The sequence below is a fragment of the Daphnia carinata genome, chromosome 5, assembly GCF_022539665.2.
Source record: "Daphnia carinata strain CSIRO-1 chromosome 5, CSIRO_AGI_Dcar_HiC_V3, whole genome shotgun sequence".
Classification (NCBI taxonomy): Eukaryota; Metazoa; Arthropoda; class Branchiopoda; order Diplostraca; family Daphniidae; genus Daphnia; species Daphnia carinata.
The window spans coordinates 5,656,639-5,728,727 of NC_081335.1; the positions used below are offsets into that span (position 1 = coordinate 5,656,639).

At 40.4% G+C, this 72,089-nt stretch overlaps 1 protein-coding gene across 5 annotated transcripts; it reads right to left on the reverse strand.

Moving 5' to 3' along the window:
* Positions 1-24,466: 24,466 nt before the first annotated feature.
* LOC130696909 (voltage-dependent calcium channel type A subunit alpha-1-like) lies at positions 24,467-50,180 on the reverse strand. Of its 5 annotated transcripts, XM_059495439.1 has the most exons (41): positions 50,048-50,180; positions 49,667-49,806; positions 48,158-48,258; positions 47,200-47,355; positions 46,809-47,029; positions 46,596-46,699; positions 45,777-45,892; positions 45,465-45,524; positions 45,263-45,364; positions 44,746-44,769; positions 43,893-43,977; positions 43,647-43,774; positions 43,327-43,549; positions 42,985-43,189; positions 42,621-42,839; positions 42,330-42,430; positions 42,089-42,217; positions 41,782-41,971; positions 41,417-41,529; positions 39,783-40,043; positions 39,522-39,665; positions 39,234-39,435; positions 38,957-39,121; positions 37,127-37,237; positions 34,084-34,167; positions 33,849-33,965; positions 33,706-33,771; positions 32,816-32,910; positions 32,145-32,316; positions 31,915-32,042; positions 31,641-31,843; positions 31,400-31,504; positions 31,158-31,264; positions 28,261-28,508; positions 28,116-28,125; positions 26,823-27,013; positions 26,605-26,720; positions 26,444-26,538; positions 26,124-26,342; positions 25,855-26,035; positions 24,467-25,761 (listed from the first exon to the last, which is right to left on the reverse strand). In XM_059495439.1, the coding sequence occupies exons 1-41, from the start codon at positions 50,159-50,161 to the stop codon at positions 25,283-25,285; spliced, it is 6,030 nt and encodes a 2,009-aa protein (XP_059351422.1). In that variant the 5' UTR covers positions 50,162-50,180; the 3' UTR covers positions 24,467-25,282. The 5 variants fall into 5 exon arrangements, with proteins under 5 accessions (XP_059351422.1, XP_059351425.1, XP_059351423.1 ...); XM_059495442.1 differs by lacking the exons at positions 28,116-28,125; positions 28,261-28,508; positions 32,816-32,910; positions 41,417-41,529 and adding exons at positions 33,376-33,467; positions 40,457-40,563; XM_059495440.1 differs by lacking the exons at positions 28,116-28,125; positions 28,261-28,508; positions 32,816-32,910; positions 37,127-37,237 and adding exons at positions 33,376-33,467; positions 34,813-34,923.
* Positions 50,181-72,089: the final 21,909 nt, after the last annotated feature.

Consider the following 72,089-nt stretch of genomic DNA (forward strand, 5'->3'; position numbering starts at 1 on the left):
TGCCCGCGAGGGCAGCACCGTAGGTGACATACACAAAAAACAAGAAAACTATAAAAACTAACACTCTTAAACACAAAATTAATAACCAAAAGTACCAAAAGCAAAGAATAACTCATAATTTTGTGATTTTTGTTGGGACCGACATTTGCCAACAAACGGTAGCGACTTTCAATAAATGGACAAGTATGAAATGCTACCTCTTGAAGTCCGACAATATCTAGGTTTCCGTCCCTGCAGAAGTTAAAAAGAATTTTACGCCGCTCGACTGACTTAGCTCCTTCAATGTTGATAGAAGCGATTTTTAATTTAGCAGTCATTTGGTAGTTTTCTTGGGTCGGGAAACGGACAAGGTCGGTTTAGAATTGTGGTTGGTCAAGGTTTGTTTAAATCGTTTGTTTTGTGACATGGTTGGGATTTTAAGATTGTCTCTAGTTTTGTCGGTTTTCATGGTTTCAACTTCAAGAAAGGCTTTGAAACCCTGGGGTCTACTTCTAAGGGTGTAGTACCGGGGGTTTGTAGTACCGGGGGTTTCTGGTATTGTCTCATTTTTTAGTCGTTTCCTGTGCTGGTTTTTGTGCAGAGCTAGGTTCATTCTTTCGTCTTAAAGTTAGGGTAGTTGGAAATAAAGTGGCTTTCGTCGTCGCTCAGTCGGCAAGTAGGTTTCTGTCCATCATATTTAACCATGGCACGATAACTGCCAATAGTTATGTGGTGGAATATTTTCTAGTCAAAGACATCCGTACAATCATCCATTTGACGATCCCACTGTGTCGCGAAAAATCATTTTAGGTGTATGCCTCTGACGTAAATGTAATTCTATCGACCTGATTTTCGCATCTAGAACAGCAATTAGGCCTAAGAGATCCTGTGCCTCAACTTTCATACTACGCACAAACCAATGTACCGCATGCATACTCAATCTCGAGGATTGAAACCCAAAATCGACATCTACGCTATTGAGCCACTTGGGAGCCATTTTCCCTCAGACAATGTCATCCAAGTAGCCGGGGGGGGAGATCTCCACACACTTAGGGAAAATGGGCCAAAAAGGGAACAAATACACGAAAAACAACATTTGATTGAAAACTAAGACTAGAAACGAAGGGCTTGTGGACATAGAATGAGACAAGTACTATCGCAGTGCTGGACTACTGCAAAGCGACTGAATTTGTCGACGACCGAAATACTGACTTACTGGTACAAGTACAACTGCAATACCAGACTACTACAAGACTAACTTAAAAATGGCTACTTAAAACTAAAAACGACCGCTCGCTGCCTCACAAGGCCCTGAGCCACTCGATAATTAACAAGTAAAAAAGCTGTCATAAGCACAGGCAAGTCCGTGCCTTCCTACAGCCCTGCCCGCGAGAGCAGCACCGTAGGTGACAGCGGGATCCACCTGTTTGCAGGTGTACCGAAACTCTTTGGAATGAGAGACAGTAAAAATAAACAAACCCAAGGACTTCCCAAATAACGTAGGTAAGGGATCCTGGCTAGTGGTTCACCTCTTTGTATGCCTTTCTAGACCCACAAAGGATTCAATGGTGGCCACAGGAATCATACAGCGCGGAGCGTCGAAGGCGAGTGTGACCTGCGACCGTCGCAAAACATCCGAAGCATCTGTGTTGCTTGAAAAGGAGCTAACCGATCCTGTTTGGTCATCAGCATGAACTCCCCACAGTCTGCAATTTTCTTCTTGCACAGGCCGCTCCGCCGAGGTGGGACTTTAAGACGTGATGGCTGGGGTGGTTGGGGAGTAACATACTTAGACTTATATGGGTTGGTGGCCGATGTGGTTGTCTGGGATTGGGCCGCGTTTCCCGAGCTTTCCGGATCTTCCCGTTTCACACTAGTTCTGCCGGTTGCTCAATACTGCTAGAGCCGGGGCAACTCCGGCTCCTTCCTCGTTCTTCTCTGGAACTTGGTTGATATCTGATAAGGCCAGAGTACTTCGGCGTTAGGGCTTCTTTGAAGGCCGCCAGGGGGTAAGGTGTTTCGACACTATTGGAAGCGTATGTTGAGGTGGGAAGATATATCCTGAGGCTCAGTTGCAGCTGTTGCGAAGCGGTTTAATTGTTTGATTTGCCGCCTTCGTCCTGTGGTATTGCTAATCTCCCTTCGCTGCTGTGAGACATATTTATTGAGGGATAAGGCAAAAACAAAAAAAAAGAGTGGGGAGAGTATACTCAATGGCAATCCGACCACGTGACAAAAAGAAAATCAAAAACTTAGAATTGATCTGATTCAAAAACCAACCTTTACGTGGAAATAAAAAATGCAAAGAAGATAGGAGAAAAGGATAAAAGGCAAAATTTTCTCACCCACGTCGACTTCGCCACCCACGTGGTTACTCACAAATAAAAGAGATGAGAAAAAACAACTCTTCCCACAGTACTGCAACAAGGTACAATAGCTTTCATTAAGATGAATGCAACTTAATATTTAAAAATATTTACAATTCGAAGGATCATGAAGGGAATAGTCAGCCCGTGATCTGGCTTTACCTTAAATAGTTGAAGTAGCTGTTGAATTAGCTTGGAAATTGCTAGTTTTTTCTATTTTTTGTAACTGTATAGAATTAAATGGTGTCTATAGCTGTTGCTTTGAACTTACTTTAAACTTACCTTTTAACTTACTTTAATTTCGGTATGTTTTTTCTTTACTGGCGAAGCTATTTATATCCCAGATAACAAAATTACACCTTGAAACATGGAACATTTGAGTTTTTAAAATTTTTTTCAATGTGGCTTTATTGTTTGATCTGGCGTGGTTCTCTTTCTCGGGTAAGTTTGTTAGGTTCGGTTTATTGGAGCAAAGCGGAAAAAACGGGACACACAGCTTTTAGAATGACGGTTTTCACCTTCACAGAAGCCCTTGGACGTTTTAGCTTAAGCTTTATACTGGTAGTACTTTAGATCTTAGTGAATTGTGTATATATAAAATGAAGGTATTTTATATTTACTCAGAGTCTGCTGCATTTCATTCAGAATCAATTGGATTTTTTTAACTTCATTTGACCCCTGTTGAATCATCTGGCTCATCATTTTTCCTGTGCGAGAAATATTAAAGTAAGAATGGAATTTAATGTAGAACTACTAAACAGAATTTGAAACATTAACCACTTCAGCTTATTTGTCGAAGAAGTGTTGAGAAGTGTGTCCTCCAAATCAGGGGTGGCTTTTTATTCAAGGAGAAACATACATCCACTACTTCTTAATTACTGTAACTTATTTGAATGAGTCAAGTGAACTTAGCCGTAGAATATTGCGTTGGAAAAAAATATTCACCTGAATTTTTTTTTACCTAACAATTTCTCCCATCCTCCCACCCCATATCCTAAGGCTAAATCGCGGGTAGGGACAATCTATGCGGACTGCTTTAAGGGCGATCCAATATTTTGCGTCTATGACTTGTTTCATAGAATCCTGACGGGTTTTATATTTTAAAGATTAAAGATAAAAAGCGTTACTTTATCTTTCTAAGGCAAAAAACCCGATAAATTTGAGTACAACATTTATTACAAGAAAGGAATTCCGGCGTGAGATACCGTAAGACCTATCCTACGCGTGGTAAAAGAGCAAAATTAGAATGGGGTGATCAAGTTCTTCTGGTCGGGACTGCATAACTTTCAAAAATCGGAGGGTAGGAAAAAATTAAAAACAAAATAAATGATAATAAATGTTTCTTTAAAAATTTTTGTTTAACAGTGGATGTGTAACCTCAGTGTGCTTAGGCTTTAAACTTGTTGAATGTACTGATAGAGAAAAGAGGGGAAAAAGAACTACCTTTTGTTTGTAGTTTTGATTGAATTGAGCCTTCATTTTATCGTGATAGTGCTTCGCAAAAGAGGTCTGTGTAAGGATGTTGGAAACTTGATATGGATGGCGTACCTGATTTTGGTTCGAGAAAACTACCCAACTACTACTAGCAAATTGGTTTTCTTCGTTTTCTTTGCGAGCATCGGGTAGCATCTTGGTGTTTTGGTTGTGCTGATAAACCATCATGTGATTCCATCTGTTGAGTTTCAGACTCAGAAATGTTGCGTGTGAAATCGAATTCAGGAATTGGCGCTTGATGACACTAATTCTCAAATTGTTGCATATGTCAGTAAGAACCAATTGATATTCAATCGACGGATGAAATTGATCATTTCTGTTTCCCTGGATTAAAGGTTGCTGATCGCTTGCATTGGTGATTAACGTGCATATTGATACAGATTGTCGGCTATATCTACTGTATTATACGAGTATACTTTTAAAATTCTATCAGGGCCTTTATATTTCGAAGTGAATTTCTTACTATCTCCTTCTTTAACTCCTCAAGTATCTAACAACACTGTCCTACATACGTATAATTTTTCTTTGGTCCGTTTATTGTATTGCTCTCATTGGCGATTCCTTGCTTCATCTCTTCACGGACTCGTTAAAAACTGTAGATTAAACGTTCAGTTATGTTACTGCCATAATGAGATGAAGACTTGTTTGTGGGACTGTTTGGGGAAGTATCAAGAAATTCGTTAATGGGAATATAGGATCTCAACCATGAGTGAATAACATGAAATGTGAAGTGTCGAAGAGTGAACTGAGCTACGATAAGCAAATAAACACACGTTACTAGGGAAGTGCTCAATTTATTACAAGCAATTTGTTCTTTGGCTCCCGAAGAAAAGGTTTTTTGCTAAGATCTTTATGAGTTAGTCTAGGTAATGGCGTAGCAATCGATTCAAAATCTAAAATAATTTTTTTAATATCCGGCTAATCTGAAAATAATCTTACAGAATTTGGTGTTTTAAAATTTGCAATTTTGTCGCTTTTTCCCGGATCAGGCTTAATATCATCCGACGAGATGACATGATCTAGATAATTTACTGAGCGTTTAATAAAACCCTCATTTCTTAAATTTTAATTGCGTTTTTCAGCAAATAAAAAATTTCACGGATATCGCAATAACTCGTTTTCAAATGTGTCCGAAAAGATTATTACGTCTTTACTTCCTAAAACGTCTTTCAGTACGTAATTTATTATTCGTTGAAATGTAGCAAGTGCATTGCACAAGCCAAACTGTTTTCTACTAAACGCCGCTATTTGATAGCTGGATCATCTAACTAAATTTGCCATTGCCAGAGGCTAAATCGAGAGTTATGAAAAATTTTATTCCGTATAATTTTTCTAACGTTTCGTCTGACCTAGGCATAAGAGCGAATCCATTTTCGTAACATTATTTATTTTGCGGTAATCGACGCAAAATATTACTTCTCTATTTTTTTCTTTACTAAAACCACGGGTGAAGCTCACGGAGAACGCGAATATTGAATTAAAATCTGCGTATACCATTTCTTGCACTTCATCCTCTCATAATTCATTTCATTATTTATTACTTATACAGTACCCACCAAACGATTGGGTACACATCTGGTTTGCGTTGACGAATTTTCGTCTTTCTAAGAAAGGGGTTTTTACACGCCACACGGCTATTCATGTCGAAACTTTTTCAAACCCGACGAACAGAAGATAAAGATACGGATTTTTTTGTAGCGAGTCTAATGTCCTGAGTAAGACTAGGTAGAGTTTTCCTGCGGTCTCTTTTTGACAATAAGTGTAGATATCTAGCTGTTCGGTTTAAATTTTCCGTTTCTCACTTTTTTAACTTCACGTTTGCAAATGAGACTAGTTTCACTAAAATTATCGACAACATGTTTCACGGCGCTTACACTTCCACCTAGTACAAGAGAAATTTTGGGAAGAGAAGCGTGTGCTTGGGAATACAATGATTTTTTCGAGACGTTTTCAATAGCTCAATTAAAATCCTGAATTAATATTATTAAACATAATAGTCTTTGCTTAAAACTACAGAAGAAGAGAAACTCTTTCTTTGTACAAGTTTTCTTGTTCAAGTACGAGAGTGCCTTAAATTTTATACCCAGCGCCGCTAGTGGCGTCGGCACAAAGCAGGATTCTAGTCTCGTAGAATTCTGAGTGCATCAGCTTTGGTGTATACGGAAATATTTTTTAGTTGGTACAACTTAAAAAAAAAACATTCTCTTCAGATATGATAATAAACAGGGCGTCGTTTGAAAAAAAATCAATTGAGCTTGTTTTAAAGAATTTTATTCGTATTTTTTAAGACGCTGGTTTAAACATGGCGTTTATGGGGGTAAATCGAGTGAACATACTTTACGCCTTTGATGAAACTGTAACTATTTTTTCTATGTTTGTAAAACATAGACGCAGACCATTTTCTCTTCTGATGGAGGGAAAGAGAAAAAAAAATGTAACACTAACCATTAAAAAAATATGAAAGTTTTCCTGGGACCTATACCACCATAAGAATGCACTAAAAAAGCACGATGTACGTATCTAATCGTTTGCTGGGTACTGTATGGGCGTTGTCTAATGGAACATGGTCTTTGTGTGTCAATGGTATGTTTAATAAAGTACGTGGTTCCTAAATATGAATCTTTTGACGCGAACAACTCGTGGAAGTCAATTAATGATTTCGAGAGCGGCTTGAAATTCAAGGGTTGATTTCGGAAATTAAAACTGGCTCATATATTACGTTACGCTTGTCTTCTAATTTACTTAAAGCTATTTTCCCGATGTCTTCACGAATTTTTTCAATTACGCCAAACGTAGTGTGACATGGAATTTAGACTTAATGTAATGAATGATTTTCGACCACAACCTCATACGTTCCATCTCCCGACTCAGTGAATTCTTGAATATAAATGTCCGATTGTAATATATAAATACTGTATTTTGAAGGGACATACGGGAATGAAACTTTCATATATGTTGCAATTACTAAGGCAATAACGTCGTCTTTTTGATCATCGTAACTGCAATGTGAAGTACCGTAGAGATGGGCCTTGCTCATCACTTGTTAAGTAAATGCTCGATTCGGCTTCTCCATCTACCCGAAATCCGTGCTTCTGTATTGCATCCCATCCAAGGCTACAGTCCTCAAAAACCCCACTGAACAATAAGCACCTGTCTCAAAACCGACTCTCTGTACCGTACGAGTAACGTAACTCTTCCCAGCGTATGTAATTTCTTCTCATCTACATAATATAAATCAAAATCAAGCTGACTGCAGATCACTTGACATCGAGGGGGTAACTGTTTAAATAATCTCTTGTGAATAATGTTCTTAGTAGAACCTGCATCACATAATGCTTGTTGCTTGATCAAAAAATCATTAAAGGGCTCGTTAGGAATGATTTATTCGTTATTGTTGTGAATTTTGCAGCTTCTTTGGATTTAAACTGAGGTTCGCTATTAACTTACCGGAAGTCACCGTTGATATCTTTTGGTTTCCCTGACATTGTGGGAACCTGGAATATTAGGTCTAGCAGAAGTGCTTAGCTTAGCACAATTATTATGGCCAATTTGATGACAAGAACAACAGATTGGAAGCTTATCTTATTACAAATTTTAACGTTGGAATTGACGGCAATGAGATTAATGTGGCCACGATATTAAAAAAAATTGCGAATTATTACAGGCTGGGTAGGTCTATATTTAGAATCATTAGCTGCTCTCGAAAAGAAAGGTAGAAATATTGTAGGCCTATTCGAAAATTAGCAAGTTGTTCAGTATTGGTATTGCTACTTATGCGCGGGGCAGGTGGTTTCCAATTTCTGTCCTGACTAACTTTATTTGTTGGAAAGAAAAACATGTTTTCTATATGGGGCGCCTGTTAATAAAGAAACGGTATCTTTTTTTATCAAGTTGGAGTTGTTCTACCGCCTGTGTAAACTCATATAGAACATTCGTAACGTCATCCTTCTCTGATTTTGGATTCTCAACGTGCTTATTTCCATGGCGAGTATTGACAACGGCTTTGTTTACGATCTCTTTTTGATCAATTGACATTTGTTTAATCTCTTTTAATTCCGCATTTTTGGTGCCGTATGATTCGTCTATCGTCCTAACGAATTCATGTTTTTCACAGTTTTTCTCAAAGCTTCTACGCAAAAGGCATCAACGCGTGTCGATGGAGCAAATTCGTTGAAATCTTTAAATTCTTATATCGCACTTCAGCTTGCAATTTCGACTGAATTGCTTCAATCAATTTTTGCGCAAATTAACCGAAAAAGGCTTTTCTGCATAGCCTACATGATATGCCCTTTTAAAAATTTTCTGTAAACGATCAGCACAGCCTAATATTTGTTATCCTGGTTTACGTTTAGCTTCATTAAATTTCTTTAAATATATAAGTCAACATTTTAATCTCAATGAAAGTGATCAAGTAAGCATTCTGCAAGGAAATGACTATGCTACCAAGCATAGTCATGTGGATGTTTTTATACATCATTTGGATAACGGGAAAAGCTTTAGCTGTTAATTTTTCACGCAGCGCCTGAAAAGTATTCTCTTTTGGCCATCCTGACTCATCTACTATACCTTTAAAAAATTCGAGCTCAGAATCAAAACGAGAAATTGAGCTTCCAGAAGAAGAAGGGAGTAAATGTACACCAGAAAAAGTATGTTGGTTGTTTTGGGAGTCATTAACGTTGGCTGCTTACACGAGAGAAAGGAAGTAAGCCACGGTACTGGTTGGATAGGCTAAATGAGATTTTAGAGCTCCTCTTTTTGGATTCTGAGCGATTTGTAAACTGCTGCTCGGCATTGGTAGAATAGATTTTCGAAGGCGGCGGTTCTTATTGCGATGGCGCAGTTTGCTGTTTTCTTTGGCTCGTTTGAATGAACAATAGCAACCGTTTGAAGTGTCCCACCGTTTGGATGAGGGTTTGCTTGATGTTCATTGCTAGGTGTTCGTGACACGGCACGGCCTTTCCACTTCCCGGAAGTTGTACAATTTGATCGTAATTGGTTACCGACTGCAGTCCCCCTAGGTATGGGGACAACCCGAGGGTATCCGTAAGAAATGTTTACTGGTATCCCTACAATGTCCCCCTACAGATGGGTTGATGACTCTGAATGATGCCTAGGCTCGGAACAAAACTGAACAGTTCTTTGCCCTTTGGTTGGTGTAAGTTTCTGCACTTTGGATCCTTCCATTAGCAAGAGGTGGCGCTAGCGTATTTTTAACCCTTTGTCTAGCATTCTCTTGATATCATAGAAGCCGCATTAATTTTTACTCTACCTGATTTAATTATGTAAGAAAGAAAATCTTTATTCACGCTTCAGCATTATTCTGCTAGTCAGGCGTTCCATTGCTTCTGCTAGTTTTGGCTTTTTCGCTAGCCGCACGTAGCTTCATCTAACCTGCTTACACGTTAAACATTCTACTGTGGTATCCCAATTCCGATTGCATTGGGTTACCCGAAACAATTAATTATCGTGATAACCTATTGCGGGCAGTGCCGAATAGAAGCGAGGTACGTAAGTGAAACGAGCGTTGAATTGTGGGTGACACTTGCATTTAACCATAGCTGACTACACTCCCGTGCGAGGCGGTATGTTCTACAATACTATCGTTTATATTGGTCGCTGGGTGGCTTCGGCGTGTTACTGCTAAACAGGGTCACCACAATTATGGCACCAGATTGCTTCAAGAGGAGTCAAGAATCAACTGGTGACGGCTCTTCCACCAGAATAGCTAACCATAAAGAAAAGAGACGACGCATTAAATGTGGCCATTCAAAAAGTGCAGGAGTTATGAATCGACACCAAATGTTTCGAAACGTATCAACTATTGAAAAGAACGTTATGTTAATCAAAATCAACCCTGTTTTTGGACAAGGATCAAATTGTAAGAGTAGGCGGTCGAATTGATAACGCCTCAGAGTCATAAAACGGAAAACCATGCGGTGGTACTGAACCCATAACATCGCCTATTTGGTTGATCGCCGAGGTTCATGATAACACGACCCACACTGTGGTAGAAAGAAGCGAGGAACTGAAATGGATGCAATTCGCTTACGGGCGAAAAACTTATGCAGTTTAATTAGCTGACTCTTAAAACAAAATAAAGATGTCTTTTTTTCAGTTTCGAACGCCGGACAACCGCAAAGCCAATTAATACTAAGCTTTAAAAAAGTGTGATAGCAGTTGAAGGAGAATATGAAACTTTCCCTACTTAAATTGTTTATGCTATAATTAATAATTATTATAATATTTTTATTCACAAAATAAAAAAAATTCCCGTCTGGGCTCATTTGTTTTCTGTGGCATGTTTTCCTACGCCTGGTGTGATGGGCGTACGCTCGCAAACTTCAACAATGGTGTGTTATTACGGGGTAACTGGTAAGGGGTGGTGTACAGTAATTCACTTAAAATTGATTTTTTTTTGTCCTTTTTTTAGATATTATGTATACCTCGGGTCTACACTCTGTGGGCCTATTTAGAAAGTCGTTTTTCCGGGTTTTTCATTAATTGACAGGGAATTTAAAAAGAAATCGTTGGATTGGAAATTTTTCTATATCTTATTGTCCATCTTTTTGACAGATATAACTCAAAAATAAGTTAGGGATTTAGAATTTAGTCTGGCTTCGTCTACGGAACTATTTCTTTATTACTTTAGACCCTTTCTCATTTTTTCAGAACTTTAAAGTTTCTAAACTTTTTATAATTTTAAAGACAATTTAATTTTGTCTTCACCTAGGAGCTAATAAACGACAAATTTTTGTTGTACTTATCATGACGCATGATTTCTGTAGATTTTTCTGATATTCCAGGGTTTTTATCGTTTTTCATTTCCTGTTTACTCGCCATAATAGGAGCTTAATGATAAGTCATTATGTTTGAGCAAAAAAGAAAAAACAACTGCTTTGTTGCTTGCGCCATTGAACCATCTGATTACGAGTTAAGCGTATTGCGGATTCTCAACTGGAAACAAGCAAGGGCGTCACTAGACATGCCCGTAAGAAGACCTGCAATTTTTTACACATAACTATTTAAAATTGTGTAGGCCGCTAGGGGCGCTGTAAAAAAGAGTTTTTTGGTGGCCAATATCGGCAAAGGTCAGTTGTTTGATGTCTCCCCTGAGAGAATGAGAGCGCTAAGAGATCAATCCGCCTGAGTTTTTACTCCCACACACAGTATAAAACAGGTGTAGGTTAATAAGTTTAAAATCAAACTAACAACTGTATAGAAAGAATTTGTGTCAATGGTCTTTCGAAACTTTTGAAATTGACGAAGTCGTCCACATAGACAAGTTTAATCTGCGTAAGTCTATTGTCATATCAGGCCCATATGCGGGTACATGGTGGCTCGGTACCCATTGGTTATTAGCAAATGACCATGGCTTCTACTACGTCAGGGGTGACATGGCAAACTCGCCCATGTCAGGCCTATGTCAGGCCTACATGGGCTTACATGCCAGCACCCCCACCCCAGGAGCCGGAACTATGATAGCTGACATGACAAATTTGTCCACTACGGCTATTGCCATGTTTAATGAAATTACTGACGTGCCAAGGGTATGTATATTTATACATGTATATTTTCAAATAATAACAAGTGATACAATGATGCTGATGATGCTGATGATTGATATTTAAAACATTTTAGACTTGCAGAAATTCATCCATTACTGATGAATTTTTTCTCTGCCTCTGGGATCAAGCACAAGTTCAAACCTTTTACCGCCGAATATTCAAAAGACCCTGAAGCTTGTTAACAGTTTACGTTTATTGGTTTACGGAAAAAAACGACGGTGACACATATTTAATGGATCCATTTCTGCAAATGCGTTTGAAATAACTAAAGAAGGTTATCGCTGCGGCTTGAGGTAAATTGATGTTACCGATGAATTTCCTTCATGCTTCAGGGATCAATTTAGTTTAAAATATTACAGCGACAAAAGAACCAAAATCCTATGGACGGAGAAACTCCATATATAAATACACTTCATTTGGGCGCCCGTAATTCATTCTGACATTTTTTTTATCTTCACATCTTTACATTCTAGTTATACCGCTGAAATTCTGTCATCTATCCCTGTTGGTCGGTTTTTTAAAACACGGATGAAGTTCATTCGGTATTGCAAGATTTTAAGGTAGTTTCATTTTCACCCGTACGTTTCAGTGGACGGCGAACTGTGGATTCTCATAATAAGAAGAATGAATCAAATGAAATTGACCCAAAATGTGTTCATAAAAATGCTAACATTGTGTGTTGTCATTCCGGTAAACATCGTGAACGGTCAGTGGGTATCCGTGCAAACCAGAATGTGTACTCCAGTGAATGTCCCTCTGATTTTCGTGCCGTTTTCGACATACTTTCTTCACATTTTCGTGTTCAAAGGGCACGCATGCAGCACAGCGGACATCCCGTTTCCGAAGAACTCATTGTGAATTATCAAGTGCGAAGGTAAATAAAAAACAACTAATGCATTGGTACAAAAAAATTAATTCCATTGTCAAATCACAAACATTGCCCCAGAAGCCCTAGTATATGGTGAAAAAGCTATTGAAGCAGGTGGCGTCCCTGGACGGATCCGACGACAGCTACAAAATCAATTTGGAACTTAGCTGTGTTAAGAAATATCAGCCATATCATTAAAGATCGTCCACCAGATGGCGCTGAGTCGAGAAGAGAAATTACCGTTCTTTATACAACTTTTTGGATGCTGTTTAACCATCACTTCTCCCTTTCTTGATTATCGCCTGCAACCTCGTCGTCACGTTTTGCCTGACAGCTGCTTCAGATAATTACTCTTGTGTGCTAAAGCTGATATTCAGCCCTTTTTCTCATCACTTGTATGTATGGTAACTATCAACTATTTCCTTATTGTACGTAAAATGCTGTGAATGCGAACTTGTTAAATGTTCGTAAACCTGTATAGAAATACAGAAGCCTCCCACACATATAAACAGAAGTCTTGTATATTTAATAACTGTCCAAAAAATAATCTACGAAACATAAAGCAGAATTGCATAGTAAATTTTTTATTATTTACCAAAGTTAACTAACTCACTTTAATTTTTTAAGGACTTCCCCGAGACGAGTAGATTAACGCTGCTACTCTTCTGAGCATGTATGCAGCAAGCGCTCCTGGCAACGTGATAAAAGTTGTGCATGGCGACGATTACGTCATCGTCATGATCTATATCCAGTTGAAGGCACAAAATGACCTGTATAAAAAGTACGGAGAAGTTCTGCAATTGAATGGGAAATATAAGCTTAAGAAAACGAAGATGCCCCTTTACACTCTTCTCGTAGTGGACAACTATGTCAGAAACCAGAGTTGAAACGAGCTTCGCGTGAGCTTGAGCTTTTCGTGAGCGCGCTCACTCATTTGGTGAGCTTTGAGCTTGAGCGCGCTCTTTTTAAAAAACGCAAGCTTGAGCGTGAGCTTTTGGGTCCATGAGCGAGAAGCTCACAGAACGCCATCTATGAACCAAAATAAAAAGTTTTTGCAAAAAATTATGCAGACGACAAACAAGTTTCAGTTTTGAAAGCTTAAACTGAAACGCACGCTGGCTGGAGCTTGACTGTTGAAATCAAAGTTCTAACTTCTTTAACAATTAGTGCAGTGTAACTGGATCGTAGACTTGTAAGTATATTTCATTATTGTATTTTCCTTACTGAATTAAAACTTAATAAGTTCTTATTAACAATGTTAAGACTAGAAAATCTGAAATGTCATCGAAAAAAAGGACAACTGCTTCAGTTTCAGGAACCCCAACTCTTCAAACAAAAAGGAATCGAGTTGCGAGGGATGAACTAAATCAAGTTGATTGTGAAGCTGTGGATTTAGATAGTAATCCTGATTCTGCAAGTGAAAGGTAAAGAAAATTAACTGATGGGCCATTATGCCTACGTTGACTATTGTCAGTAGTTAGTTTCTATTCTTACTCGTTACTTATTACTAAGTCTGATTAGAGTGATTTGGTAATTCTGCACATTCTCTTTCATTCAGCAGCGAGTGCAGTGACAATAATGATGCAGTACTGGCTAATACTTCTACGGAAAATTCATGGATGGCTAAAGGGGTTATTGAGCTTCCAACTAAATTCTTCCAGTTCATCGGGGTAAGACCAAATGGGAAAGGGTTTATGGTTAAATGTTTGAAGTGCCACCAGTTCAAAACGATCTACAACAGCAAAGGGAAAATTGAATTACTTAGCATTACGACTAATTCTGTGTACAATGCTAGAAGACACATGAAGGTACATTAGCTTTCCTATTACTCTATTTCATTTAATCGTTTGCTTTTGAATGATTTTTCATTTGAACATTAAATGGTATTATTCGTTTATTTTTGTTACAGCTAAAACACCCTAATTTTCTTCAAGAATTCAATTCTCTTTGGGCCGAAAAAGAAAATGACCGCAAAAATAGTGACAAAGGGAAGTCAAACTTAAAGCAACCTAGTATAGTTGCACATTTAACGGATGGCACATCAAATTTCCCACAGATAAGAACTCAGGATGAATTAGATAAGGCAATTTTGGTACGTATTCAGTCTTGCAATTATAGTTAACAGATACAAATAATTTTTGGATAAATTTAAACATTGTTTTAGAACCACATCGTCGCCGATTTGCTTCCTTTTAGTGAAGTTGACAAGGAGGGATTTAAACAGCTTCTTGGAGGCTTGATTGGCCCGCTGGTAATCAGAAGTCGCCCCTTTATGGTTCAACTACTGAATAAGCAGTATGAACAAACCAAGAAGAATTTGTGTGCTGAACTATCGAAAGCCAGTTATCTATCAACAACAGCTGACTGTTGGACGTCCCATCGCCGAAGTTTTCTTGGAATGACGGTTCACTGGCTTGAAGAGGAGGGCATTACTCGACAAAGCGCTTGCCTCGGAGTCCGTCGAATAATCGGATCGCATACCTACGATGTTCTAGCGAAAGCGATTTCCGACATGCACGCCGAGTTCAACATTTCTAAAAAAGTAAATTTAACCATTACGGACAACGGTTCTAATTTTTTGAAAGCGTTTAGGATGTTTCAAGATGCAAAAAAAGAATCTGAAAGGGAAGATTGCGATGAAGACCTATTCGATGAGGAAGATGAGGAGGATGTTGTGTACATCGAAATCGGAGAAATCTTAGACCGTCGTGTGGGGGAGAAATTTTTTGAAACATCTTACTCTGAAAGAGGAAACTCAACAGTTTCCAATGAAGCAGAAGAAGGCAGAGATCACACTAATGTATTGGATATTGGATCAGACCAAGATATCTGCGACGACGAGGAGCACATTCATCTTCCACCACATATGCGATGCACCTGCCACACACTGAACCTCATCGCCACCACAGATGTAGGGAAAATTTCGAACCGTCATTTCGTAAAACTTAAAAAATCTCTGGATTTTAAGTTGCAAAGCATTTGGAACAAGCAGCAGCGTAGCTCTTTGGCATCAGATGTTATCAAGTCTAAACTGGGCGAGCTTTTTGTTATCAACAATGCTACCAGATGGAATAGCTACTATGATGGGTTGGTCAAAGTAGAACATTTTATCAACGAAAAAGATGATGCACTGAAAGATACGTTCGACCATTTAAAAATCCCTAAATTGACTGCTGTTGAAAAAGAGTTCTTAAAAGAATTTGTTCGGGTGATGAAACCATTTGCACAAGCCCTGGATATTTTTCAAAACGAGGCAGGTATGTCAATTGGATGCGTGCTGCCAGTTATTACCTTATTGAAGGAAAAACTGACTGACATGGAAGAAGACAGAAGCATCTGCCATTGCATTCCTCTTGTTGCCTGCTTATTGAAAAACATTAGTGCAAGATTTGATTATCTTTTCAGCAACAACCATTTGAGATTAGCATCTCTATCTGACCCTAATTTCAAGCTTTCTTGGGTCCGAGACGAAGAGACCAAGCAAATTCATCAAGCTCTTCTCAAGAACGAAGTTAACAGACGAGCTGCTGCCATAGTAGAACAGTAAGTTTTAAAATATTTTTCATTTCTTCTCTAGCATCTTTGAATAACTGTTTTTTCTTACAGGAATGACAGTGGAGCTGATAGTTCGCCGAATAGAAAACGATCAAGTAGTAAAACTTTTCTGAGTGCCCTAAAGAAAAGAGCATCTACGGAAGTTAACGAGGCAGATCGTTTTTTAAACGATGGATGTGGGTCCGTTAAATCCTCTCTTAAGGACTTAGATCGTTTCCCAACCATTAAGAAAATTTTTATGTAAGTATTTACTGAATAACTTCTAACTTCGAAGTGTACTATTTACTATTAGCCCCTTGCCTTTTTGGTAACATTAATCATTTTTTTGCATAAAATAGTGAATTCAACAGCGCATTACCATCCTCCGCTGCTTGTGAGCGCCTTTTTAGTACTGCAGGGCTCGTCTTTGTACCAAAGCGTACTAATTTGTCGGATTCTAATTTCGACAAACTGGTATTCATGAAGCAAAACGGCGTGTCTTCTAGAAATTGGAAAAGTTTGCCATCGAAGACTCACCAAAAATGACTTGTGAGTGATTTAGTGGGAAAATACACTGTTATTACTTACTAGTTAAATTTTTTTAATAATTGTGTAAAAATGAGCTTGAGCGAACGTGAGCTTGAGCGAAGCTCAATTTTTTTTTTACGAGCTTGAGCTTGAGCTCCGCTCACTTTGAAGCCATGAGCGAAGAGCTTGAGCTAAGCTCACGTTTTGGTGAGCTAGTTTCAACTCTGTCAGAAACTCTGACGTCCGACCCCCAGACAGAAAGGAAGACGCCGCGGTGACCGAGAATGAGTCTCCGGCTAACGGGATGAACCCAGCTTCACCCGGCGAAGAAGAATAGACCGACCGTTTGACGGCATAACTATTAGACCTGGCGGAAGGAAGACGCATCGGCGCCGCTTGCCGGACAATAAGAGGCCGGAGCTCCGGCATATAATATTGTAATATGCTGACTATCCATACGTATACATGGAGAGCGGTCTCTAGTGATGGTCGACCGCACTGGACATCAAGAACTAACGGGGAAAGGAGGAATGATAGCCGCGAGAAGATCCCTCCAAGCATCGGGGTAGGGAAGTTGCAGTATCGTAGGAAGGGGTTATCCCGTGGCCGGGGAAAAAGAAGATCAGCGGCCACCTCTGGGCCAGCGTTTTAATTTATGTTCTATTAATTAATTAATCTGTCAACGGTGGGTTTTTGAATGGGTATATAAGGGCTGGTCAAGCCCAAGTAATACACACACATTTCTACACCGACGCCGTCAAAAAGTCTAAGGTTAATTTATTCCTTAATCTCTCTTTCATTGTTGCCCCGTCGTGTTATCTGTGCACGCCGCCTGCCGCTGTACGCCGCCTTACTTGCGCTTGCTGCCCGCCATTCCGCTTCATAGCCGCTGCACCGCCGAACCTTCATTCCCAACTCTAAAAAGTAAGTACCTTCAGCCTTTCTTCCCCTTAATAATCAATTTCTTTCTAGGTGTGGATCTTCTTGATGCTGACGTGTGTCCGGACCATAAGCCCGCCAAGTCTACGGTCACGTCCCCCATAAGGGACCGTCCCAAATATTCACCCGGCAACTCTCAATTGAGACCCCGCCCAACCATACGCTGGCCCCCTACAAGGGCTAGGCCTTTACACATCTCCCGCTTATAATCATAACTACTGAGTCGGCAGTCTCCGACGGTGGAATAAACTCCACAAACTATGGTGTTGGGCAACCGATTGCATATTTTTTCTTAAAGAAGAAACGAAGGAAGCAATCAGGCCTGAAGATTTTCACTGGAATATTTTGTTGATTAACTGTTTAATCGAAAACGTATCTAATACAAAAATCAATTTTTCCGTTTTTAGCACAATGACATTTCCAAAACGAAAGTTATAGTTACCGACAAGGATTACCGCGCATTGGCCTCTGTTCACGAGCTCTTCCCATCCGCAACTAGTCTTTTGTGCCATTTCCACGTTTTGTGTGCAGTTGATAGGCGTCTGGGGAAAGCACATCTGTTGTTGGACCAAAAGGGGGAGATCTATTAATCATTCCGAGCCACTATGTATTCACACTCTGAATGAACCTGGTACACAAATCCTATAAGCTCTACAATATTGGTAAGGAAACTTTTAAATGCTACTTAAATATCATATACTAATTCTTGAAATTACCTAAATAGAACATCACGAATCACGATCTCGGTGATTATTTTGCAACCTGCTGGTTCAAAGCACCAGAGTTGTGGGCGATGTGCTATCGACTTTATATCTTCCGTATGGGCAATAACACCACGAATCACCTTGAAAGGTATTACAACACCTTTTCTACGCAAATCAAATTTGGAGAGAGACCGCCACCTCTGCAGCCAACACCCGGAAGAGCCTACCTACCTCTTCCCGTGGAGTCACTATAGATGATAAGCTAGCCTTCTACGAGACATGCTACTATAGTGGAGCCATCCGTTATTTGCAGTCTTGAAGCTATTGCTGTTCTAACATCCAGTCCAATACAGAACGAGCCATTGGTTCATGCAAGACCACCATTCAGCCCAAAATTACATGTCAGCCAGGTAAGAGCTGCCATCCATCACAATATCGTGCAACAGCACCAACGGCCAACGGCCAACACTTCTATAAAGCGAAACAATTGACGACATTCGAGAACAATCCATCAACGGAAAGAGGGGCTTCCAAAGTTTATTGAGCGACATAACTTGTCACTGAGAACTGCGGAAATCGTGGATCTCGGTAAGAGCCAAATCACTCCTCATGACCTCCAGCAACGGGCTAAGTATGTTGAGAAATATTATGTTGCGGATTCTGAAAAGAAGAGCAACCAGGGCGTTTCTAGGTTCGGAAGGCCAGTAAGAAGACCCGCCGTTCTCGATGTTTAGTTACTATTATTATTACTATTATTTGTGTAAGCCGCTAGCGGCCCTGTGTAACAGAGCCTTCTTGGTGGGCGATGTCGGCAAAGGCCGACCCCTTCTAAATTATCCCTGGTTACAAGCAGACGTCTTTTACTGTAAGTCCGTCAGATTCAAATAAAATTATCCGTGGATTTCAAACGTGTATTTCTCCCTACCACGGGTTGTTAAGGTATAAAGTAATAAGCTAAGTTAATTTAAAACTCTACCTAGGTTAGAATCCGTTCCATATTTCAAGTTGATGATCATTTGCGTAATTTTCTTGCCGTAACATGATTCCTATTGCGTTTTCTCTAATTTAAGCTACACCAATTTACATTCGTTAAGCGTTTTTCGATTAATACATATAATGAACATTTGCTATTTATTTACAATATTGTTTCACAGTGACAACCGTTAATAGGATATTTTCACGGACCATACGAGATTTTTCAAATGCGATGAAAGCTTCTTTCTAGCTTCACCAGTAAAGGGGGAGGTCTTTTCAGAATTTGGGATTAGAGACGTAACTTCTCACTGCTAAGACGCGGTATTTCTATTTTAGCTACTTTTTCCACGTCTGGGTGGACTTCTTACCCTCCATTCTGATCTAACTTAATGAACGGACACAGCCTTAGGTCTTAAAGAAGCCAATGCCACCTAACTTTGAAGTATTTTTTACCATAAAAATGGATGACAGTTGATTAATTTTGCCATTGGGTGTTGCATCAATTTGTTTCAGATCTGAAGAACAAGGATCTTCCGTTCACCGTAGTTCTGTATCGGGATGATTACCACAGCCATTTAATATCCGCATTTGAGCACGGAGAACGACATCATCTTGATCTGTTTTCCACTAAATGTCACGCATATATTGTAGCCTTGTGATGTGGGTCTCTTTAAGCCCTTGAAGGGCTTGTAGAAGGCTAAAGTACACGAGTGGACAGGACAGAATCAAACCAAGTCACCATACACTACATGATCCATTTGCTCAATGAAGTATTGTGGATGAGACCACAAAAAGGTGTAAAAGAAAAAAGAAAATAAGAAAAATAGAATAAGTGAGAGAAGAGTCAAATTTGATGCAATATATATTTCTCACACTAAATGCAAGGAGTAGCCAGATTACCGCAGCTCCTTCTTAACAGCCCTCTCGGCCTGGCATACAGAAAAGAAGTGAGAGACCACAACTAGCTTGGGGGCTTCGGCCTAAACCCTCTAGCGGCCAACATGTATATAGCAATAGACAATGACATCTGGGAGTAATGAATGAAAACACGATGAGAGGTTTACTAAATTTAGAGTTTACAAATATTTGTCAGAAGATGATGAAGGAGAGGCAGAGAGCGGTGAAATGGTCACCCAATATCGCCGGCGTCACACTTTCTGCGATGGACTACTTGGAAGGTCCTCTTGTCCAAAAAAAATTCTTTGTCGCTACTGGATCTTTATTCCGGGTGGCTTCCTGATTTTACAAAACGTTGTAGCACTTATTCTTATTCTCTTCAGTCTTATTTACACCCTTTTCTGACCGATCTAATCAGTCTAGAAATGCATCCAAATGCGAGCAAAGCTTGCCTCGGTGCCAGTAACTCGAGTTAATACATTAAGATTGCCATCGAATTTCCGGGATTTATCTCTGAACCCCGTATACGTAAGACTTTTATTATCTATATTTGTGTATATTTTTGATTTTTTAATTAAAAATTCAAGATTGGACACATAATGCTGGCAGATTTTGAAAAGAAGATTTCGCCAGCTTTTATAGACAGGCTTATCCATATTCTGGGATTTGAAGAACAAGACGAAGTTTCCAAAATGGTTGAACTGTTGAGTGATATGGATAGGGTCAAGGATAATTTATGGAAACATCATATTCAAAGATATTTCGGAGATATGAGAGGTAAGCGAAAAAATGGTCCTATTTCTTTTCATCCTAGTTGTGTCCACACGCAGATATTCCGCAAACCTGAATGGAATGGATTGGTGGACCGAGGGTTAGCGAAGTTGATAGTTGCATCGTATATTAACGCTGAAAACAACAGTTCTATCCCTGTACGACATACAAACCCTTTTCAGATAAATCGCTTTTTTTATTGTTGTGAAATATCAAGTGACTTGATGTTGTTTTAACACACTTTATTTAGAATTATGTTCTTGAAAATCCATTAATTGCAATGTTTTAATGTGACTACCACGAACTTGGTAAACAGTTGAAAATATGAATGTAATTTTGAACGATGAGCAAAGGGGGGACGAGGCTAGGCCTGGAAATATCAGCAACAAAATGTCAAGTGCTAAAAATGAAATATTGTGTTACAAAAACTACTTTTATGCTAAATGGGCTATATCAAGCACTGGATAGACCATGTAATCGAGTAAAACAAATGCAAATACAAATTCCAACAAAAAAGTTATGATGGAGTGAAGAAACGTGCACGCTAACGCTATTTGGAGAGTGGAAATCTACCTAAGCCGTTCGATTCCCATTATAACTATCAGCATTATGATGGAGAAATAAGACCCATTAGAAATGTTAGGATTTATGGTCATAATTTTCCGGGTCCTATTTCTCCAGGTTCTGTTTCTCGGTAATCTGAGTTGGCACCCCAACATATTACGATTGGGCCACCGTTGACGAAAGTTATCAGCAAAGTATAACAGGTCATTGAGTATGCAGTCGGTTGTCCCATATTAGCGCCATTGGAGCTAATGGAAAAAACATGAAAATTGCAATCACAGGCTCAATAATATTGTAATGTGTGTATGATGACGACTTCTTCCGAATTATAAAGGGAATTTAGCGAACCAGCGATGGCAATTTTAGTTGGAACAATGTTAGCTTTAGTTGATTGACGTGAATTGTTTTAAAATTCTTCCACTGTACAATAGTGTTGACCTTTTGTTTATGAGCTATTTCAACGCATTTCGAAAAATGTAGAAGGGAAAGGAAGGGGTGATACAGACACACCAGGCGGCATCCCCGCTTTCGCTATAGCTTACCAGATTATTTTTAGTTATTGTCAAGGGCAGTAACATCTAATGACAGTGGTTCAGATAGCGAGTGTGATTCTTCTTCCGTTAAGCTCGATCAACACTGAAAATGGCTCATGTGATATCTTTCTTGGTACAGACGATTTTAATGATGGCGGCGAAACTAATTTGGTTGACCTCACCATCCCCAGCATTAGTGGGGATGTCAAGTGGACTTGTTTGTGGCATCGTAGAACGCCCAGCTCGCATTGTTCGTGAATTGGACCCCTCAACCAGACTCACTATCCACGAACGCGCTAGTGATGAGCTGGTCAGGATTCATAGGCTACGGATTTTCTTCTTCTGCCTTATCAAGTACTGCACGTTCAAGGCGAAATTCAAGAAGGCTACGCTGATATTGGTCTGTCCATATTTGCCAAATCAGCCTTAGTTCCCACTTCACTTGGAGTTGGTGTCCAATGTAGTCAGAGTGACCCGCCTGGCTCTGAATCTATTGACATCGTGTCGTCAGGTCTCCCGCTCACTGTGCGGCCATAATGCGTTCCTCTTAACCTTGTGGAAGTTGTCCAGTCAAAACTCCTTGACCAAGGCCTTCCAGAAACGGTGACCAAATTCCTCCTGGACAGCAACCATACGACCACATGCGCTGCCTTTCAGTGCGCGTATAATGCTTGGCGTGATTGGAACGATAAACGGGATTCCGATCCCTTGTAAATCACTTTAATCACAGTGCTTTCGTTCCACAGTGACCACGTCCTGTCTATCCGACAGGATAGACGTACAGTGCTCTAGATATTTTTCGTTTAATGTTGTCGGGAACCTTCGAACAGCTGGATGGATTTTGTATTGGTGCCCACCCTATTGGTTAAGCGACTAATGGTTGGTATCTAATAAGTAAAACCGGCCAAACCTAAATATGGCTCTACGTGTGATGTTAATTTGGTTTTAACCATTCTGAAAGAAAATGACGAGTGCTCCTCATCTTTAATTGATTTATCTTGGAAATTGTTTACCCTGCTGGTACTGGCCACTATGATGCGGGTATCGGAGGTTGATCGATCGCACTTCAGTCAATTTTTCGAATAGTTCCGACTGCTTTTCTATGTCCAAACACATGAAGACACAGAACTCAGGCTTTCTTCAAGTTTTTACGCTCAAACAGTTGGACGAGCGTGCTATTCACCCGGTAGAATGCTTGAATGACTACATCGTAATTACGAGCCCAGTGGTGTGTGATTTTAATCATTCTTTTCCGTTTAATTTCCATCAAAAACCTCACAAGTCGGGAGTGGATCAAAAGTTGGGCGCTGAGTAAAGAGAATTCTCAATGATGCTGGTATTAATACTGCCACCTTTTCGGCTCATTTGACGCGAGGTGCAGCGGCATCTAAGATGGCGTCGGTTCGTGTTCCGGTTGTATTTTTTCTCCGAACAGCCAGCTGGGCGTCACAACAACACCTTTACCGAGTTTTATGGGCGGGAGATAAAAAGACCTTCGGTAGCCGAAAGAGTCATGGGCCGTTTGGATGAACGACCTTATGGTATGATGTATGATTTAAAATCATAGTTGCATAGTCGAATAATTTGAATCGTTAATTGCTCGCGGAATGGCGAAGCGCGTCCGTTGGGGAACTGGCATTGTGTAAAAATAAATGAAGATTTTACAACTGCTTGTATAACCCTTTTATTCCCTCCCATCCGGAGTCTTCACCAATCTTGATTTGAATTTCTTCTGGCATAAACTTCAGCCTTCATTTCCTGGTGGTAGAGGATCCAAGTTTCGTGGTGATGACTCTCGGGAAGGACGGGCGCGTGTTGGGACCGAAAGCAAGAAGAGAATTAAGCGATTTCCAATCTCTAAAAATCCGAATCTGAGGGCAATAGGACAAATGGTGGCGCCGCCTTCTGTGTGTGTATCACTTTTCCCTCTTCTCCTCAACATTTTTCGAAATGCGTTGAAATAGCCGATAAATAAACGGTCAACACAGTTGTATAGTCTTCATTTATTCCTGTACAATCCCAATTGTCCATCGAAAGCGCTTCCTCGCAATTACATCTTTGGCAATTAACATCTAACAATCAACACCAGCGGAAAAAGTGAGACATCCTTGTGTTTAAAAAAATTAGTCTGAGAATCATAAATACTGATATTTGTAGGGTATTGCCCCTAAATAGTGTCGAACTTCCATCTTAACTAATGGCAGAACAATGCTTTATGACTGTGCTACGACGATACAACAATACTTTGTACGCAACTTTTATATTTTCTATCTTCTATATCTTGCCCAGAGTTAGAGGCATGGGAGCTTTAAAGAAATAGAGTCAAATCAGTCACCACTGTGTATATATAAGAAAGACTGTTAGCCCAAACGCTGTCCCAGTTCGCTTCTACCCTGATACGTTTGATGGCTATTCAGCCTACCGAGAAGTTTGTCAACAAAATTATCAGCATTGCTGCTATTTCTGCAATTTGCCTTACCTTTTCTGTTTTCTTTTCCATCAATACGGGTTTTGCCATGTTATCTGTTTCAGAAGTGGCACCATGGCCTTATTTTTAATGCCTAAACAAACGCCGTAACGAACAGGTAGCACACATGTTCGTTGTCTTGTTGTATAGCTTTATGTCTCTGTATGCACCCAAATTATGTTTTGTTTACAATGAACTATCAATCGTAAAATAGATTGATTATAAAATTTGATTCCTCAACAAGCTTCGGAAATTCACAAAACGAATACATCGCAAACGACAAAACTCTAAAAATTCAATGTATGGTACATATCCAACCACCGAAAGAGCAGATCGTGGCAACTTGCATGAAGTTATGACTGTGTTTTAAAGATATGAGTTCTAATGCGGAAACGGAGAGGAAACATCGACAAATTGGATGGGAGAATATCCTTGGAAAAAAGGAAAAAAAAATTAAAAAGCTAATCCAGTGGTGGGATGAGTGGCAGGGAATGTAATTATTTAAAAAATGGCTCAAAAGAGAAATTACTATGTGTGTACATAATAGTCGGAGTTACATGCAAGATGTTGGTCCGTAGAATTTGGGGGTTAATTCTTACATTGCCATTTACCAAAGGTAAATATCAAACAGGGAGAGATAGAGAGAGAAAAAGAGAGATACAAATAGATAAAAAGAGAGAGATGGAAAGGTAATTATAGAAGAAAATGCTGAAGACTGAACAAAAGGGAGAAGGTCACAAGATAAAGTGTCAATAATTTTTGGCGTAATACTCTCGTTTAAAGCACATGAACACTTTATAAACGGTTGACCGATACAAACGCACCAGCTCTGACGACAACCAACGAAACAAACATATTGGCCTCAAGTTTATCAGGCGATGGGGGTTTGGTTAGGCACAGGCTCTTGACAGGGTCACGCAATCATTTAGCTGTAACCGAGTCGGATAGGGGGTCGCTGTGGACCAATTGTATAAGAATGGAGAATTGGATTGAGGTGAGGGGTTGAAGCGCAGAGGAAACAATCAGTGTGTGACTTGAGGACCAGAACCCGATCGGTAATCGACACCTTACTTGATTTCAGATAATGGCCTATTCTTTTTAACACCAATCATCCTCGTCTGAATCACTGCGTCCCTCTGCGGCATGATGTTGGAGGGTGCGATTGGATAGAGACCTCTGTGCCACTGGAGGCCGATCAGCTAGCCTGCGATCACTCGGCACTAGCGGGGGATCAACGGTGCTGCACTGGCCTGGTTTATAGCCATTCGGCATAGGTGATGGCAGTTGTCGAGCAACCCCACCTACGCCACGTCCCATGGCAAGGGCCTGTTCGAAACTGAGTGGTTCTAAACGAGGCGGTGGCATGTAGTCCTCTTCGTCGTCATTGTTAAGCGGTACCCCACAATTACTAGATCTCTGATGTGACGAGGCTCCTGGTAACTGAGGTAAGCGATCACGCAATCGGCCCATTTGTCCGCTGGGAATGGCAGGCAAATGATGAGTCCGAGAAGGGTGCGTTGGAGACGGACTTAGTTTGGGAAAGTTAATTGTTCCTCCGGGTCCCATAACTCCGCCTCCTTTGTCACCGAAAGGAAAGAAACAAAGCAATAGCCACCACGAGTTACACATCGAACCTACAGAAAACACAATACATTTTTTTTTAGACTTACCTAAATTACCAGATGTAGGTGACCGTTCGCGAGTTGAACGTTGAGTAGCCATGACAACGGCTCCGGCGACACCAAAATTCAGTGTTGAAGGATTTCTCGGTGTAGGTGGCAGTCGTCTTCCACCGCTGCGACGTTGAGGTAGGGTTGGATAACTATGCTGACTTAAACTACCCTCTTTCACCTAGATGGAAAAAAACAAAAACGTTCTGTTAGGTGATTTACACAGCCTTTCAAACCTGCAATCCAAAACTGTACGAACGACTTCATACCAAACCATGGTTGTTACTGCAAGGTGGAAAATGCTCGGGTGTTGGACTTCTTGAAGGATTCTCTTCTAAACTATTGGTAGCTGAACGATAGCCTCTTTTGACAGGTATCGGTGGCAAACGAGCCGGCATAGGGCTAGGGACAGGAGAAACTCTTTCGTCAATAAAGTGGTCTGGACTGTTGGAAACGGATCGGTAATGATGACTCTCATAGTCCGGACCCTGGAAAGAATAACGGAAAATTAGATTTCATGTACGCCCAATCGACAGCATTCAGACAAGCAAACCAATATAGAACTAAGAAACGAATATTTGAACCGTACCATAGACGGATGGATCATTCGAGATCGCAAATGTCTCTCCTGGCGCGTTGGTGTTCTGCATCGAGAAAGGCTGTATTCGTCGCCACGCAGCTTGGCTTCAAGTGTGAAGCGAAAATTATATTTTACCAACATCAATATGACTTCAGTTATTCTGAAAATACCTCTTGCTCTCCCTCTGCGACTCGTTTCGTGCTTTACAATATCAACAACGTCCGAAACTGCATCACTGAAGCCGATATCATGGGCTCGACGTGGAGGCAAAGGAGACAAGTCTCTCCTACGTGCACAAATAAAACAAGTGTGCTCCCGCGTATTATCATCTCTAGCGAGCAGACAGTTGTCCCTGTTATACTCTATTCCACAGCTTATCTTCTTTTACCTGTAACGAGGTTGAGGAGAATGCGAGCGACGCAAAGCGCAAGGCGAAGGCGACCATGCCCGGCTATTCGATCGATGCACGCCGGCTTCGGTTTCCGGCTTGAGCCGATGCATCACCTTGCTTGCGGATTCAACCGACGGTGGCCGTGAATCCTGTTGATGGTCAAGTTGATCCGTCAAGATTTCAAGGGCCTATGCGTTAAGAAAGAAAGAAGGATTGTGTCACACGGTGCGCTCTGCGATTACATTGCACGAGAGATCAACGGCTCAAAAAGCTGTTGATAGTGCGAATGAATTAGCTCAGCTAATACAAAGTGGGAATTCATTTTTGAATGGAAGAACCTACACTATATGTACAAAATAATTATGCGAGCAATACACTGAGATGCGCCCAACCAACTACGAGGGACGTAGGTTTGATGTAAGGAAAGCGTAAATGTAGTAAGAGAAAAAAATAACATGACAGTATGAGGTAAACGGAAGGGCCCAATACATTGTACAAGCTACCCACCTACCTGGCGTACATCTGAAGTGTCAAGAGACCGATTTTATGACGTATATATGTATAGTGATAAGATGAAAAGAAAATGCCAATGGAGCCAAAAACAATTCAATCGCAACTTACCGTAACCTTTATGCAACAAACGGGATTGCCTGAAAAATGGAGGGAGTCATTCAGTGGAACTTGCTTTGGTTTTCGCTTCCCGTTATAAATGGTTTAAATTTCCCAGAATTTCTGGCTTGGGTAATGCTACGTTAGAGTTGCAGACTTTACAAAAACAATTGGCTACCCAACCCGATTTTTTTTTGTTGATTGTTATTTTCTAAGTTTTGAATTTCTTCGTTTTTTTAGGAATGCAATCAATATGGATGCTAATGCACCACATCTAAGAAATGAAAGTAGTAATCTACAACAACTCCACGGTGATGATTCAATTCATTATGGTGAAATCCAATTAAGGGGGAGCCTATCTTTGCTAATACAATTCTTGGTCGTTAGGCTTCCATTCTGAGAACGTATTGCCAGGTTGAACAGGGACCCAGATAGATGCACACCTTCACGTATGAAGGTTCGAAAAAAACTGATACTTTACGTGTTTCGTTTTAAGAGAAGGATAATCTACTCGAGAGATACGTTAAAATGTTGTTGTAGTCAGTAGCTAATGCTAGTCATTGCATATCCAGTCGGCAGCTTACTAGATCTAGGACTACATCTGACTAACACCACATTATCACCACCATGACAAGTCATTCTATGGGCCTTAGTCCATTCAGCATCACTGCCATTGGTCACCTTGTTTGAGCTGCAATAAAGAAAAGAGAAACGGTGAAATTAGTTTACTGCGGCAGCTATGGAAACAACTATGATAGATGCACTGCATGATCTAAGACCACCTTGCGCAGTGGTGACGTTTCACTGTTGAAGGGTTGAAAATTACCTGGAGGAATTAGGCTGGCTGCTGAGTGCGGCGAAGCGATCAGGAGCAGGAACTCCAGGTACAAGATCGATTGCCGTGTTAGCCTCTTTATTCTCTTCCTGATGAAGTCCGCTGCCGCTGTGGTTTGCCAAGGTAGTGGAACCGGAGTTGGAATTAGGGTGAGAATGGGAATGGGGGTGAGCTAGCGAGCCTTTGTTGCTGCCCGTGCGGGCCATACTTCCCATTAAGCGTTCGAAGAGCGACTGTTTCTGTAGTTATATTGAATTTCGGCCCAATCGAGCCAGTCGCAAGGGTTGATGGCGATGATTAAAAAAACAAACAAGAGAAAATCAAGTTTAAGGTAGAAGAAAAAAAAAAGAAAAAAAAATACCAAGACTCAAGCAAATCAGAAAAGACAATGCTTATGAGGAAAAAAGGTGAGACAACATATCGCACTTCGTATGAAATCTTGCTCGTATTTAAATTTGAAAAAAAAATGTCATTCCTAGAATTTGGTTCTGTGTTGACATGCATCAACGCTGTGTAACGCAAAACCAAAAACTGTTAATTAGGTGTGGTCATACCACATTCGTTGCTTAATTGCCGAGTGGCAAAAATGCATAAAAACATCCGCTTTATTTTACATAGCAAAAGGAGTGTGTATGTACGTTTGTCTTCAGTAGCCTCAGTTCGTCGTAGCCCACATTTCAAATCGAGGTCATGACTCTTCCAAGCTTGGGATTTTCGTCCCATGAGAGCTACAATCCCAAGTTGAAGAAATGTTTGAAAAACAAAAACCCGCCCTATGAGTTTTTAATTTGGTAGACTTGCATTAATTGACAGTGACTTCTTGCTGATAGCATCCGCCTGCTACCAGCTTCTTTAATTATTCACGCACAGCACGGCGGTAATCGATTGTTTTGGTGAAAAGTATAAACATTGTTTTACACATGAAAAATTCAGGGTAATCGTAGGCGCATGCGGAGTTTTACGCTTAAAACGTAATTTAGGGTATCAAAAGTTCTCCTCCATGTCCCCAATAAGAAAAAAAAAAAATACGTCTACGAATCGTAACGTATTGAAGAGGTACATTGGAGTCCAATGAAAAAATTCTTTGCAAGGCGCGAACATTGCAAATCGGAGCGACTTTTCCAGTGAGAAAAAAGCCATAACGTAAATGAGTTAGGTGAAAAGTGGTTGAATTATTCTGCGTTGATTTGCCGTCGGTGAGTGGATAGACAGGGTGGGAGTAAAACCGGGATGAAACGTGCAATCCATCAAGTCGTGCATAACAGATTCCTTGTAGGAGGAGGTCAAAGGATTAATACATAGGACGGATGAATGCATTAAACACACCTCCCACGACGGTTCAGTTTACCTGTTATTTGATTTTTGTTTTCTTGTTGTTGTTGTCCTAAACTGAGTCAGCTTTTGACTGCAACTGACTATCTAAGTCTACAAATTCTATGAAACACCCAAAAACGTTGTTACGGCATTCAGCAAGCACATGCCTCATCTATCTACTGCGGAACAAGCAAAGGCTACTTAATAAGCGCAAAGTAAAAACACATCGACATTTAGATGGGGAATATAGTAAAACAATGTCTAGTTATGCCTGAAGCGGATTTGGGAAAGAAAGCTGTTGGTGCTTGACACTATAATCAAGCCTTGGTATAATGGCAGAAAAAAAAAAAAAAAGAAAAAGAGAAAAAAACGAGGAAAATGAGGAAAACGACGATTGAGATTTTACTACCGCTTCAGGAAGAGAACACCGAGCGGTGGTCGTCTTCTCCTGGAAATATTCACAGACAACGAACCAAGATATCCATTTGAGCGACGAAACCACCATAATGCAGAGAGAGAAAGAGAAGGAGAAGAAGGCATGTGTATGTGAATGAGATAAAGAAAAATGAAAGACCAGTTAGAGTCAGAGTAATTAGACTAAACACTGACTTGAGTCACACTGAAAACGTAGAACAAAAACGTAACGGAACAATAACGAAACAATTGCTATTTCCGCAATCAACGCAAGACATAGTCGAACATGATCAACGTCAATCACGCAATCACCCACGGTTCAAGTCTACTAGGAAAACTTTTTGTCGTCAATCCGTATTATTCCAAATAAGGGATCATTCGGGTCATACAGGTAGCTATAGCATTTTGGTTCTAGCGTAAGCTTCCGATTCTGAACAACAACAAATGCCAACTCACACTATGTGGCTATAACAGTTGTGTGGAATTTGCTTGTTTCGTTCAAAAAAGTGTAAGCGGCAATGGCTTCTAAGTCCGTTCTCTGGTAATACTAGGAGGCTATGTCTCACTCTATGAGTTGACATTTTTCGCTAAGATAACAAGTTGAACTACTGAGAATCCTCTTAGGATTACGGCATGTCAAAGAGACTATGGAAAACTATTGTAATTCTCATTAATTGTCGCTAATTAGATTTTTTTCGTTGTTTTTTTAATAGTTTTTTTTTTTAAACTAAACTGGCCGGGATCGTATGCTTTACCACAAGGAACTATAGGGAAGTAATGTTCCCGAAGGCAGTGTACTGTAGGACACATAGAATGATGACTAAAGCGCCGGAAAGACTACAGGTTTCTAGCATGAGGGTTAAGTGTGGAAGAAAATTGGAGCAGGTCGAAAGGAAAGGTTTGGATTGAGTGTAAGATGACGGATCCTGCCTGACTAAATCTCCCGCTCTGTAGTTTTCCAGGTATGTCATGATTATTTTTAACCGTATGTGTTACGTAGCCCTACGACCCGCAAAAGAAATACGCGAGTTTCTCAAATTTGGCAAAACATTAAGTAAAAATAGAACTGGTCGCAGACTTGCCCGAAGTATAAAGAAAAAGAAAAAAAAGGAAGAGAGAGAGAGAGAAAAATGGCAAAAAATAGACCACCACCAACGTACCGTTGATGCAGATGCTTCAATTTGACCAAATCGAGTCGTCTTCCAGTTTTCCAAGATGAGCAATCCGCCATAAATCTTACCAACTGTCAATTTCCCCGTATTTAGTTCTTCAATTATCCAAATATGAAAGAAAAAACGTAATAATCCGTTAGTGTGGTACGGGCGTCAGTAAGCGATAACATCGGACGGAAAGGAAGAACAGAGAAAACGAACGTCAATAGTCAAAGAAGATGTCTAAATACCGTTATCTGGCGGAATGATTAGGTCAAGAACTTTTTTAGCTTGTAACGGCCAAATTTTCTTGATTGTCACGCGCAGCTCTTGATTCGCTTCGTCCATCTCGTCAGCTGCACACAGACGGTTGAAAAACACACACAAAAAAAAATCATTAATAGATCAGAACAAGAGAATCGTGAGCTTCCAATAAACGCAAACAAAAAAAAAAAACCAAGAAACAAAAGATTAAAGATTTTCTGAGCGCACCAGGTCTCATTTTGATGCTGAGATTCTCGCGGATGAGGGCAAATAGCGTGGAAGTAAACTGAACCTTTCCGTCGACATCTACTGGCATGTTCATACGAATAAGTTTTTTGTAAGCAAGGCGATAGGGACACTTATTGCCAAAGCCAAGTGGTGGATCCATATTTTTTAACATGTCGAACATTTCTGTGTAAAGAATTTTCCCACTGCCAACAAAACATCAACGGGTTATCACAAATTCCGTTCTTTTTTTTCGCTGTAAAATTCTTTGATTTACGTTGCGTTTGGATCGTACTCGGCCCATATCCTGATGAACTCGTCCAAATGGTGAGCACCAAGGATGGACGAGTCACGCGTAAGGTAATCAAAGTTGTCCATAATGACGGCGACGAATAAGTTCAACATCTAGAACGAGAAAAACTGCTGTTAAAATCACTGCATGAAGACATACGGAGAGGCTTATATTCGAGATAGCCACGGGAATTCTCCAGTCACGCCATTTCATACCAGAAATGAACAAAGGAAGATAAAGGAGACGAAGTAAGCGTAGGCCAAGTTGGAGCCACACTCTTTGTCCTCGATGACTTGACCGTTCTCGAACTTGAGGGCTCGTGGATCACACTGGCGGCCGCGGATGCATGACAACATGATGTTAGGCCAAGCTTCACCTGTCGCACACCTTTTGTTCCATAAATTCAAAGGTTATACAGATTTATAAACATTTTTTTTTTCGTCAATGATAAAAGGCAGAAGGATTTGGTATATTGAAGAAAAAGAACTATGCAGATGCAATGTGAATGCAAGTTCAGCGAAATACTACTTGCATGTCAATTTTAGAAGTTAAAGAAAAACTCGAGCGTTCTACGTATTCGGAGTAAAATACAAAAAAAAAAAACATGCTTTCACTAAGCCAATAGTTACGATGCAATGATGGACACTTTTCTTGCCTTGTTTATGATAGGGCTTCCATGTCCATTTAAAAATGGCTTGGCTATCATTAGTCATTACCGTTATACAGCGCTTCGTACTGGCCATAAACAGATATTTCAAGATCGTGAAAAATGAAATACCGGCCATTGGCCTTAAAACGATGCATTTGTTTTTCTCACATGGCTAATGAAAGGAAACACGAAAAGAAAAATGATAGCCAAAGGAAACCCTCACAGCCGACTACTTGCCTGAAAAGCAACATCAAGCCTTGAATAAAGCTGCGAAAATTGTTATGCCGATGGATGTGCGTCGTTCCAGGTTCCAGCAATATGTTACCAAACACCTATTCAAGCAAAATGAGTGTCTCACCGTTCATTACTAGGTCACGTCTTTAGAGAAAAAAAAACAAAATGAGTAAAAAAATACAGCCACAGTCCACGATGGTGCAAATGTAAACGACGCTCTATACAGTAGATGTCTAGCATTGTGAACTATATAATACAATGATCAACTTTTCGAGCCATCACACGGAATATAGGTATACGTACGAACTAATCAATACAGGCTGCCTACCGTACACTATTTTTGTTCGAAAAATAAAACAAGGTGTTCAAATGCATATCAAAATTGCCAAACCGAGCATGTCCAAAGTTCAACAGGCAAATTCGGGCCAGGGTAACACATTTTTGTTTGTATGCACTTCTGGCCATCGCATCGCATCTACCATCACCAGTTGACTACCGAAATGACTACTAAAGAAGCGAATGGTTCGATCATTTTTTTTTGTTCCCCTCGCGTTAGCAGTTACCGAAAGAGAAGTAAGAGACCGCCTATGAAAGACTGAAAGTTGTTGTGGCGGTTGACTGAAGAGTCCGGATCCAGATGTAAATTTCCAAAAACCTTATACACGCATAGACACATGTTACTTTCGGTAGCCCGAAACCCCATCAGTTGGTAGGTTGAAAATCCATAATCAAACATCACTGTGCTACATAAGCTCACCGCTTGAAAATGTGTCACTCAATTTTGTAAGCAAAACTTTAATTAAAAAAAAAAAACCTCGAAAAACCCCAAACAAAAACCATAAAAACCCAAACGAAAGAGAGAGCTTATCTACATTGTACGAAAAGAGACGTACCTGCATGCCGATGATGGCATAGATGAAAAACAACATGGCTATCAGTAAGCAGACGTACGGTAAAGCCTAGACGAGAAAACAGGAATAAGACACATCCTGATGGTATGCGGAGTCATGCCGTAGACAACGAAGGGTGAACTTACTTTGAACGACTGTACAAATGTCCATAAGAGAATGCGGATCGTGTAGCCTTGGCGGAGAAGTTTGATAAGACGAGCCGCTCGAAAAAGCCTTAAAAACCCGACGTTGATGAAGTTTTCCTATTTTTGGAACAAACGAGATGTAGCGGCAGCAAACCACAGTGGGGTACAAGCGTATTGAAAGACCGTGATATCGGTTATAGAGCTGAATGAAAATGAATGTTCGCAGTATATTTACCCCAAATTCAACGACGAGAGCATCGATAATACTGCCGACGACGGTGACGAAGTCAAAAGTATTCCAAGGATCTTTGAAAAAATTCTTTACGCGAAGAAAAAAAAAAAGAACAGGGCGAGGAACGAACGAGGAAGAAAGAGATGTTTTAGAAATTGAAATTGAACGAGAAGGTAACATCAGGATAGAGAAACATAGACACCAAAGGACGCACGGAACAAAGACAGGAGCGGAGAATAAGAGAGAGAGAGAGAGAGAGAGATGGGGAGACTAAGGAGGAAAGAGTTAGGAAGGAGAGAAGGATATGAGAAACGAGGAGCTTAAAGAGAGTGAGATAGAGAGTTCAAGGAGACGAAGGGATTACTGAATTTTCGCCTCGAAAATGGCGACTCAACAGCTTTACTTCCTTCCATCGTGCTCCACAAATCAATTGGATTGGGCGTAGGAAGGTAAGAGTGCCTTGTCAAAGTCCAAGCGAATGTCTATAGATTGATATTTAGGCTAGTCGAAAACGAGAAAATCGTAGGACAGTGTACAACGATGCCATCAGATGGACAACGAATCGCAACGTTAGAGTGACGGCGTCACGAAATTGGACGGAAAAAAAAACGAGTTCACCGTACGGAATGTCGAAGATGTAAGGGGAAAAATGGGAAAAAAACCTTTTGACAGGGTGTAATATGTAGGTGAATCGAGAGTGGGGCTATAACGGCGCAAATAATACGAATGTACCTTGATTCCGAAAGCAGCAAGTTTGAGTATACATTCGAGCGAGAAGAGCATGGTAAAGATAAGATTCATGTAGGCCAGGATGTCGGCAAGTGCAGGGGGGGCCTCGTAGTACTGCGGTAGCAATAGCGTAGTTTTGGGTATAAGGAACAGGTTTCGGGATCATGAAGAATGAAGCGGGTGTTTGTAGCAGAGACAAGGGGAGTGTAGGCCATGGAAAACCACAACAGGTAGTGATGAATAAAAAAATTAACCAAAAGATTTAAACGGGACAAAAAAAAATTTAAATAATCACAATAATAAAAAAATAAATCAATAAACAAACAGGATCCAAAGAGAAAGACCAAGGGAAAAATCATAATAAAGGAAGAGAGCAATACACGTGTGGGAGCGGATGCAATCCCCCCGAAGAAATCAACAAATGAACAACGTAGTGGTGAGGGGAAATGGACAGGGGGTTGATAGGATAGAGAGGGGGCAAAAAATTGAGAACAAACCAGTCCATTAATTATCAAATCATTTCCCAATGAAAAGAAAACATTTAGAGTTGATGACAAGATCGAATACTGAGGTACATCCTGTTCGTTAGTTGTTTGTAGTTTAAAGTGACGTTCAACGGGTGCTTGTGCCTACATCATACAACGTGTGTCATGCATTACCAGAGTTTTCTAAGCGTATAGTGAAATTGGATTGCAAAATGTACTGGTCGGGCCGTCAGTGGCCCAGTTTTGGAAAAGGTGAGTCATACAGAAAACGACAGGAATGCCCCCAACTGAATTCCGACTTTGTTGATGGACTTGGTCAGGAGCCAAAAGTGAAGGTATAAGGCGTGCATGGTGAACCACCAAATCGCGAGCGTCCATGCATGCAAGTCAAATAACGGAAGCCATGACACGTCACTCTCACACTAATATCTTTAGGTTTAACTGAGACTCTTTTGTTTGTTTTTTTGTGTGTGGCATACTATCGCCATACTGTCCGCCCATTATGAGTCTATAATAGCTGTCAACCATTTCGAAAACTACCAAAATGCAACATATGTATTAAGGTACCACAGTCGCCTGCTGCCAAGACGTGTCCTGAATCTATTGGGTTGGATTAACGGACGGCTTCAAAACGTAAACACGCAGTCACCGCGACGTGAAACATGACAGCAATAACTCAACGAATTTCATTGTTCCTTGGCGTTCACTTCACGAAGTACGTCATCGCGTTTCACCTAGTCTAGTAACTCGTCTCTTCCAGTAAGCCAACGTGACCCATAAGACCACAAGACGAAAAGGAAATGGACAGTCTGACGAAAGTGGAAAGCTGTGAAAGCGCACGACAAAACGACACACACAAATGAACAGCACACACCAATAATCGTCGTACATTCCTAATTCAATGACTGAATGCTTAACGGGGAAGGCTATTCTTCTTATTCCTGCTTCCCGTCTGATGACGGTCACGAGGAGTATCGCAAATGGACAGTTCGGAGCTAAATGAGGCCAATTGTTTGGCATTGGCCGGATTACGGTGGCCACGTTTAGCATCATCACTCTTCGCAAAGCCAAGATCTGGGGCGAAAGGAAGCATCCGCATATGTAACAAGGACATGTATATATAAAGAGGGAGTGAAATAAAATTCAGAGGAAAGAATGAAAGAAGCCTAGAGAAAAAAAATTTAACGAGGGGATAAAGGATAGATGACGAAATGAAATGAAACCGTGGAGAAAGAATAAAACGATATGGTGACGAGGAACGGAAGTTATGCAAAAAAAAAAAAATAAAAACAGACATTAGAAAAAAGCGAGAGTGAGATGAAAAGGGAGAGTGAGAGAAAGAATAGAAGAGAACTCGGACTTTGACAAAACTGAGACGGCAGTGCGACTAAGATTGACACGTACGTATAGTTTTAAAGGGCACACATACACACAGAAGAGGACCACAGTATATCGATACCGCCTAAAGCCCAATGTGGAGACGAAACTGAAACGTCAGGACACAATAGAAGAGAGAGCTGTCGAGTAAAAGCTAAGAGTGATGGTCCATAGGGCATTCTCACAAGCCCACGTTTAAATAATTTTGTTTTTCCGAAGGCGATGACTATGAACCGCCACATCCGGAATCCCCACCCCACCCCGTCGCTTGAAACCATCCGCAACTGCGCTGAGATTTGCTTGACCCCAGGTTTGCAATTGCTATTCAAGCAATTAGGTAAGCGCGTTTGTTTGTTTGTTTGTTTTTTAAGGAGGGAAAAGGCAAAAATGGGTGGCAGGTGGCGGGTGAAGGAATGTGAGCTTCCGTTATATAGCATGACACTCGATCGGCTTACCCTCACTCCAAACGAGATGATTTTTAGCATACATTCAATGCTAAAGAGTGCGGTGAAGGCTGTATTCATGTAATGTAGCGTCTCCTTGTACAGGACGCTCTGCTTGTAGTACTGTAAACGATATCGCGCGCACCGACGTAAACACCAGCAGGATTTTTGTTTTTGTTTGGTTAGGAGAAGGTGAAGAAGAACGAGGACATGAGGTAGAAAGGCATCGCCAATCGAACAAAGCAAAAAAGTTGACATCATTCATGAAAAAGAAAAGCAAAATGTACACCTCAAGCACCATAGCACATTAGGAAATTTACGCCGTTCTATTCTCGTTAACATTTTTTTTTTCTCATGGAAAAACATCGCAATCGCAAAGATGGGAAGATAACGGACAATCAGAGGAAAACGGATTGCCGTCTGATATTTCCCTCTTGTAAAATCTACTTGTTAACCGTATTGCGTTATGATCAAAAGAACAGCGAAAAAGCAGGGAAATGATTAAAGTAATTTGAGATGTTCTAATTTTTACGATAGTAATCGGTCACGTTCTTTTTACGTTTAAAGGTATATCGCGAATTGAGCCTAGTGCTCGTCGCCTTCATAACCGAAATCCTTCGATAGGTGGAGCTCGGCCTAAAATTTCTGTCCGGAAGAACTTAATACGAATGAGTTGTGTAGCCTTTCTACAGGATATCGAATTAGGCAATCGAAGAACGGCGACTAACGCTTATTCATAGCTTTTTGGTTACGTACCATGAAATTACAGGAAGACGGACTACGAAAACAACGAACGAAGGAAGATTGAGAGAGAACGGACAAGTGCACACGACACAAACGCGGCAGACATGCACGGTGACGCAAAGACGAAACGAAAGGTGTAAAATCATATGGGTTTCCATAAAAATCAAACGCAAAGGATTCACCCCAACCAAAACGAAGATATCAATGTAAACCGTTATGTATCGCAAACGCTGTTTTTTTAATTATTGTTCGAACTGGCATCCACATAAAATCTATGAAAAATGGGCGGAAAATTGGCGAAGAGCACTCAGGTTAGGGCGGCCTTATTAAAGAAAAAAGAAAAAAAAGAAAAAAAAAATCACGCGTCGTTGTGTAAGTCTGCATGCTATTCCTTACCGCTGGAATGATATCTTACGCAAACACTACGAATGTTTATCAACCGTGAGGCGTCATGTTGCTTCAGAATTCACACACTCATCCAACAAACAAACAAAAAAAATGATATCAAACAAAAATCTGCACGGTGCTCTCATACACAGCAATGTTCATGCCGGATACATGCGCAACGTACAAACAGCTTCTTAAGCGTGCGATATTCAGATTCATGCACAGGCCTGTAGTGCGGAACACCACGTTGATGCAGTTTTGGTCAAACCTAGTGGATGTGGGATCAAACGCAAATAGTCGGAATTCATTCACTTGCTTGCCGTTATATCTAACCACAAACGTGAACGACCGTTGGCGTCCATTTTGGTTCGGCGATTTTCCATACCAAGTGCATAGTTGGCATGCCACGGAAATTTGACAAACATGCCCCAACATTTAGGAACATGCATGAGCGAGAGCATGCGCAAATGGTGTGATTGTTACGCCGAACCTACTGCTTAAACACTACTTAAAAGTTTTGAATCCTACCATTAGGTATTACTTTTTTTCTTTGATTTTTAATTTCTAACATTATTTTACGGCGATACGAGTTAAACTGTTCAATTTTCGGCGCCAACCCTCTCGGCCACCGTATTAATTGATGGCCCGTCACAAAATTTACCAAACTGCTAGTTCTTATTTGAAATTTAGTTACGACTTTAATGGACGTACCTTCATCATGAGGAGGAGTGTGTTGAGGACGATGAGGGTCATAATGAAATACTCGAATGGAGTTGATACGACTACCCGCCATATCTTGTATTTGAAGGATTCCCGATCTTTTGGCATATAGCGCTCGAGTGGCTTTGCCTGGATGGCAAAGTCTATACACGATTTCTGTTCGAATTCGATTTCAGTTTATAGGCAATCGATTATTGGCATGAGTTTTTTTTTCTAATGCTTATCGATTTTTTAGCACAGAGCAGCTACAGTGTCATAAGAGGTGTACCTGATTTTTATCGATTTCTCCGTCTTGAAGTTCAGCCTCACCCTGTTCCTGGAAGGTGATAATAATGAGAGCTACGAAGATGTTGACGAAGAAAAAGGGAAAAACGATGAAGTAAACGATGTAAAAGATGGACATTTCGATCCGATAATGAAGAATGGGACCATGGTCTTCCTGCGTTGCGGCCATGGAATTCTGCAACACCCTTTAGAAAGCGAATGATACGTACAAACAGAGCAGTTAGCAATGTGTTAACACTACCAAAATGAACTTGAATGATCAAGATCTTACTGTGGCCATCCTTCTCCAGTTTGAACGGCGAACAAGGTTAACATAGCCGCCATGACGTTGTCATAGTGAAAAAGCTGTGACTTCCACTCGCGTCGCTTGACTTCGGGCGGTCGCTTATCGTTGGAAAAGGTGAAATATTCCCCTCTGCGAGGCAATGTCGAATAAAGCGAGCAAGAAAAATTCGAATTTAGTGTTTAAAAAAAACAAAAACGTTGACTATCGATGCATAGTATTGCAAAACGGTCTGCGATGACAACGTACTGGCAATCGTCCTGAGTGTGCTTGCTGTCATCGGTGCAATAGAAGAATTTGCCGTTGAAAAGCTGGACGGCAACAACAGCGAAAATGAAATGGAAGAGCATGTAAACGATGAGGATATTGAAGACGTTCTTCAGTGAATTCACTACGCAGTCGAAGACGGCTTTTAGCTTCGGCACGCGCTTGATAGTCTTGAGCGGCCGCAGCACACGAAGCACTCTCAGCGACTTGATGGTGCTCAAATTCTGACCTGTCGAGCTTCCCCTAAAATTGATGACAACGGTTTTCCGGTCATTGGTTAATTATTGAAGGAGCTCAGCTGGATCGAGGAAGGGAAAGAGGATAGAGCGAAATATAGGAAGGTGAAAAAAACGAAAACAATTGCGTTTCGGAAGTCAATCAACAGCTACGAGATCAAATAAAATTCTCAGTCAGCCACGGAAATACTTGGGGTTTAAAACAAGACTCAGTGCGTTAGAAGCATTGAAAAAATCTACTGAAACATCAAATACTGAGACCACCCATGTTATTATACTGCCGACGGCCGCTTGGCAATCCCAACTGGATTTGGTTCTGAAACGGGTGATGACGAAGATTTAAAAAAAATAATATACGTAATGAAGCGGGTGAATAGGTGTGGAAAAGAAAGGGCGATCGGGGTGTTAACGATTACTCACGAGAAAGCAAAGGCGACCAGGGCACAGATAACAACGGTAGCGTCTAAAATGTTCCACAAATCTCTACAGTAGGAGCCCGGGTGGAATACTACACCTAAATCTATGACCTATAAAGAATTAGAAACGTGTCATATAATGTGATATGTAGAGGGAAAACATTTGGCAAAAAGACTCATCCGAGCCTCAGTGACGTTGACTCGAATGTCAAACAGGGTAGCACAATTAAATACTGGGAAGAATACCGTACAATTAATCAACCAGTAAATATCAATAATAATCAATTCACATTTGTACGGAACGTCTATCTACGGCCATGTAGACCTACTTTACGGCACGTATATGGAATGAGAATCCCATAGCAGATACCTGGCGGTAAGAGAAGAAAACAAACCTGTAATTCAAAAACTCAATAGCTGCAATACGATGGATCGAAATATAATCTACAAAGAGTTTTGAAGAAGAACAAGAACAAGAACAAGAAGGAAACAAAGGTAAAAAAAAAAATAATAATTCAAAAGAGCGATAGCCTTTGATATCCTTTTTTGGGACGTCACCGGATCATCGCTCTAGAAACCATAGTATGTCCATGAAAGGAAACCATTTAAAGTTAACGGATGTACACGACCGGGCGACTCTAACGTCTTCACATCACGGGGGCAGCAAATGTGTATGTCAAAGGTGTGAAATCCGGTGGAGAAAACTACGGAATTCAAGCAGAGGCGCAAATTACAAATACCTAATATGTATAGAGATATACATATGAATGGGAACCAATGGGCTCGTACAGCTGCATGGAACAACCAGTATATACACAGACCAGAACAGCAACAACTTCTACTGCTGCAACAGACGGTGTAAAGAGGATGTGGTGTTTTTTTTTGTTTTTTTTTGTTCTTTTACAATGAGTAGCTAACTAGCTACCTTAACTTTGGTTTACCAGTAGCTGTGCTCAGTACTCACATCATATCGAACGTGAAGGACACTGCGGCGCATATGACCACAACTGCATCCATGACGTTCCAAATCTCTCGCAAATAGCTGCCTTGGTGGAGTATTATGCCAGAATCTATCACCTAAAACGGTCATCGACCCAATGGTGCGTAACCACAAGGTAATTGATTCGCGTTTAATTACGAAATAAAGGACCCTTAACGCGCCATAATACTTGCCCTTTTCATTGACGGCAAAAGCATTTAGATCTATGTTTAGTTTGATATTGTAGGTTAAAAGTAAGTAATTAAATGATTACATCGGTACGTTCGGTGGTACTTTTAGTTCAACTGACACGTGTGAGGAATGTCTTTATTGAAGGGTTCGGGACGTACCTTAAGAACCATTTCGACTGTAAATACGCCGGTGAAAGCGTAATCGAAGTAGTTGAGGATCTCGTTCCGGAAGCTGCCCTCTTCCACCGGATCTTCAGCGGCTAGGGCGATGCTACTCAAACTGATGACTACCATGATAAAAAAATCAAAGTAAGGCAGGTTCACCACCCAGTGAGCAGCGCGCCGGACCCTGTTTCGTTATTGCACGTCGTAATATTTGTCCGGGCAAATGAAAACAAAAATTTGCATTCAATTCGTGCTCTAGACGTGCTCAACTTTGGAACGAAAAATAATAATGTCGCCTTACGGATTCGTTGGAGACAATATAAACATGGAGGAGTAAGGCAGCATTGGTTTGGGCCCCATTATGTCGTCATCATCGACATTGTCTCCAGTCTTAGCGTCGCCATTCTCCTCGGACTTGTGTCCCCGTTTGCTACAGACAAAGCAAAGACAAGAAAAATTGCAACCATCATTTGAAGTTGGGGATGTTTTTTTTTCTATTGCTTCTTGTCCACCCTCAAGTTTCAGCAGGGTCTTCAACTTACCCTTTGCCTTTCTTAGAAGGGGATGTCGTGTCCAGTTTTGGCGAGCCTTCGCTGCCCATGTGAAGTGCTTCCATCTCCTTCTCCAGCTCTTGCTGCTGCTTCTACTCAATCGAGTTCAAAAATGTGATTCAAAACAACATCTTTTGTTATTTTCTCATAAATTATCGTATGCATCTTGGCCAAAGAAACTGACGTTTGCTTGTAATGCTAACCAATTGCCAAATGATGGCAGAAACTTTCAATTTCCTGAGAAAAATGGAAACCCTTTAATGTCCGTTCATTTTTTTTTACCTCTTTGTCTTCCTCTTCTTGCTCTTCCTCGGCGGCCGTCAGTTCTTGAGCGTTCGCCAAATTGTCGACGGCAATGGCCAAAAAGACGTTGAGTAGAGTGTAATTTCCGAAGAGAACCAGGATGATGAAATAAAGAGAGTAGATCATTCCCCGCCGCGATCCTCCTTGGGACTCGATACCTTGGTACATCACCTCGTTCCAATCCTCACCCGTTAGAATCTGTATCGGTATTCCAAATAGGTTAATCATTGAGTCGACCAGTGTTTCATTCGCGCGGATGTCTCCGAAAATGGTTGTGAGTTATCACGCGTATACAAGGAGCTAAAACAAATTTATTCGGTGGGGGGGGGGGGGGTAGACAAACCTGGAAAACGGTGAGCAAGGCAATCGGAAAGCTGTTGAAGTTGGCTGGTGGTGTGCCCTCTGGGAAATTGAAAGCCCCTCCAAAGAGTTGCATCCCCAATAAAGCGAAGATCAGAATGAACAAGAAGAGTAGAAACAGAAGAGAGAGGATAGAGCGCATCGAGCTCAGCAACGAGATCACCAAGTTTCGCAGTGAGGACCAGTACCTATGGGTCAAATTTTTAAAAAAATTATAAAATGTAAAATGAAGAGAAAAAAAAATGAAAAACAAAGGAAAATCATTAGCAGTGCATCAAAGTTGCGATTCAATTGGTACACTGCACGCATGCTGGACGAAACTTACTTGGTGACTTTGAAGACTCGGAGCAATCGCAGCGCTCTGAGAACAGAGAGGCCAAACGAACCCGACTTGAATGCCGACCAGATAACTTCGAAAATCGAGCCGCTGATGACGACGCAATCGAAGCGGTTGAACGACGATTCAAAGTAGATCCTCGGACCCAGTGCATACATTTTGATGAACATCTCCGTCATGAACAAACCCAAAAAGGCAAATTCAGCGTAATCTATGAGCAAGAGAGAGTGTATGCCATTATTCAGTTATTGTATGTACCATTTTTTTTTTTTTTTAGATCAACGATGAAAGAAAAAAAAACAGCTTACACAAGAACTCGGTCAGCCACGGGGGCTGATTGTAGTGTTCGACTGCCACGCAAACCGTGTTGAAAAACACCAGAACAATCACGAACCAATAAAACCACTGCTGCTTCACTGTGTGGCGGATTTTAAACCTGCAGAAACAATGTCAAATGCAAATGCAAACGCATTGTTAATAAAACACTAGACCGATGACTCTGCCGAAGAAAAAGCCGTGGCAATCATTTAATTGTAATTAAATTAGGGACATACCTTAATCTTTTTTCGGCTCTCCAGAATCGCTTGCAGGCTCCTTTGTTTTTCACTTTGGATTTGAGATAGGAGGCACGAGAGAAACCTGATGTGGAACAGAGGAGAAAGCAAACACCAGGCAAACAGCGTTAATCGGATGTACCATTGAAAATGAAACGATCGATGCGCTGCGCGCAACTATTGCGACTGCAGCTCGCCGTTACAGTGCATCAGCGAAACGAAAATCAAGTCAAATCAACTAAAAAAAAAAATGAACCAAAAAATAAATAAATATATGTAGATACAATAATGAATTGCGCTAAACATTCCCCGGTAATCAAGGCTACTGTTTCCTCTGACGTTACATACTGTTTCAGAAGCATGCACGAATATGAGCAAAAACCATTGCGTGAACAACATTTGTACGGTTTGAGCTCTAGCTGAGACTACTGTCCAACGCTAGCTCAAAGAATGACAATCAGCTCTACACTTGTTGTGCACACAGATGCAATAGGAAATCTAGACTAGCATGAGCAGCAAGTCGGTAACAGGCTCACAGCGCATGAAAGTCAGCTCATACACGGACAAAAACAAGGTCTACCGTACTAGCGAGTCACTAGCAAAGAATAGCCATAACCAATCACGCAAGGCGTGTGTATATACATCGTATATAGATATACAATGATACTGTTATGTATAGATATACTGACAGTAGTCCAAGTTCAGCAGCACGATACAGCTACGTACAAGATTTACGGCACGACATTATATACGAAATGCGTATATAATTAATCAACTTGGTTATCGACTAATGGAAATAGAGACGCGCATGGCAGCAATCGAAATTCCCTGGCGTTGCGTTGCTGGTCTTTACCTTTGAACCCTTTTTTCTTAGGCACTGCATTCGCCGAGCAGCACACAACCGCGCACACGCATCATCCCACGTTCATAAAGATATTGGACCATTAGCTTTGGTTATGTTTCTTTTTTGATTTTTCTTTTTCTTTTTGTTTTGTTTTTAAATCTGCGAATTAAACTCATTTTTGTCATAAGTAAAAAGGGGCACACAAACACACAACAACACAAGTGATCGGATCTAGACTATGAAGTGAATCTGGTGGTTAGCTCGGAAAAAAATATGAATAATAGCAATTCTTGAAAAGAACAATCAGTATCGAGACGAGGAGCACAAAGTTCAATCACAGAAATGTTGAAATTGTTGTTTAGAAGAGGTAGATTTATAGAGAGAGAAAAAAAAGAGGGTGGCAAAAAATTTGAAAACTCACTGCACACCGATTCCTCTCTTTTTAAATACTGATTTACTCCTCACTAAGTCACTTTGGTAATGTATTAAAGAGATTGAAATTGCGTGAGGAGATATTGAGATATACCTTCGTCGGGTTCGTCTTCGTTTTCCTCGTCTTCTGTGTCGGTGCTGCGGCTCTTACCCAAGTGCTTCAATTTTTTCCGCTTGGCCGCTGCTCTTCTTCGAGCTGTGCGTGGCAAACAAATGAAAAGCGCCGACCCCACCCGATTTAGAAGGTGATATTTGCTGGTGTAACATCTCTGAACTAGACAACCGCATTTTCATACCTTCCATGATGTGAAGCTTCTCCTCTTCCGTTGTTCGCTCTTCTGCTAAGATCACTTCCTCTGTTGATTTAAAACGAAACATTAGAAGAGGTCAACGAAGTCCCGATAACCGGTGAAAGAGAAAAGGAAAGGATAGACAACACGGCGGGCAATTTGTTCAATCAAACGGGTAAGCGAATTAGGAAGAAGAACCGAAGGCAAAGGCAAGGGTTGCGTTAGGAAGATGGGATGTGGCAGAGCAGAAATTGAGTTGAAAATATAGATTAAAAAAGAGAGAAAAGAAAGAAATGAGAGACTATGCACAAAGTCCACCTGCTTTGCAGATCCATTCAACGTAGCCGTTGAGTTCGCGCTCCAGTTGCTGCTGACGGCGCAATTTCAAGAAAGCTTGCCTATTTTCTACGCGCTCCCTCTCCTTGGCAAATTCCCTATTTACACCGTCATTCAATATGTATGAAATTAGTTGAGCGAATATTACCAGCAGCAGTCAGCAGAATAAAATACAGCACGTTAGCGATACCCAAGCATTTTATGCCGTCTCCGCACTAACAAGATGAACAGCTCAACTTTACTTAAAAATATAATTAGCGAATTTTTAATTTCGAAATCAGTGGAGTCTAACTGCGGGGAGGGGGGAGAGAGCACGTTTTTAAAAAGCCTTGTCGACCTACTTAGCGGATAAACGCCTGCTTTTTCGAAGAGCAGAGGATTAAGGATGGATGTTGTGCGTGATTTTTTTTTGGGAAGGAGGCGGGGAATAGGGTCGGTAACGTCGTTAGGATAACAACCTGCTCTGCTAACCCAGTCGAAATAGGCTGTAAATCCTTGGGTGAATTCGCGATGCATTTTCTCTTTGCGGTATTTTTCGCGCCGTTCGCACCGGACACGCTCGTTTGAGAATTCCCTTCATTGACGTAAAATTTAGCATGCATGAACGTATTGTTTATGAGCAGTTCAAAACAAAAAAGAAACAAATAAAATGAGTTTTCTTTTTTTTTCTGATTTTCGTAAGTGGACTTGGATTTCGGAAGTGAACTTGGACTTGGACTTCAGTCACACAGATAATTAGAACAGTTCTACTTAATCTATTTTGCTCTAAAAGTATGGCTTAAAAACGTGAATTGCACGTACCCGCTAAGTACACCAAGTACTAGATTGAGCATGAAAAATGATCCGATGACGATGAGAGGAACAAAATACACCCAGTTGTACGAGCTGCCCAGGGCATCGTTGGTCTGCAACCATCCAACAAAATCAAAAAAAGATATTCGTAGTTTAGAGTTTGTTGTTGCAACATTCCGTTGCTCTTTTCTTCACGTCCAAATATACTCCGTGATAACGTACCCAATAAAGTATGGAAGTCCAACCCTCCATAGTAATACACTGGAACACAGTCAGCATGGCAAAGCCGATGTTGTCAAAGGAGGTGATGCCAAAATTGGGACCCTCCCATTTCTCCAGGCACAGCGATGAATTATAATCGCATATGTAGCTGCCCGCGACGGCCTGTGTTGCATTGTCCGTATTACAAGGCGTTGCCAGCTCGCCTTCCGCCAGGATCTCATCTTCAAAATCAAACGCATTATTAAACCACAAGTTGACACTTGACTGAGAAAAGTTACAATGAATAAATAATTAATAACCACAGTTTCATTTATATGATAGCTGTAATTAGACTTTCTTAATCATGCCGAAAAGAAACAACTAGACAGCGTTGACGCGCTTCTTTACTTACTCAAGTCTTCAATGCTGTAACACGTCTTGTGAAGTGCTCCAGAGTAAAATTCGAGACCAATAATGGCAAAGATGACAATGGCGAAGAGCACCAACAGTCCGATCTGAAGTAGAGGGGCCATGGCTTTGATGATGGACTTGAGCACCACTTGCAAACCTTTGTTTTTTTTTTTTTTTTTTTTTTAATTGGAATTGGACACATAAATGTTTGTTAGCAGCAGTCTGAATCTACGTAACTGCAATGGAAATCTATAGACACTTTGACTAGAGAGCAGAAGGCCTAAATCTAAATCTCTGCTGTTCGATCTATCTAAGTATGATACAAAGGCGTTCTAGAATATTTGATTGGTGGCTGCCAAATGCGTATGATTAGTCAAACCAACAAAACTGATGACTACAAGAAGTCCCATGCAAATCACTACAAACAACTGGGTGGACATCAAGTCGGCTCACTAAGCTGGTCAGTTAGACCTAAAAAAAAAACTAGCAATGAGAATGATTTTTGCCTCCGCGTTGACACAACCAATCCGCTGACGGGGAAGACCGAATTATTTCAAAATTCGCCATACTACTCATTAGTTTGAATGAACTCGGAAACCAAAATCATCCCTAATGCTTTAAGTTTAAGTATCCCTTTTGGATTTCATCATTTTTATTATCACGGAGTCAAAACCGTAAAGTTTTTTTTTGTTTTTTGTCTTTTTTTTAAAGTTATGTAAAGGCCGTTGGAGGACGACGCAGTGCATCGATTAAACTCATTAAACAAACAAAAAATATCTTGCCCTTCTTATATTTTGTAATTGTGTTTTTTTTTTTTTTTAATTTTTTTTTTTGACTTACAATTGAATCGAGAATTTTGCCGTTAATAGTAAGAGAAAATGGAGGATGTAACGTGACTTTAAGAGCCTTCCTTATTCATTCGAATAGCTGGATTGAATGACAATTTTGCAAGAACTTACTAGGAATGCCGGACACAAGTTTGAGCGGTCGGAGGACGCGTATGGCACGGAGGGTGCGCAAATCGACGTCCAGTTCATCTTGTGCGAACAGCGTCACAAATCTGCACGGAATATTAATAAGCCACCACATACACAATCCACCAATGTTCTAGCATCGCCTGCGTAACTATGGCCTACGCTAGGACAATGGAAAAAAAAAAATCTATGAATTCTATTTAAATTGTGACTGTCTAAAACCATGTACAGTATTTGTATACTATCCATACAGAGAGACAATATGAAGGATAGCTAGTAGCGTATGTACAATAACACATGGAAATCAAGCACTCTAAGGAGACTAGGCCTAGTTTGCTATCCTACTATAAAATTAAATTACTCTGTAGTTATGTACATAGGAATGAACTTTAAATAACATGATAAAGAAGGCTGCAAATGATCCTTCTAATAAATTTGATCGTTGACTTCCTTTTTTTGGAAAATGTTATCAATGGTTCCCAGCACAAACAAGTTAGGCGGCTGGTTGCGCTATAAAGCGACTGAGAGTGTAGGTTTAATTTAGCATGTTGGAATGGGGGCTAAACCTACACATTTTCTTCCTCGTTGAACTAATAACCTGCATTAACGTTGCCTAATAGTTAATTTTACGTTAGAGTGTACTTTCTCAGAAATGCGGGGAGAGGAAAATGTAGAAGAAGAAGCCATTTACTATGATGGTTTCAAAGGAAACAAGGAGGGGCCAAACTGTGTGACGCTTTCAAAAAAAAAAAAAAAAAAAGAGAGAAAATAGCCAATTATCGGAAGGATCATGAGCAGCGCTTTGAGTGACTCGTTGTAAGCTATAGAGCATTTACATCTGATCCAACAGTAGGTCTACTCCTTGGCTAAAGCCAATCAAGCAGTTTACTACGCATTACTTGCGTTAGATGTCCACCAGATACTCGGAGACGAACTGACTATAACCAATTGACATGAGGAAGTATAATGTATATACACAAGTGTTAAATGACAAACGACGAAGGACAGTTGCCTAGATGATCTCCTGAATGGTTGTCTAGTGCTAGAGCTAAAGGATGGCTCTATATGTCAATTAAAAAAGTCCCAGTGGAACTATAGAAGAAAAGCCTTTACAATTTTAATCTACGTTGTGTTAGCCGAACTTACTAGGAATGCGTGAGACCAATTTGAGAGGTCTCAGCACACGAAAGGACCGTAACATACGCAAATCCACTTCCACATTTGCCTCGGCGAAAATGGTCATAGACCTGCATAGAGTCAGGTGACCCGAGTTTGGAACGATTTCATATTTAATTAAACGTTCGACTGTGGCCAATTATGAGAAATGATTTTAACGACCAATGTTGGTATACATAGGATCTATCTAGTTGGGAAAATGATGGAAGATCACAGGCTAATCACTAGTCATTTCTTTTGGTCAGCAAAACCATGAATTATTGAGCAGATCTAAGAAAGATTGGCACATCGACACAGAATGAAGTAGAATCAGTTTACCCTGTGACGACGACGACGAAATCCATCATGTTCCAAATGTTCCTCAAGTACGAGCCGCGATGTAGGGCGAAGCCGAGGGCCAATATTTTCAACGTAGCTTCCACGCAGAAAATGCCCAGAAAATAAGGCTCTGTTTTTTCCTGTACAACAACGAAGAAAACCATTAGCAAGAATGACGCACCACAGGCTTGACACCATTATTTTAGAGTAACATGTTGGTTCAAACTAGACATAGAAAAAGCCAGATGCCGACTAATTTTATGTTTATATCAAGTGCAAGCCGTTTTAGAATATTACTGAGTAAACTTTTTTGCTTGCATTTGGGACTTCTTGTGCTGCTGTTAATGTGATGATGAATAAATATGCGGAACAATACTTAACCAACTTCCGAGCCAAGGGCGTTTTGTCACCACCAGGTAGATGTTCCTCGAGAGCCAAAACCACACAGTTGGCTATGATGGTCAACAAAACGGCATACTCGAACGGAGTACGCATTAAGCGGTTAAGGAAAAATCGAATTGATTGCGATAAAAAACAAAAAACAAAAGGTGCCTGATACATAGAAATGGATTCCATTTTAGCTCTACCTTTTTTTTTGCTCTAAAACGACCCGGACGTATTCGCATTAACTGGTTGCACTTTAACACAATAGACCATAAATTCAAACAATTTGATTATATGGCGTTAAAACAGAATGTCAAGGCTCTATTGACGCTGCTTTCAGCAAAAATGCGATGGCAACAATGCAGAAAAGTATTTTTTTTTTGTTGACTTGACTCGAAAATTCTTCTAGCTACTACCATTTCGACGGGTTATGACCGAAGATCTTAATGTTCAATGGATATTTAGCATCGACCCAGAGCCATAAACTTGTGTCGCATGTACCCTTTTACCTTAATTGCACCGATTTGCGTTCACGATCGCTCCCTGTACGTCGTCGCACATTTAATTCAACATTTATGCGTACTTCAATTTATCTCAACAAAAGTGCATGCGATTGTCGTTCGGCCGTCGTCCTATAGTCGTTCCAAATTCCTTTCGGGTTTATTCCCCATTATCTGAATTTGGAGCTTTAGTCATCTGGCGACTTATCGGACGTGGTACTGTTTATTCCGAAGAGGGTTGGAGGTGGAGATGTGTGACCAGCTGATTCGATACGATTGAAATTGCAGTAATAAAGTGATGAGTCGCATACCTTAGTTTTTAAATACTATCGAATACTCTAGTGCAAGTTGACTTTGGAGTAACTAAGAGACGACTAGAACCCCAAGGCGAAAAACAAGGGGCTTTGTTACTCTAGTTTTTAAACATGACACTTAAGAAGGGAAAAATCCCTAAAGTGAAAATTTCGTAATGATTTTAGAAAAGGATATGGCCACTCGATGATAAATCTCGTGTAACGGCGTATGATGTTCTTTTCTGTGAGAATGAAGAGCGAGGTAGGTCCCGAACCGGAGGAAGCAGTCGCCATGTTAGAAACGGGTCTTTTCGATCCCATTCCGATTGTGTTGGTAAAGGCGATTCGTCTGTGGTAGATCTCTTGTTCGCTTCGCTTCCTCAAACGAGGAGGGCGGATCGGGATGATGAAGCCCACAGAGAGGGGCAAGTGACCGGGCCCTAGGACCCTTCCGCTCCAATGGCGGCACTCTTCCTCCTCGGCATGCTGCGCCGCTGCCTCGTGTGTTGCTCCCGACCTACATGCAATGGGAAATGCTTTTTTAGACCAGTGTGTATTCACTTCATTATGCTTTCGTTCGATTCGACAACACAGTCCTATCACCTTTCTCTTTCATCGTACCATCGACCCAAAAGCATGGCTGACACGTAACCTCTGAAAAATGTTTACCAAGCATAAAGCCTTGCTATACTACGAAGCGATACGTGTTATTGGTATATAGCTTATACTAAAGCTTAAATTGTTATGGGTTTTGATGTGTTATACATTTTTTCTGCAAAATGTGTAGTTTTTTACAGTGTGGCATTATCGATTGCAATGATGGAGAATCTTTCGTTGTGTGAAGTGGCACTGGCTTCCAGGCTCCTCAAAACGAAAGACATTCAAGGGCGTGAGACAGAGTGCAGCGAAGTTTTTTGTAGTTTTAAGACGAAGAGCTAATCAAAGTTAGAGTTAGTTATCATTTTTAAAGTTTATTTCGCTTTAATGGCTGCTTGGAATTTTTTACTTTTTTTAAATATTTCATTTTACTTCAATTCATGGTCATTACCGCTAGCCTCGTTCTGCATACAAAAAAGCCTGCAATCCCTCAATTTGCAAAAGAGTTCTGCTATTTTATTATGCGAGTTATGTACTGCTATTAGACTGTTTTTGCCTCTTTGTGAGTATATTCCTTAATTGTGTTCATACCGCGCTATCCAAAATCAAACTCGAACTAGAATGTTGCACATTTCTTATTGTAAATTTCATCCTACTTCATGTCTAATGCCAAACGGGGAGAAAAACTGGAGGACAAAAACAGCTTTAAAAGAGAGAGTGTACGAAATTGAAAATATCCTGTGATTGTTTGATGCCATTTGTGTACTTTCAAAGCGATTTGAATAAGTTGTTAACCCTCCCGAGAAAAACGGCCGAGGTGATACTGGTAGGGTAGAGGAGGGCCTGATCGCAGCGCGGCATTCTGAGAGCACGGATCGACACTAAGGTCCTAAGAGAGAGCTAGCCTAGATTATGTAGGAAAGCTGCAGGAAAATCAATAGAGGTACGAGGCAGCAGTTACGCACGGTCAAGTCTAGCTTTATTCGAGCTCCTATTCATCTATTCCTTTATTAATTAATCTTTTTTCAGCTCACGTTCTCTTTATTTATATAAAATGCTATTGGCACTCTTATTATTACAAGTTCAAACCACATTTCCTAAACCCCTTAATTACTTTAGAAATGGTTTGGAATGAAAATCACGTGTCAGTTTAGTACATCGTTGTAACAGACGGTTATAAAGGATGGGAAAACCTCGAAATTTGTTATCAAGCGTGAGAATATGGCAAGGAATAATATGAAATTGTACCACACCAATGAAAACCATTGGCCAGCTTTTGAATAATCAAATCCTTCCTAAGTCTGTTCTCCCCCAACGCCTTTAAATGCAAACGTTTCTGTACGGGCAACTAGCCCACTAGATGGTTGTTTACTTGCACAGCGTTTAAGTTTCGTCCAATTTGACGGGTTGTTTGCTGAACGAATTCAGATAGTATCATTTACTTTCTAAAATTAGCCTGTCGTATTTCATTGGCAAACCTTTCCACAGCAAAGAACAAATATGCGGGAAATTAACGTCTTATGAATGCATAAATATTTGACTCCAAGAATACTTCGTTACGGAACACAATAATGTGAACACTATGGACAAGGAAATATTGAAATACAGCTACAAAAATGGCCATTACCCTGAACTTTATTCTTCTCTAGGTGTAACATTTGAATTTATTTGCAAAAAAATAATAATTTGTTAACTCTCTTTTCTGAAACTTTAGTTCTTCGTTAACAGGCTCGTTTTCTTAACACTTAATACGACGAACGCCGAGCGGGGTTTGAATGTTAAAATTTTTGAGTAGGCTAGCTACCGTTTCAATATCTGCTTACGTCGTTTATGGTCGGTATAGTTTTAATTTTACTTAGCTCCGTACATTGTAATAGAAACTTTAGTATTTCGTTTTGACCCATACGTATGTGCATGGTTACTACGCGAATTGATTGTAACTTAAAATGCACCGTCAAACAGCAAATTTTACCGCAAAATCAGAAAAATATTTATACATTTCCAGCATGACAGAAAAAAAATTGTCAGGTTCTTTGAAACGAATTAGAGTTTCCAGTTAAAAGGAATTCTATATTATAGTACTATATTATATTATATTACATTTTATTGTTATTTGCATATTATATTTTTTAATTATTACAATATTATAGTACTATGGCCGTTATAATTATGCCTCTTCGCTGCAGCCTCCATGCAATTCCATATTCCCACACTAGTTAAGTACCAAACGGCCGGTGTTTTTTTTTGTTGTTGTTGCAACAATCTAGAAATTTAACAATAGCATCACACTGTTCCTTCGATATAAAAAATTTAAAACACAGAGGTCCATGATCATGGTGAGGGAAATGATTGTGAAGCCCGGCGCGGTGCTACACCTTGTGACGCACGGTGCTCTACTTATTGATCGCTAAGAGTAGAGCATGCAGCGCAGTGTGTATGCGCCCGTGCGCGTACTTGTCCACGTCTATTGTATCATGGCTGTAAATATCTAACATAGTCTGCTATGCCGACACCATGGCGCTACACAGTGGTTGCAGTAAAGCCTGTACACATTGCACATATCAAGATACGTTGAGATATGATTTGTCAAATGGGCCTTTAAGCGCTCGAGTAAATTAAGAATTTTCCGCGACATACGTATCAAGTCTTTCTGTATCTCGTATGGTTCAAACACGAATCAGGGCAAAAAAAAATTCTCGTGTTCTGTAAGTTTATACAAGCCACTATCCGGTAAACGAGATTTGCCAAAGCGTAACTGAGTAAGCATTTTGCATATTGGAAATTTTCTAACGTCAAAAAAAAAAAAGGATTCTCTTATCCTTATATTTTTAGGACAGGTGGAACAGCAAAGCCGTACAATCGCCACTGCATTGCCGTATTTTCAAGATAGCTGGTGTGCGCGGACTGTCAAACGAAACCGCACGCAGCGAGAGCACTGGTGGTAAGAAGCTAGATTGAAGGTAGGCGAGTACCCTTGACGAAGTTACATAAATATAAACGATGAAGACGAATAACAATGCTGACTCTATTAGGAGATTCTCTTCAGGCCTACCTCAGAGAATTGTAATTATTAAAAATTGGGCATTTATCTTTTTAAATTTAGGGTGTGGAGCGTAAATTGACGATAACCATAGAACAAGGTTTGGTGGGTATAGCAGTTTTACAGGTCATCCAATGCGCCAGCACGGCGTATGCAAACGCTTCTGTTCTAGAATCTACTAGCCTGAAAATCAATATCCCGGTCTTTCAGTAAATGTAGACATGAATGTCTATCATATTTTTTTCAACTTTTAAAGCGATAAAAGTTATTAAGAAACGTAGTGTTGATGACTGCGGCGCAATCATTTCTAGACGTCTATATAACATAAGTCACCCGAGTATCCTATTAAGCAATTCGTTTTTTGTTACATTCTCGTTATTAAATAGACCTTTAAACTGGAATCCAATCCGAAAATAAAATTAGGCGTTTCAATAATTTTTTGCTTTGTATCCACCTAACTTTTCTGCTTCGTTTCATGATTTTTCTAAAAATTATCTTAAAGTACATTAAAAACTAGACATCTAATAGTTGTTGCATGATGTTAAACTCAACGTCAACAACAAATAAAAAATTATAATAACAAAAAAAAATAAATATAGACTTTTTTTCTGAGACTTTTCAAGATTTCTTACTGCAGATATTTGCTTTAAGCTTTCTTTGTGATTTATAGCGGAACGGAAATGCCTGAATTCCCCCTCGCTTCTTGCTGTACGATAGCATCCATTCAAAGTAGCATGCGCACTACGTGATGCGCGCTGAATGAAAAATCGATTAGCAAGCTGCATTGTCTGCTGTGGTGTTACGTTGGTGTGGAAATGATTTCGGTGAATTTTGACACATTTTTCTGACAACTGAGTGCACTTGGTTGCTTTCTAATCTTGCCATTTTAGGTTTAAGTTAAACTTCTGTTAGAACACAATCAAACATATTTACGGAGATGAAATGTTCCATAGTTTCATTCTTACAAACGAGTTTAAAAGTAATCAAACTATTTTTGCGCATGCGACTCCTCACCAAATTTGACAAGTTTTCAGCACAAACTTATTATGCCACCGAACAACAATTAGTTCCTTTGCCATCCATTTGAGGGCGAATTGCAATATTATTTTAGCAGATCAATACCAAGCGGCTTAGAAAGATACCGTCAGAGAATTTGGGATTGATGGGTAGTTGTATGTTGCTATGGATACGAGCCCAATACCATGAACGTATTGAGCTAAATTGCCAGTCTAATCGGTTACAGTTTGTTTCCGCTACCACAACCAGTTATTTTGCATTTTCCTCACACCATGGATTATAGTCATTGATACGAACAAACCATTGGTTGCACGTGAAATGGAATCTATTCACACAATGATGATTCAGCTAATAGGGAAGACGAATTACCTCTAATGTTTTTGGATTGAAGTATTCCTTAGGTGCAACAATAGAACTGATGAATATACAAAAAACAGTATTAGCAGAGCACTACTCAACACAGCGATCCAAACGGTTTCACTTTTTTTCTGTTTGTGCACACGATCCCACCACCAAGAAATGGCTGCCAGTGAATCGGTGCAATGCTGTAAAGCAACTGCAAGAGCGGCAGCACATTTCCTACCCCACTACTCCCGCACCTTTCACGTCCTTTCTCGCAAACGCATCCTCTTTCTAGTAGTAAGGGCTGCAACCACCAGGGTGACGGAAAGGGCCCCTCGCCTCTGAAAGTGGTAGCTATAGTCGAAGCCGTGTTTGTCCGTTGACCGTTCTCCGTTGGTTTTGCAAAGACCAAAAAACTTGTTTCAAAAAGGTCTAATGACAACGGGCTAAAATGTTTACAGTTTCGATTAAATAATACATGGGGTTTTGTATATCTCTCTTTTGATCCTGCCAAGGTGAAAGGTCCTGCCCGTTGAAGGAAAAGGGAAACTTGATTTTCGATCCGTAGTCGAAGACGTAGTCACAGCGAAATTTTGTCAAGTGGTGTTAGATTCCACCCATTATAGTGTAAAATGATAAGAATTTGGTACACATTTTGGGTTTTCGATTCTGTTCTTCTTAATTGAATATGGGCATGCGTTTGCGAGTAGAGGCCAAGATTTGTTTTTAGTTGATTCATTTCTTTGTAATGTGCTGTCACATAAAAAGTTAAACTTACATGGCGATACTAGCTTTTCTAGTTTATTTTTACTAGCTAAGTATTATGTGGCAAGCATGGCCAACAATAATGGCGTGATGAACGATAATGACATAAAAAAATAACGAAAAAAAAACAACAAACAAACAAAAAAAAAGTTACAAAATAACAAAGACATGTACGTATATTTATATAAGTGGACACATTCAGCTTGAAATAGTTAAGTGCTTGGTGAAAGTAGATTTAAATTTGCATATTTAATTAATATTTTATTTTGTTGCTGCCTGCGCGTCTGCGCAAGCCACTTTTTACCCCCCAGAGCCTAATTTAAGAAATCCTAAAAGGTGGTATTCGGATGATTATGACGGGTAAGAAACAGAAATTCGCCACGAAAAAGTGATGAACAGTAGAAACTCCTTTCAAATCAATTCCTAACAATACATCAGCTCCTTTCATTTCCCAAAAACAGATGGAAAATTCAAAGAACACAGCGGGGAAAACAAGTGGGACCAAATTACCCGAATCGCCTGTCCCTGGCTGGGCTGTAGGAGCCAGGGATCTGCTGAAAAACATCTCTGCTGTGCAGATAGAGCCCAGATTGCAAAATCTGAGTTTTGAGGTTTGAAACTGATTTCGACTGCCTCTACACTTTATCCTTCGAGCGCCTGTTGTTATCGCGTGAGCAAAAATGAAGATTACTTCGTCTGCAACACGCCCCATTTAACTTATAAAACAGCAAACATCTGCTCCACTTTTTTATATGAATTTTGGTAATAAGGTGAATGTACAAGAACCGCGAAGGATGCATGTGGTAAGGTGACTTCGGGGTTAGCTTTCTTTGCACTCATACTGACCATCTATACTTGATATTGAACTATGGTGATACGTAAACTACAAAAGAGATGAAATGTTTTGTTATTGATCGTTATTTTTGTCGACATGCCTCCATATTTAATTACGTCGGACGGCTTTCCAGTTCGTTATGCTAAATTTTTAAATCGCAACATCCGTGTGACACCACAAGAAATGGACAAGGGGGAGCGGGGCAGTTTGAAACAAACATGGCTCTAACGCGCAGGGTGCGTTCACAAGACATTGAGAATAGACGTTCTCCACTTTCTTTTTACCAAGGGCAGTGCGATGATTTAATAGAGACCAATTTTCTTGCAATCTTTAATACGAGACACGTTTTGCCTCTTGGTAGACTAAGATCAATCGGATTGCGTAATGATTTAAACAATATGCTAAAAGGCTTAAACATCGAAAGCTTTTCAATATATTATATTATCCAAGTCTAGATGCGATTCCTTATAACTGACATTTGACAGTCAACATTTAACTGTAAATTATGTAAAAGATTTATAGTGTATGTAGGATTAAATCTTGATTTAAACACTTTATACCTGACATGGCATTTTGCCGCTATCTTTTTTTTATACCTATCCTATATATTAACACGTCGAGCAAATCTTAATGATTCCACCTCTGATATCCCGAGAAATAACTGGAAGGCATGATGCTTCATATTACCCTACAACGAGCATTTTCATGTTAATGGAGTTGTTAATGGTTTGAATATAAAATGTATGAATAAAAATAGGCATGGTTTTATCTTTTGTTTTATCACAATTGCAATATCGTTTATTTATATAGGCTTTTAAAATTGAAAATATAAATTTCTTAATGATTTAAATAATTGTAAAAATGGCAGCTATCAATATTCAATAGATTTCTTACACGATGTGGATAACAGGGTTCTTGTAGCTCGGTAACGAGATATTCGCCATGTCATTTTGACCACAAGGGTCAAATATACAGTGCCCACCCAACGATTAGGTACACCACCCATTTTACAGTGGGTTCTTATGTCGTTGTCACAAGTAAACATAAATGTCTTTTTAATGACTAGGACTAGATTTTTTTTGCTGTTTAGAAACGTAAGATTGACAGCAAAGAATATTTTCAAACATCTCAACTAATCTTAAATTTTTCCATCAATAAGTGCGTCGCATTTTCGAATTTACCATTTAAATTGCTATCTCATTTCATGTAGAAAAATTCATGTGATAAGTTTGAAATATTAATCTATAAATAAGCTTGTTTCCCATTAAAGACTTTTAAAATGCAACCTTCCTAATTATTTATATTTAACGTTCTAATAGCTCGCGTATGTTAAAAAGCCATTAGAGATCTCAAAGTCAGGAGAAAATATGGTGGCGCCGTAGCGCCCATTTGCAAGACATGCTTCAGCTTCCCGGTATGCCGTGACTTCAATTTTATTCCGACACTGTGATGAACATACGTACGTGTGAGAAAAAATACGCCTAGTCGTCTCTGACAATAAAGCTGCAATTCAAACAATTTCGATGGATTTTCGATATTTTCTGACGCATGTTTTCCCGGCCGCTCTATACGCTTTGTCCGTCATGCCTTAACCACAACTTATTGCACACCACAATTTTGCAGTATAGAGCAGCGCGGACCCAAACTGGACAAAAAACGTATTTTGTCTATGTCTCGTAAAATAATTGAAGCTGAGCGCGGGGAAATGTATAATATTGTAAAGCGTACTTAATTCTATTTTCCCGATTTTTTTCATTCAAATGTGTCAAGTAGTTATGGCGTAAACACATTTTAAAAAATTTAAAAAATTTAAGGAAATAAAATTAGGGGGAAAACAGGACCGTTGGTGTACCACATTAAACATGGTACATAAAACTTGAAGTATTGAAGACACATGCTTCGAAAAAATAAAATTACGTTCAGTGTTCATTAAACTATTTATATGAGTATGAAAAAAATCATAAAACTAAGTTCTATGTTATCGGAATCCGGTAATGATTGACTGGGAAGGAGGGGTGGAATGAGCAAAATAGATTGAGAAAAGTGAAAATTAAAGGGGCCTGGTAAATATCAAGTATTGATTCATAATCGATAGCTATCCAAAAGAAAACATCAGGCATATGTGTACAGCATCCTGCACAAAAATGAGAACACCGATTTATTTTCAAAATGCCATCTGTGGGTAAAATATATTAATTGTTTACCTTTTTTAATAGGGGTAGGGCTGTTTTGGCGCAAAACACCTCTAAGTTGGGTTGGATAATTTAGGTCTAGACACCTTTTTCTAATTAGACACTTCTCCCTTTTGTGCAGGATACTGAGCATAGGCCCCGTCACCAAAATATCGTTTTCGTCCGATATGATTCCAAAAATAATGTCCAATACCTCCCAATGAAATGTCCTTTTTTCTAAATCCCTTATTCTTCTTCAACTACTAATCCCAAAAATAAAAATAAACCTGGGATCAAAAAAGGATAGAACTAACTTCGGGAAAATACTGCATCATTTTGTTATTTCAATCTTATTCTTCTTCTGCTATTTTTTTTCCTTGTCCTTAACCGTGTTTTTTGTGCATTATCATTTTGAATAAAAGTTGCGTAAAAAGAAGAAACCAATACCCCACGCTAAGGTGTCCGACGGAATTCCATATCACACATTATTTTCTTTATTTCATTTCATAATACCCTTCCTAGTTATTGCGATTGTCCAATATGGTAGGTCTCCAATGTAACGAACTCTCTGTTGGTGGAAGGTTAAATGAAGTCTAAATTTATTAATCTTTACGTTATTTATTCGTTGAGAAGAAGCAAGAATTTTGTGTGAATGGACTAGAACTTTATTGAACATAACAATTTACAAAGACGTCTGTTTGCGACCAAAGGTAATTTTCGAAGGATCGGCCACCAAGAACGCTCTGTTATACGGCGTCTCTTGTGTCAGGAAATTCCGACGGCCGAACCCGACAGAGAGTCTGAGCCGGTAGAAAGTGGCACGAGAAAAGAACAGCCACGACCGGTAAACGGCGAAGAAGAGAAAACCCTCCAGAGAAACACCAGGAGTAATGGCCCATGAAATAGATAGACGGATTAAGGGGGATACGAAAACCCCAGGCAGGAGAATCAAGAAAGCCTCGACGATGTAGGATAGACAGGCCGGATGACGACATAACTTAATCGTTAACGGGAATGAGGAGTGTAAGCCGCATGGCCAGTAAAAGAGAAGGTCGGTAGCCCGGAGAATGTGATTGTAGTTTGCTAACTGTTTTTACATATATGTAGAACGGTGTCTAGCGCTAGGAAGTCGAACCGGGATCTAGAAACTAACGGGAAGATAACAACATATAGCCGATGAAAAAATCCGTCGAGTATCGTTCAAGCAAGGTTAGAGTTACAAGGGGAAGAGGATCATCCCGCGGATGAGATAAAGAAGATCAGCAGCGACATCCGGGCCAGCGTTTAAAATTATGTATAGTCAATTTTTGGAACCTGTCAACGGTGTTTTATACATGGGTATTTAAAGGCCGGTTAGGCCTAAGCAATACACACAACTTTTCACTGAGAACCTGGAGTTGGCTTATCGTTTTCTGGTAGCTATTCAATCTCTTATCGTGCATTCTGTTGCCCTACGGTGGCCGTCTGTTGCTGTCCCCGTCCGCTGCTGTGCCCATCTGTTTTTGTGCCCATCCGCTGCCGTGTCGGTCTGTTGCTGTGAACGTCCGCCGTTGTGTCTGGCTACCTGCCGTCTAGTATCCGTCACTTCTCCTTAAACGGTCAGGTTGCTACTCCCAGCTCCGGTGTTACGGTCTTGACTGCTGTCATCTTTTTCCAGCGCCGGAAAGCCCGCGCCCAGCCGGTCTTCACTCAAGTCCAGACTCTAGCTGTATATCCGTATATAAGTTTTCTTTCCCATTATTACCGTGTCCGTTTTGATTCGTATGCAGCTGGAGCGTGTCCGTGACGATAAATCCGGAATCTCGATCTCGAACCCCATACCGGTTCCGACAAGGTCGTTCTATCCTCGTTCGTCTTATAGGACGGATCATACGCTGGTGCCCTTTCGGTGTTAGGCCTTCGTTCAACTAAACAATCTAAATTCTGAGTCGACAGTTCCGACATTGGACTTGATCCAAGAAGACGACTTCGCCAACACGTGGAATTCTCGTACCCTTGCCCTTGCGACAGTAAAATCGCTTAAAGTCGGACAAGTACGAGTCTTGCCATGGCCTCCATCATGTCAGAGTGTGTTCGCTTCTCTGCTTATCCAATTCGATAAGCTTGTTGCTGTGAGTTCCCGATAGCTTAAATTTCCACCAATATGGTCTGAAGTTGGTTGTAGCTAACTTTCATTTTTTCCCAACACTTTCCGTAATGATTCTGTCACGGAACGTACCATTTTCTCACAAAACCCGCCCCACCAGGGAGCCAGGCTGGCGGAGAATATCCACTTAATACCCTTGCTTTACAACCAGTGGTTAGGGTAGGATCTTCTGATATTAGTTTTACCGCACATGTAAATGTTGACGAGTTGCCACTCTAGATAAATTTACAATCTTCTCTTCATGACATGATTCTTCTTAACGCGTGCAAAAACGTTTATGCTATTAAATCAGTCAGAAGCTTTGTGCTGCTAAGTGCACTGCCCTTGTAACGGCACAAGTAAACAAACAGGCATGCACTTTTTTCTCTCCTACACGAGTTTTCTTGATATCGTTCCCTTCACTATTTTTCTCAATTAAGATGACTTCTTCTAAAACCTATTGGTCCGAAGTAGTCGATACCGATATCTTTGAAGTGTTGTGCTCTCTTAGTACGATCCAAGGGCATTGAAAGCTGTTTCTTCATTGAAGGGACCGCGATTGAACTCGTTGACACTTCCCACACTGTTTCATGGCACTTTTTATCCGTTGGTGAGAGCGAATAATCCAAAAACGATTTCGTAAAAACGTCAGAATATTTTGGACACCGGCATGTTTCCGTTTGACGTGATGATATTGGATCATCAATCCGCAATCGTTGAAAGACGGATCGGTGGGTCGATCAGCAATGCCTTTAAGGCTCGACGTACTCTTCCTGTCACCCGAATCAGTTGTTATTACGCATCCCAAATCGGTATTTAGGTTTCCAGGTTGCAGATCAGTTTGCCAGGTAGCTTTCCATCTTGCAGGTATTCGCAGGCTTACGAAAATGCCCGTTTCCGATCAAAATAAAGTTTTCGGCGATTACGATTTCGTGAACAGACGACAGGCGACAGACGATTTCCTCTGACCGTTTTGATTACTGTGCCGGGCGAAACTTTTTTAAAGAGCCTAAACATCTAGGCGATTGTTCGTGGAAATCGCAGATAACTGCTTGCTCTAGATGCCAATGCATAAAGCCAATCCGGGGTACTACTAACTGCAAGACGTTCTATTGTTTTCTTGGATCTTGCCTCAATCTCCATCGACTGTATTTCTTCTGATGGTGCTTGTTGCGGCCATTCCTCATTTCCATTCGCATTTCTGCCAGGATGGACCTCCCCACCAAAAAGAAGCCACAATCAGCTTTTTGACCGTAGTTCCTCTTGATGCACAGTACGCTGGATTGTCTTTTCCAGGGCAATGTTTCCATTATTCTGATCTAGACCTTTTTTTGATAGCCTAAACTCTGTTTTTGGCGAACAGTTTCCAACTGGTTGGCTCACCCTTTATCCACCCTAAAGATGCCATCAAATCCGTCCATAGATACACTTTCCATTGGACTTTAACAATTGCATTAACAATTTTTTCCGCCAACGCACTACCAGCGCTCGGAATTGAGCAATTTTATTCTCGGTAATGATACTCCATTCTTTGGAATTCAGGCTTGTTGTATACCTAAGCACTGGCAATTCTGTTATCCTTTCCTTCTCTCCCCCTTCTTCAAATCCTAGGTTCTTTCCCTTTTTCCCTACGGCTAGAAACACGACCAGAAAGAGGGAGAATGACGAGTGACCACAGTCTGTCCTAGTTTGCCTTTGAAATCGCGAGTGTAATCGCGAGTATATCTTTGAACTTTTAGTTGAGACATACAGTGGGCTTCGATTCAGATTTCCGTCATAGTCAGTGATTGATTCTTTCAGTACAAGAGCACGCTGCTCTAGTCTTGCAACAAATTAGGCGGATTCAATCTGGATATTGCGATTTCGCGTAAGCCACTGCACCATATGATTTTGTCGAAGCGTCACTAAATATGTGCTATTCTTCAATTAGGTTGTTTGGTGCCAAAGGAATCATTTTTGGCACTTGTATCTTCTCAATTTCATTGAAATCTTCAACTATTGTTCTGAATTGGATCTCCGTTTTTTGGGCTCTTCATCGTCCCATCCAAGTTTAACTTGCCACAATTAATTCTTGAAAAAGAAGCTTGAATTGTAACGTAACGGGTCCAATGAATTCAAGGGGGTAGAAGAGCTTTGTTGAAATTTTGGCACAGGATCTCTTTGTTAAAATATTGTCTTTTGCAGCTGCGTCCACAATTACATCTGACTTGAAGTAAAAACAATCCGTGCTAGTATTCCATCTTACACCAAGTGCTTTCTGTGGATCTAAATTAAGACACGAGTGCGAATTGGCTGAGTCTTCCGTTAAATTTTGTAGATATTTACGCAGCTCACTGTTGTTTGTCACCCATTTTCTTACTTCCATTATTGTGTCTGCAGTGAGTTTCAGTACGATTCCGACTACGGCCATTTCTTCTTCTACTGTAGACGGATTTGACAGATAGTCGGCTACATATAGGAGGCGTAGGATTTGTCGACTACTTCCTGCTAACTCACATTCGAAGGGCTCTAAATGTTCAATTTTCAAGACGATCCTGAGCACTGCCGGGCTACATGTGAGTCCGAATGGAAGCCTGTTCCATTTGTAAAGTTGCAGAGATCCTGGGACGTCTTCGTCTTCTAGAAAGAAACTTAACGCTTCCGCGTCTTCTTTCACCAGTTTCATCATGAGAAAAGCTTGTCTGATGTCAGCTGTCCAGGCGATCGGATTGAGCCTATACAGTAGCATCACGTGAAGAATGTTCGGGTGTATATTGGGCCCTTATTCTAGGCAATCGCTGGTGCTGAAACCTGTTTTCGATTTTGCTGAACCGTTGAAAACAGGCCTAGCTCAACTAGTGGTATTGTCTCTTCTGACAACCGGATGGTGGGACATGATAGTGTAGATACCACTAAATGACGTATCTGCCTTGGAAGTGAATCTGAATTTCTTTAATTTACTGAATTCGGCTTCATATAAAATCTCCATTTCCCTGTCTCTGTCCAATCTTCTTATTAGCACCTTTGCCTGACCTTCTGCCATGGCTTCATTCTTGTTCAGTCTTCTGTTGTTTTCATTCCATGGGAGCGGTGCTACATAACGTCCATCTCCATCCTGAATATTGAATCTTCATAGGATTTCCACTGGATAGATGGTGGAATTTTCTCTAGTGGATCTAAGCTTTCCAGCTTCCACCATTTTGCGAAATCTATTTCGTCTGCTTACGGATCAGTATCTTCTTCCAAATTCTCGGGTGCTCCTAGATTGCTTTTAAGAGAAAACCGATCGCCGTGGTAGAAGATATCGCCACTGTCTCATCTTGCCGTAGTAGTAACCATCCAAATTCGCATTCTATCACTCGGATACCCGTTTTCGAGGGGATCTGTTTTGAACCGAGAATCTTCTATAGACTAGATTCGCTGCGAGCAAGATGCCTATTTGATACAATCCTGCTCTTCCATTCAGAATTCTACCATCTGTAAGGTGGTACCTCCTTGTTCTAAAGTTCGCTGACGAATTTTGTCTTTTTTAATGCAGCAACCTTCGCGATTTCGGGCTCCTCGATCGCTTCTAGGAGAGCTCTTCAGCTTGTGGGGTGATTTTTCTAAGTCGCAATTTTCTTACGCTGCGTCCTTTCTCTGGATGGATCAATTGCACTGCTTGTAGCTTCAGATTTATCTTCCCGACCTCTTGTAGTTCTAGAGATTGAGCTAATACCCTTCGAATTAAGGTTTTTGGGCCCTCCCCTATTATTGTTTCTGTTTGGACGTATACGCCACCAAAAAGGAATGCTTCTCCTGAAAGAGGAGCGTCATCTGCTACCTTTATCATTGGAGATGCCACTACTGTTGTTGTTACGGATTTTGGATTACCTGCCTTGTTGCAGAAGCACTTGCTTATATTTCAACAGTCTCTCTCTTGATGATTTTGTCCAAGGCACTTCCAACACCTTTTTCCATGTCTTTTCATTGTCTTCAGTTAAATCCAAATACGATATCGCACCAGCAGCTTCCTCCGTTATGTGTAGTTTCAATCTTCTAAACTTTCAATGGGCCCCATTCATTGATTTTCATCGATAAGTGTGCGAAAAATCGCCTAACAAAAAAGAAGAAGATATTTCTCTTGAGCCTCAGCTTTCAATAGGGGGATGCGTGACTGATAGTTCTTAATAAGTCTCTTCATTCTGTCGTTGGCCAGCTCAAAATATATATCTGCTTCTAAAAATCTCCCTTCTTCACATGCATCATCGTAATTCTTCAGGTCCTTATGAAGCTCCTTTTGTGAAATGTCGATGGTCACCACCATGGCTGCTTGGCTTAACGATTTCTTGGTGGCCATCTTGTTGTTGGAATTTCACAGGCTCTCTGAAAAATGTATCTGAAAAACCATTATATTGGGATTTCCCAAGGCAAGGTTTCTTTTTGAGAAAGCAGCACCAAAATGGACAGAGGAAAGAAACGAAAAATTGTATTTTGCGATATCACACTAATTCACAACAAAACGACCTGTCCTTTTCTTTTACCGCAAGGGGGCTTCAAATGTTCTCGATCAACAACCAAAACAAAAAGTTTACCATGACACGAAATTCCGAGTTGTATCTTTTCAGCGCTGGTAAGTTTTTCACTCCTTATAAAAATCTCCCTCTATCATTTGGAGCAAACATTCTCCGTCTTCTTCTTGCATCATTGGAGTCACTACCTGTCCGTCCGCGCGATCTTCGATCTGCGTCTTCACTTTCTCTGTCTTCTCTTCAGAGACAGTAGCTTTGTTGGAAAGAAATTTGAAAATATAACGTTTCTAACTAGCCTTATGGCGTGTGTTGGTGGAGTCGCACTTGTATCGTGATGGGTGATAGCTTCTGACCGGCTGGATATGAAACCTTGGTCCAAATGCTGGTCTTGCGTCAACAAGTGTTCCAGGTGAAAGCGGAATGTCCGGGTTTATTTTTTCTTCTGGTTCCAAAGGTATTGGCTTCTGTAGATTGCGCGGCTTCAGAGATTCCTGATATCTGGCTCGGTGAGTGTTGAATTGGATGTTCGAGACGGCAACGGTTTCAAGCTTGGTCCAATAACGAATGGCTACATTGTAGTAGCCTCTCTCGTAATAGTCTAGCTTGTCGTCAATGGTGACTCAAGGGGGAAGAGGTTGGTATTGCTATCTGCTCGGGGTGGTACGTAGAGGTGCTGGTCTTTCCCCGAACTTTACTTGGGCATGAAAAACGGCAAGTCTTCTAATCCTTATTAATTACTGTTTAGAAAGGTTAGTAACGGGGTTTTAAGTGTAAATCTAAACTTCCTTTACGTTTATCCTCTGAGTACCTGCCCAGGTGAGTCGCCCGTATTGCCTATTCATGACTAAGGTAGGGTATTTGTTGAAAAAAGATGTGGGGAATGAATGGGTTGTTAATAATGGAAACAGAAAAGCTTAAACCCTTACACTAGTTTAAGGTAGTTGCCAGGAAAATTTCTTAACATGTTTTACTTGACCAACAAATGTGTTATTTTAATAATGAAGCAGCCTAATTTGTCTAAGTGGGCGATTTCGTCAAATTGAATGGTTTCGTTCGACAATGTAACGAACTCTCTATTGGTCGAAGGTTAAATTAAGTCTAAACCTATTAATCTATCTATGTTACTACTTTTTCATAAATGACGAATCAAGCTGTATCCAACTTCGCATGGATGTAAGAACGCCGTTGGTTTCCGTACGTCCATGAGGTTTTACATTGTATGTGGCTATTTTTTATTATAAGGTCGATTAGCGTCTCCGCGTATTAACATGTCCGTCTAGATTTATACCAACAAGTTCGAAATTTTAGCCGTAGTAAGTCAATAGTACGCCTAAACCGCCTCGGAAAACGGCGGCCGTAAATAAGACCCCGAATGTCCATAAGATATACCCAGGGTGAATTGTGCTATTAGCGAGCCCACTTTGAAGCCAACCATTCCTATTGTAGAATCGATTAAAGGTTCATTCTAGCTCCCAATTCTTCGCTCTTTGGATGGATTCCATAATCAAACCATCCCTAGTGGCTTGTGAAGCTGCCGCTCCAGATATTCAATAGCTCGAAAAGGTAGTTCCATGGATTCTAAACTCCTTCATACCTCCCTTGATCCATCGTACGTATGTGTACTGTCTTTTTTCAGTTGACAGAACATTCTCCTTTCGCTTTGCCTAACTTTCTTTTTTCTTTTTCCCTTCTTTATTTTACTGTCTTGTGGCGTTATTCTTTGTCTCGAAGATCAAATTGTTGGGATACTATGGCTACAGCTAGAGTGTCTCATCTATCTGCTTCGTCTTTGCTTCCATTTTTTTAACACAGCTTGTGTTTGCCTGTCGCTAGCGTATTCCTTACCCAAATTACCTCTGGCGTCTCCTAAGGTTTCATCAGCTCCTGTCTTTGTGTGTCTTTGAAGCAAATCTAAAATATCTGTTTTTTCGTGGGTTTCTACTAAACGCAGAGCTGTGTAGCTCAATGTTTCGGGTTTTTTATTTGATTCCCTCTATGCTTATTTGAGTCCATCGCATGCAGGCATAGAGGGCGAAATTACCCATTTCATACCGAATGGCATAGTGTAGTACAATTTCACCGTTTTCGGCTGCGACATTTACATTCGTTATTGACCGTATCCCGTTGACACAATCGTCATGTTGATGTGCGTGTCCACCATTAACGGCGTTTCTCCGAAGTTGTTGTGCTCTTCGAGTTGTTCTGCTTCTAACTCGTAATATAGAGGTTTGTACTCTCTGCCTGTTTGCTAAATCAGGTCGTTTATTTTGCTCACTAATTTCGTTATTTCTCGTGAATCGTTCTCTAGCGTTGAGTTGTTTAAATCTTCGGAATAATCGAAAACGTTTGAACGAATGCCACTTGTAGTTTCTTATATTATCTTATTTGGTTCCCCAGATACTAAGTATTTTCTTCACTCTCTCCTGCCTGTGTACAGATCTCCTGCAATTCTTTTTCAAGGTTTTTAGTCCTTCCGGCAATGTCTATTAGGCTTTTCCTTAACCCAGTTGTTTCGGTTAATGTCTGGGTCGAGGGTTTCTTTTGTTTCTTTGACCTCCTTTTTAAGTTGTTGGTTTGCCTCTGAGACTCGTCTTGCCTGTTTCTCGATGCTGTCCAATTTTTAGGTCAGCCGTCTCATTTCACTTTCAAGTTTGTTGATTATTTCTTTTCCTTCTTCCTCGATAGCTGCGTTATTTTCTTCTCTTTTCTTTAGGAAGATCTGGAGTTGGTTTTCGGATGCTGACTGCTTTCAAGGCTTCGTTGTAACTCGTTGATTCGAGTGTTGGCCTTTTAAAAAAAATCGGATTCGTTACTCTCTTGAAATTGTTTTCATGGACTGCTTAGTGAATATTTGGAACCGTTTGCTTTTTTCGTGTGTTGCTATCTAGTTGTTTTCCCAAATTTTTTAGCTCAGAGCTTAAGTCAGATGGTACATACACATGCAGCTTCTGCTCTTATATTCTTTGGTAATTCTAACCGTTGTTTTAGTAATGAATATATATACAATTGCAATACATTTCGCTCCTCTTTGCTAGTTTCATGCTTCTTGGTTTCTAATTGTTGGGTATTTGCCTTTGTTAAAATTGTTTGGTATGGTTTGCTTCTTTCTGATTCATGATAAGGTTCTACAAAGTCTTCCAGCGGTCCAAAGATTTCTCTCGGAGGCTGCTTGGGTTGGGACTCTGGTTTATCGTGAGTGGTTCTTCTAGTTCGAGGTATAAGGGTAGTAATTGTTCATCGACAATATTTGGGTACACTGTGTTCTTTTTCTTTCTTGTATAGGATGATGAAACGGATCTCGATGGTTTTCCTCAGTCTTTTGGGGTTTGAAAACTGGTTGTGAGAATGTAGAGCAAAAACTGAAATATGGTGCGGGTAATACGCCTGCGTTTTATCGTCGACCTTGTCGCACATTACACAACGAAGAGAGAACATGGGGAATATTCTGGGCAGTCTGCTGGGGTAAGTACAGAAATGGTTTGGTTAGAATACGCCAGTCTGAGAGTCACGTCGGTTGCCCGGATGTGAAATGATCGACAATTAGTAATGAGGTGAAGAGTGTGTGGTGTGTTACTTATATTTCTGGTATTTCCATCTTGGTGTCCGGTAGTAGTGAATGAATGAGCGGGGAGGTGGGTGGTGGGGGATGACGGCTGGAACGGTGCTGCAACGGGCTTATTGCAAGGAAGACGCGGTGTACCGAGTTAAGACGAACAGTTCATTTTCAAGAGCCGACGCTATGTTACACAATTGTTTCAAGTAATATTTCACTACGTCTGATGAACTTCTATTCTATACGACAACTATGGGGCAACTAACTCGAGCAATAGCCCTAGTGTGGGTTTTATATCACATGTTCGCCTGGGTATGCTAGACTCAGAGTTTTTGTAAGAGGGTTTAAAGCATTTTCCCCGTAGGGAAGTGGCTTTACGAATTAAGACAATTAAAAGAGAGCGACCTCGGAGGCATATTTCCCACAATGATAAATGTATTATACTAGATTAAGCATAACTATAAGAGGCAAGAGAACATATGACTAATAAAGACACAGTAGGGAAACTCAAATAAGGAAGACAATCGTAACTAAATCTTACCGTGTTAACACGAGTGGGTAGCGAATGGAAACTGATATGGGAGCGCACGTGATAACTTCAGGCTTCACGAAGGCTACACACAAGCAGGTGGATAGAATAAGTAATACAAAAGGACAAGCGCACTACCTGGGAATTGTTCAAGTCCGAACAGATTCAGTTAAGTTAAGTTAATTCGAGAAACTTTTAATCAACTTTTTCAGCAAGATAAAAGAGTACGGTTTATTACAGAATATTACTAACCAAAGCAAGCACAGCAGGGGTACCTTGAGGTGACTACGTCACTCAGATGCAAGTTATTGTCCACTCTTTCTGATTTTTTGGGTTCACCATGGAACTTCGAAAATTGGTAAATTGGCGTGATTGTTAGGTACCTTTAAACCTCACGCGTGCAGCCAATCAGGTGATGTGCCCAACATGAGTGATGTTGGTGACGTATCGTCTCCGTGAATCAGCTAGCATGTGTTAATCTGAGTCACCCATGCTGCGTACATGGTGTTGCAATTACCATGCTTACACTTAATAATTAATAAGATACAAAAAGGAAAGGGAATATAACTTGAAGGCGTATATTGTCTTCATTACAGATGGGAATATGTGTCACCCATTTACGAAGAAATGCAAACTGATTTTGTTGCGTATCTCTAAGAGAATAGCAATAGCTTTAAAGACTGGCAGTCTTAAAGCCCCTGATTCCCTGTCTTGCCAAAAAGAAAACTGACGAAGTTTAAGATACTGTATTAACAGAAAACAAGAGACACTTCGTTGGACAACTCTGTGTCGACCACAAAGGGACTAAAAGAAGCCTCAAAGAACACAAAAACAGACAGAAAAAGACTGACGAGATCGAACTCCGTGTGCCTCCCAAGAAGACAAGAAGGAAAAAACAAAAGAGAATCGAACCTGTAAGGGAGCCCTCTAGGGGGTTTTGCCTCTACCGATCAAATCGGTTACAGTGGGCCCTTGTTTGTCACTTCGACAAACAATATTTGGATAAGAAAACAGAACATGGCATGAAGAACAAAGGATTTCTAGATTCTAAATGCGAAGGGGAAGACGGAGATTGACGAAGGCAAGAAGAACGGAGGTCGACCAAATTGCACTATTGACCACTCTGACGAGTGACAAAGCTGGCTTTACACAGCAACTGATGATGGGTAGCGCTGTTGCATCGGAAGCAATGTCGAGGGTGGGTGCACAACACTTTTAAGTTGAAATAATAACTTCCTTTGACGATCATTTACCTCTTCGATGTCCACTATCTTCATTTTCACTGTCACTGTTCTATCGTCGATGGAGGATAGTCACTAGCACGTTAGTTCGACCCGAGTTTGTTTAACACAATTCAAGACACTGCAGAGAGTTGAGACACTTGCAAAGTCGACTAGCACTGATAACTGGAAGTGTCACAATGTGTCAGACGACGTCGAAAGAGTAATTGCCAAAGGGTTTACTAGAGGGTGGTCCTAGACAACGTCACGTATGTTGTCAACTACGGTAATTGGATGGTTTTTTTTCCTTCTTTTTCGCATTTAAGCGAGTTTGGCAGTGAGGGTGTCTGGCCCGTTTCAGACGTGATTTTGTTATGCGTTGACAGCACGCATAATCTAGTCACAGGACGAGTTAAGGTGTTTTTTACGCCGGAAATTTTTATTTTAGCTACGCGCACGATATTATTATATACGAGACGGTAAAATTTCGACTACCCTTCCCAATAGCCACTGCCCCCGAGGAGTTAATAGATCGACAACGAGTACAATATCGTTTACTTCG

Excerpts from the sequence above, each read along its gene's own strand:
- LOC130696909 (XM_059495439.1), bottom strand. The coding sequence starts at position 50,161 with ATGCGTACTCCGTTCGAGTATGCCGTTTTGTTGACCATCATAGCCAAC. Across the intron at positions 31,265-31,399 it reads AATCATTCCGCCAGATAACG|AACTAAATACGGGGAAATTG; the intron begins GTATTTAGACAT and ends GGATAATTGAAG. Across the intron at positions 26,721-26,822 it reads TCTCCTCAACCTCGTTACAG|GAGAGACTTGTCTCCTTTGC; the intron begins GTAAAAGAAGAT and ends TTGTGCACGTAG.